Source organism: Microcaecilia unicolor, chromosome 13 (assembly GCF_901765095.1).
Source record: "Microcaecilia unicolor chromosome 13, aMicUni1.1, whole genome shotgun sequence".
NCBI classification, from domain to species: Eukaryota; Metazoa; Chordata; class Amphibia; order Gymnophiona; family Siphonopidae; genus Microcaecilia; species Microcaecilia unicolor.
Window position 1 is genome coordinate 88,149,668 of NC_044043.1, and position 72,089 is coordinate 88,221,756.

The window sequence follows — 72,089 nt, forward strand, 5'->3', positions numbered from 1 at the left end:
GAGTTCGATTCCCACTTCAGGCACAGGCAGCTCCTTGTGACTCTGGGCAAGTCACTCCATTGCCCCATGTAAGCTGCATTGAGCCTGCCATGAGTGGGAAAGTGCGGGGTACAAATGTAACAAAAATAAAATAGATACTATTGGAGATTCTACGTGGAATGTTGCTAGTGGAGGAGTAGCCTAGTGGTTAGTGCAGCTGACTTTGATCCTGGGGAACTGGGTTCACTTCCCACTGTAGCTCCTTGTGACTCTGGGCAAGTCACTTAGAGGCAGATGCATCAAGCAAACGTTAAAAAATCCAAATCGTTAAAGTCCCTAACGATTTTCAAAAAACGAAGAATGCACCAAAACAACAAGTCACACATGCTCTGCTCGGATCGGTATTGAAAAGTACAATGTATCAAAGAATCACAATCGGTAATCGGCCCCTAAATCATGCGCAGTGCATGCCACAAACAGTCAAAACACAAGCACATGGCTCCCAAATCAAAACAAAAATTAAAAAAGGGTCGGGAGGGGGCAAAGGCGCTCGTCAGGAGCGTCCTGTATGGCCATCCTTGCCCCCCCCCCCCCCGCTTCCCCCTGCATTATAAATTAAAAGCAAAACATACCGTTAGCAGCCCCGGCCCCCCTCCCTTCCTCGCTACTCTGTCTCTCCTCAGCTCCGCCTCCCGACATCCTCTGCCCTGTGCCCCTCCCCCTCTTGGGGTCGTCGCCGCCATTCTCCCCCTCCACCGGGCCCCCCTCCCTCTTACCGGGCCCGTGCAGCGCCTCTCTCCTCTGTCCGAAGGCGCTGCACGGGCAAGAAGAAAAGCTGATGCCTGTCTTCGCCCAGCTTCGGTCGCGCGTCTCTCTCCTCCTGGGCCCGCCCCCGTCTGACGTCAGTAACCTTCTCTTTATTGTAAGCATATAGGACCCACAACTTTTTTCCTTGCTTCCTTGAAGAAGTTGGGTTAGAAAAAAAAGATAAGAGTTGAGGGAGAGGTAGGCTGGCCTGGAACAAAGAGCAAAGTGTAGGATTGCATGGAGATATAACTGCACCTATGTTGGCATTCTTATTCTGACATCAAGAAAATGCCAACGCATAAAACAATCCAAGGCTCAGTAACACAATTGTAAATTTTGGAGGGGGTTCTTTTTTATATATTAATAATATTGTGCAGGGTTCTCAGTGGTGACTCACCAAACTGTTCTTCGATCCTTGTTTATGCACAAAAGAAACACCATTTTATTCTAAAGCACTGATCTTTAGCGTTCAGAGACTAACAGCCGACATGGTCCATGTTTCGAGGAAATTGTTTCAGGGAGTTGGTCCACAGAATATTCTATTTTGTGCATTAAGGGGTCTATTTACCAAGCTGCGGGAAAAGGGGCCCTGCGCTGGCAGTGGGGACCATTTTTTCCTCGCACCAGGGCCCTTTTTAGCGCAGCAGGTAAAAAAGCCCCCAGACACACATGTCCATGCCAGGGGTGTAGCCAGACCTTGCAGTGGGAGGGGGCCAGAGCCTGAGGTGGGGGGGGGGCACATTTTGGTCTGCTGCACCCCTGCCGCACCCCCTGCTGCTCCCCACCCACCGCCGCAGGAAATACCTTGGCTGGTGAAAGTCCCCAACCCCACTAGCTGAAGCGTTGTCCAGCGCCGGTCTCCGACGTATCAGCATTGGACGCTTCAGCTGGCGGGGTTGGGGACTCCTATCAGTGAAACCAGGGGCCCAGAGGAAATTTTGGGGGGGGCCCAGGTCCCTGTGGCCCCACCTAGCTGGCTGAAAGCCCTTACTGTCACCAATTGAAGTGGCGATAAGGGCTCCCGCGCTAACTGGGCAGCACTCGGCAATGCCTGACTACCGCCAGGTTTTCGCTGCGCAAGCCATTTCCAGGGCTTTTCTTTTTCCCCTGGAAATGGCGCGCGCTCGGGACAAGACTACCGCTGGCAGGTGTGTTGGGCCAGCGGTAGTCCCAGAAGAGCAAACGGTAAGCCCGCGTTGGGCTTACCGCCGCTCTGTGAAAGGGCCCCTAAATATTAATATTGTAAAACGTTTATGCGTTGCAGCACGCGTGTGGACGTATATGCGTGCAACTGCGTGCGCTGCTATCATTTCTTTTGTAGGCAAAATATGGCTGCTGCTCGCACAGACCCATGTGTGCACATATCCAACACAACCTCCCATGTTAGTGCAAATTTTTGCACACAGCTTATTTGAATACTTTTAGGTTTCTGCATCTGCTTCTGCCCTTTAGTCATAAGTAGACTTTGGGGGCACAAGCAGCTAGGAACCATCTGCAACAGAAGAGCAAGGAATTGCGATTTGGGGCCGATGGCAGGAGCCGGCAGAGTAAAATAATCAAGGGGTGAGGGGAGTCGTACAGAAATGGTTGAAAGTGAGCACGGAGCGTTAATCCCCAAGAGGTCAGCTGAGCCCACCCCAATCCACAGCAACCTTGCCAGAGAATGTGGTAAAGGCGGTTAGCTTAGCGGAGTTTTAAAAAAGGTTTGGACGGCTTCCTAAAGGAAAGGTCCATAGACCGTTATTAAATGGACTTGGGGAAAATCCACTATTTCTGGGATAAGCAGTAGAAAATGTTTTGTACTTTTTGGGGGATGTTGCCAGGTATTTGTGATCTGGATTGGCCACTGTTGGAAACAGGATGCTATGCTGGGCTCCAATGGACCTTTGGTCTTTCCCAGTATGGCAATACTTATGTACAAGGACCAGATGAGTTTCAGCAGAAGTTACTCAGTTCCAGGCTGGAGATTTTTTGGCCCAGTCCTGGATTTGTAACCACCCCAGCAGTGATTGAAATGAGCAGGGTCAGGCACTACAAATCCCACACTGCTTTGGGATGTAAGTTCCAAACCAGGAATAGCTGAAAATCTCCAGCCTGGAAATGGGTAACCGAGCCAGCCCCAGAGGCAACCCTGGAGCTTGCACTTTGCAGGGACTGTAGCTTTAACGCTTGGGGAGTGGGAAGAGCAGAGTCACCAGAGGGTGCTGGTTCTGGTGCTCGGTGTTTGCACTTCCTGGTTTGATTTTTTTTTTTTTGTTTTGTTTGTTTCTCCCTGCTATGAAAGCCCGAGATCTGTTCTCCCTGCGGCCAGTCTGCAGACAGCAGCCGTCAGCCGCCACCGACGAGCCCGGGAGAGATGAACTTCTTACGCAAAAGCCTCCGTTTGTCTCCACGCGACAGATCGGCCAGTACAGCAAAGACCCCAAGCTCTTCAGGGCAGGTACCTTCCAACCCCCCCCTGTCCCTGAGCATTCCGTCTCTTTCTATCCAGAGCAGTATAGTTAAAAACAAAAAAAATACTACTATTTCTAAATGAACATATTGGACTTTTTAGGCTTAAATGCTTTGTACTTGCGGAACGTGTTGGGCGATAACATGAAGCTGAACAAATGGAAGGATTGTGTGTAAGGTTTCTAGGTATGATGATAAGAGCATCAGTGTGGGGGGGGGGGGGGGTAAATGTCAAACCTAGAGTTTTGCATTGTGCAGTTTGAATTGGGGGAGGGTGAGTTTTTGTTTTCTTGTTCATGTTGAAACAAATGTTAAGAGGGTGAGCTTTGTGCACAGTCCCTCTGATTCTATATAGCGTGCCTAGAGTTACGCGCAATTCCACGCGCAAATCTAGGCGTATTTTATAACTACGCGAGTCGGTTGTTTTATTGTTAATAGCTCTTAACAAGCAATATCGAGCACTAATTGGCAAAAATTCGAATTTACGCATGTACATTGCTAAGCGTATTCTGTGACGTACTGCACCTAAATTCTAATGCGCACAGGCAAAAAGGGGCATAGAAATGGGCATGTTGCGGGCATTCTAAAATCTACGCGCGTTGTTATAAAATACGGGCCAGTGCACGTAAATCTACGCGCAGGGATTTACACCAGCTTTTTGTTGGCGTAAATAGATTCAGTCTCATGAAGTGTGCCTAAGCGTATTCTAGATTCATGCTGTATTTAGAATACGCTTAGGCGTAATTGTTTAGCACCTGTTAATTTTAGGTGCCATATGTTGAATCAGGCCTGCTGTGCGCTGCCCTTAAAAAGTGTGTCCTCTTTCCCTTAGATGAGGGCACGTGCATTCTAGTGGGAAAAAGTGCATTTCTAGTGAAAAAAGTGAGTGCTGTACCCCAAATTCTATAAATGGTGCCTTAAGTTGTGCGCGCTAATTTGGCTGCATGGCCAAATAACAAGCCAATCAGCGCCGATAATTGGTTTTAACCAATTAGTGGCACTAATTGGCTTTAATTAGAATTCATGCACACAACTTTCTAGGTGTGTTCTATAATGTGGTGTGCGTGGGTTCTAATGCGCACAGCTGAAAAGGGGGAGTGGCCATGGGCCTGGAATGGGGGGTCATGGGTGTTTGAAAAACCTATGTGCACTATTATGAAATACATCCGATCTGCTTCTAAGTTAGGCACAGGTATTTAGGTCTGGCTTTAGGTTGTCTAAATTTTAGTCGCAAGAACGGTGCATGAGCAAATTCTATAAATTATGCCTAGCTTAGCTAAGCGTGTGGTTTTTCGGCACTGATTTTTATGGTGCTATTCGCAAATAGCATGCACTCTGTAAGGAAAATGGCCACTAAGCGCGCCTAACCCCCGGATTCTGTGTATGGTGCACAAAGTTGCATGCTCCTTCTGAGATGCGCCAGCAAATAAGTTGTATAACGAGCTCCGAACCTTCAATAATTGGGTGTTAACAACCAATGATTGATGTTAATTGGTCCTCATTAAAATTCGCATGTGTGCTCTTCTGTAAGGCACGCGCCTAGCTCCCATGACAGGTATCCCAAAAGGGATGTGGTGGGGCATGGCCACAGGTGTGGCATGGCATACCGTAAAATTGTGCATGGAATTACAGAATACTGCCTAACCGCGCCTAACTCGGTTTCAGCAGGGTTTTTTCAGTTCAAAATTTTTATTAAATTTTGTAAATTATAATACAAAAGTGTGGACATGTTGTTGAAATTGTCATCTTTTAAGTACAAACTTACTAATACAAATCAGTAATATAACAAAACAATTACAAGGTTTCAGCAGGTATAAGGTTGGCCCCCAAAAGTTAGGTGCGGGATCCACGCGCAGCACTATATAAGGCAGACACTTTTTATAGCCTAGCGCTTCAGTGCCGTTGATTGAATTTCCTCCATTGTGTCTACTCTTATCACCACATTTGATTTCAATGACAGCCCATCCCTAACACTGAAAAGATTCTGGGGATTGTATATAAGGGGTAGATATTCAAAGGAGTTTAAGGGGGCAGGAGAGTCTTAAACCCTGATCAGTGGTCCAGTAGGGAACATTCAGTGTCACTGAGTGTTATCCTCTGTGACTGCCAAGCTACTGTCTGGTTGGGGCTGGGGAGAAGCTAGACGTTCTGTGGGTACCGGGTCATAGCCAATGACCGTGTCCATACAGCATAAAAAGCAGTCTTTTATTTACCTTCAGAATAGTTACCAGTTTATGGATCCAAAACAACTCGAAGATTTTTTGTTAGCTAAAGAGGCTGAGAATGTCAATGTTAAAGTTTAGGATCTCGTATGGGCACTGAAAGATAGTTTGAGAATGTACCCGGAATATGTAACGGTCTGAAAAAATATTTAATTACCTTAATTTGTTACCTTATCTAGGATCTAGTTAAGTATTTCCAATTTTGAGGTTGATGTAACAATGATTATTTCTTCTACTGAGACATTTATTTTGTCTCAAGTATAGATTGTTTTGTTTAAAAATTGAATTAGTTTCTTTTTATGCTTCTTTGATAAGATGTATAACTCAATTATAAATAAATAAATAAATAAAAGCAGTCTTGTCATGAAGGAATGGATCCTCAGAAGCTTAGCCGACATTGGGAGGCGGGGCTGGCGTTTGGGTGGTGAAGCTAGTTCTGGGCAAGACTTCTACGGTCTGTGTCCTGAAAATGGCAGATACAAATCAAGGTAAGGTATACACAAGAAGTAGCACCTATGAGTTTATCTTGTTGGGCAGACTAGATGGACCGTGCAGGTCTTTTTCTGCCGTCATCTACTGTGTTACTATGTTTCTATGTCATTCCCACAGAATGACAGACTATCAGCCCACACCCCTGTAACTGCTGGGTCTGCAGCTGATCCAGATATTCAGTTTCCTGGCATTGAATATTGGGAGGGGGGAGGGTAAGTTTATGATTCAGAACTACAGGAGCAGAATTTATTTAACAACAACAACAAAAAGTATATACCCTATACAAACAGATGCAAACAATATTCCAGTAAAGCTTAAATTTACGTAGTACTTTTGCCATTAGATCAATGTAGCTTTGCATTTATTTATACAGATTTGTACCATCTACATATAACGGTCATAATGTTTTCTTGTGAGGTCTGTTCGGAAGGCAAAGGGTTGCTGTATGTACTCAGAGTGAAGGTTGTCTTGAAATTAATGAATGCTCTCAGGGAAGCTGCCCCTTTCCAACCCCTTCATCTGTCTCCGTCCTTACCCTCTGAAAATATGTAGCATTCCATATTCATAAAATGGACTCATAGCTGGGTGATCCAGGCTTTGAGTAGTACTGTACAGTCTTGATTATCCAACGTAAACGGGATAAGTGAAAAGTCAGATAATATGTGAAACAATGCATAAATCCCTCAACCAACGCATAAACTTTCATTTACAACTCTATAACACATTGTGCAGCTTGTCGGGGCACTAAAACATAATTACTGTACATGTGATTGTTCTAAACCAAAGATTTTTTATAGAAATAAGCGTGATGACTTCATCGGGGGGGTCTGTCAGATATGCTGGATGGTCGGGTTAGTGACAGTCGGATAATCGAAACTGTACTGTAGTTCTACGGGTGGTAATGATGCCACTTTCTTATAGTGCCTGAGTAGAGAGGTGTGGTAGCCGTGTTAGTCCACTTTTAAAGGTAATCAGTAGAAATAAAACAAAATAAAACATGGAAAGGAAAATAAGATGATACCTTTTTTTATTGGACGTAGCTTAATACATTTCTTGATTAGCTTTCGAAGGTTGCCCTTCTTCGTCAGATCGGAAATAAGCAAATGTTGGTAGATGACAGTATATATAAGTGAAACATCAAAGCATTTCAGTGACAGTCTAACAGGATGGGGGTGGATAGGTGAGAGACAGGGAGAGTCGGGTGGATGAGGGACAGGGAGATATGCATGGAGACAGGAGGGTGACAAAGTAGTACAATTGTATGGTTTATAATGGGCTAGAAAACCCAGATCTTTGTTAAGTCCTGTCTGGTGGGTGTCAACATATTTAATCATTCTGACTTCAAAGGTCTTACGTTCCTGTATTGTTTTAAAGTTCCCTTTTAGGATTCTTACCATTGTGCCTGAACCTTAATTGACCACAACATCACCATGTATTTGTTTCTCTACCGGACTTGGCGAACGCAAATAGGTGGGGAAATGTGGGATACAAATGTAACAAACAAACAAATAATAAATTACTGGCAGTGCCGTAGCGAGGGCTAATGGCACCCGGGGCGGGTCGCCGCTGCGCACCCCCCCCTCGGGTGCAGCACGGCGCGACCCCCCCTCCTCTTCGGTGCACCCGCCCCCCGGAGCGCAACCCCCCCCCCCCCCAGACCGCATTCTTACCTGCGGGAGGGCCAATCCGCCCCGAGTGCACATCACGGAGCTGCGTGGGCCCCGCTGGTTCCCTGCTCTCTCTGCCCCGGAACAGGAAGTAACCTGTGCCGGGGCAGAGAGAGCAGGGAACCAGCGGGGCCGGCACCCCCCGAGCGCGTGCACCCAGGGCGGACCGCCCCTCCCGCCCCCCCCTTCCTACGCCACTGATCACTGGTACAGTGTTCTGGTTTTGTAAAGTGCTGCCCCACAGGGGTGACATCCTTATTGGTACTAGCATTTTTCATATGGTGTCTATGTAAATTAAATCTCTTCTTTAGCATCTGACTTGTTTCTCCAATGTAGCAGCCTTCGTTGCATTTTTTACACTGAATGATATATACCACATTGGAAGATGAGCATGTGAAGGATTCCTTAATGTTGAATATTTTTCCTTTGTGAATGACCGTGGGGTCCCGTGAAATGTTTTGGCATAGTTTGCTGCTGGATATATTGCAAGGATGTGTGCCATTCTTTTCTTTTTGAGTCTGTGTTGGGAGCTTACTTCTAATTAGCTTGTTTTTAAGTTGGGTGGCTGTCGGAAGGCCAGCACTGGTGGGGATGGGAATATCTCTTTCAGTAATTCATCCTCCTGGAGTAATTCATCCTCCTGGAGTAGAGGCTGCAGATCTTTTATGATTTTTCTTATAGTTCCTTGATCTCTCAGGGGAAATTTTCTGAGTTCAACACCAGATGCAAGCCTGGGGTGTCAAACCTTGGTCCTTGAAGGCTGCAGTCCAGTCCGGTTTTCAGAATTTCCCCAATGAATATGTATGATATCTATTTACATCCACTGCCTCCATTGTATGCAAGATCTCATGAATATGCATTGTGGAAATATTGAAAACCCCACCTAGCGAGGGCCGAGATTGGTCACTCGTGCTGTAGATAAATGTTCCATCCAGTGGTCTCAAAGTTCAGAGAGGAATTATGATTTACCTGATCAGGAACCTATATTTAGACATTTTCTCTGTGACCAGCTGAGGATCCAGGCTGAGGTGGTATCTGCTGCTTGCTCTGGGCAGATTTAATTTGCTTTCCAAGATGAATGAGTCATAGGGCAGAGGTAAAATGCTGCAGGCAAGATCTGGTATCCACATAGAAAGGCAGAAATTACTTGCACAGGCATGGAGAATAAAGCAGAGAATATCATAATGCTTCTGTCGAGATCAACGGTGTGACCACATGGGACAAGCACAGAGGATCTCCATGGAAGAGGAACAGACCATAGAGGTTAGTAGATTGGCAGATTGGATAAGACATATGGCCTTTATCTGTCATTTTCTTTGTTTCTACTACTACTACTACAAATCATTTCTATAGCGCTACCAATCGTACACAGCGCAGGGCCGGTCTTAGTAAGTGCGGGGCCCTGTGCAGACCAATTTGGTGGGGCCCCATCCTAGCCCCACCCTAGCTCCGCCCCCACCCTAGCTCCACCCCATTGATAAGATTATTCCATTTTTAGAATTTTTTTTTATTTATGAAATTTCAAATAAAGACAAATGAAGCTAAACTTGTACAAAAAAACTGATTGAAATAATAAGCACAATGCTACCATGAAACCTCTCCTCCCCAGAAGTGGAGTGGCCGAGCCAGGGGATCATCATGAATGATGCGGAGGTCGGAGCGGAGGCAGAGCGGGGCCCCCTTAGGCGCGGGGCCCTATGCGGCCGCCTTGGTCGCCTCTGCCTAAGACCGGCCCTGACGCAGCGCTTCACCATTGAACATGAAGAAGAGACAGTCCCTGCTCAAGAGAGCTTACAATCTAATTCAGGACAGACAGACAGGACAAATAAGGGATAAGGGACTATTGAAGAGAGGAAGACAAGATAAAGGTTACGATTTCTGTGAGTATTTGGCCAGATTCTAAAATTTTTGCCCAAAATTCAGCACTCATTGCTGTTCTAGAAATGGTGCTTCAGGATGCGTTCAGCACCGAATTCGACACTCAATTTTGGGCGTGAGGATTTACGCCAACTGAATTCTGGTATAAATGATGATGTGCAAATTGGGGAAGAATCCCTACTATTCTGTAACACTGCTTGCACCTTTTGTGAACGTCCCTGACCCATCCGTGCCCCTCCCAAGGCCACGCCCCCTTATGAGTCATGCACAATCCAATTCGAAAAGGCGGCAAATAAGTAAGGGGTAGATATTCAAAGGGTTTAACCACCAGGAGAGATGAGCCAGCTAGCCAATGATATTCAGCGTCGTGTAACCAGATTGTTCCACTAAATATCTCTGCTAACTGGCCATTCCCTTACTGGTTAGGTTAGAGGTGGTCTGAGGGCATTTGGGTACAGCTGTAGCACAGTGGTTAACAGTGATATTTGGTCTGCTAAGCAGGGGCGTAGCCAGACCTCGGCGGGAGGGGGGGGGGCCAGAGCCCTAGGTGGGGGGCACAGTTTAGCCCGCCTCCCCCAGCCGCCGACCCCGCCCCGCCACTTTCAACCCTCCCCCTGCCGCCGCTGACCACCCCCTCTCGCCGCCAGGTACCTTTGCTGGTGGGGGTCTCCAACCATCGCCAGCCGAAGTCTTCTTCAGCGCTGGTATCTGGCACCTTCGCTGATCTGTTTCTGACTCCTGACATCCTGCATGCATGTCCTGCACGGGGCTACATACAGGACTTGCAGGCAGGATGCCAGGAGTCAGGACTGAAAGAAACAGATCAGCGAAGGCGCCGTAGACCGGCGCTGAAGAAGACTTCGGCTGGCGGGGGTTGGGGACCCCCGCCAGCAAAGGTACCTGACGGTGAAGGATCGGTGGCAGAGGGAGGGGGGATCGAAAGTGGCGGGGGAGGATCAGTGGTGAGGGGGTCGAAAGTAGAAGGGGGCCCATGCCCCCGTGGCCCCACCTAGCTACGCCTGCTGCTAAGTATGCGCATAAGGTTAGGACAGCAAAAAACCTCTTCAAACTTTGTGCCAAGTTAACCTGGCAGTGGTCTGAATATCGGTCGATACTTATTTAAGTTATGGATTAGCGCACAAACCCAGATATTGAAGCCGGGAGCAGCATACGACCCAGCATTGGATATTTCAAGTCGCTTACTGCTGTGGGCTGAATTTTACCACCTACATTTTTACAGCAGTACTGGACATTTGCAGCACTGCGCAATGGTGGGAAGTATTCGGGTGCTTTATGTCTCTGGCCCCAGAAACTGTCATTCTAAGTGGGTGATTAATCCCTCCTCCCTTGTGCCCACAGCTCCTCACACTAGAGAATGACACGGGGACAAGGACCCGCAGTGACCGCAGGGATGGAGGCGGGGACAGATCCTACGAGGACAGGGCCAGGATGGGGACAAATTTTGTCCCTGTATCATTTTCTACTTTGAAGCCTGTTAATGAACTGGACTGTTATTTATGTTTGAGCGATGCAGACAACAGTATTTTGATTTTTTTGGGAAAACAAGCAAACATGCTGGCCACAACTAGCAAACTTTGCATGGGGGATCTTGTACATCCTGCTTCCACCACATCTTCTAAGAAGACATCTTCTATTGCAGGAAGGACTGTGAAATACAGGAGAGCTAGTCTGAATGCTGAGATTGTTGATGACTTTTTATTCATCTACAGATTAAAAAATCATAACAGTGTTTCATAGGGCATATTTCTCCCCTCTAGGGCATACAGAACAGGTTGTATTTTGTACCCCTGGACATTTTAACAGGGTGGATTAGGATTCCTTGGGGGAGTAGAAATCAGCTAATGTTGGGGTTGGAAGGGTAAAGGGTGATGGTGGTGAGGAGGGTTGTTATTGTTTTCTGTTTGTAATTTATACACAATAGTTACAGCATATTGTTCCTTTTTATACTTTAATAAAAAGATTCAAATATAAAATCATAATTGTTCGAAGCTTCTGCAGATGAGGACAAGAGCCCTTGGGGACGGGGCGGGGATGAGACAGAACCTGCAAGGATGGGATGGGGACGGAGACAGAACCCAAGGCAGTGGCGTTCCTAGCGTGGATGGCACCCGGGGCGGATCGCCGATGCGCCCCCCTCCCCCGCCTGCGAAATGACACCTTCCCCCCTCCCCGGCGAAATGACACCCCCCCCCCGGGTGCATGCTTCTGGGGGGGGGGGGGGGTGCCGCGGCGCACGCCTGTGGGCTCCGACTTCGCGAACTTTGCTCGTTTGCTGCAGCTCCCTCTGCCCTGGAACAGGAAGTAACCTGTTCCGGGACAGAGGGAGCTGCAGCGAATGAGCGAAGTCGGAGCCCACAGGCGCGTGCCACGGCACCCCCCAGCGGCGTGCACCCGGGGTGGACCGCCCCCAGCGCCCCCCCTTGATACGCCACTGACCCAAGGGGATGGGGCGGGGACAATAAAGGTGATAATTGTGATATCATCGCCTACGGCCCTTTCTTTTGTCACCCTTGTTGCGACTGGTTTGTCTGTTTGACTACAAGGGCTACTATATGTTCGTCAGAGTTGAGGCATCAGGGAAGAGTAAGTGCAGCATGTATGAGACCAGTGTGCAGTATTTGTTTCAAGTGCAAAGAATGATGTGACAATAAACGTTGTGTTTCCTTATTTTTGGAAGAAACAGAGCAGAAAGTTGCAACAGTAAATCTGACCTTCTTTCAGTGGCGTAGCAAGGGCGGGGGCAGTGGGGGCGGTCCGCCCCGGGTGCACGCTGCTGGAGGGGTGCAGAGAGCAGCCACGTGCCCATCGGCTCCGCAGGTTCCCTGCTCCCTCTGCCCCGGAACAGGTTACTTCCTGTTCCGGGGCAGACGGAGCCAGCGGAGCTGACAGCCAAGCAGCTGTTCTCTGCAGTTAAGAATGCCCGGGAGTGGGGGGGTTGATGCGTCGGGGGAGTGTCATTGCGCCATGGGGGTGTCGTGCCGCACCCTGGGGGGACGGACGCCGCTGCACCTGGGGGGGGGGGGTGCGCAACGGCGATTCACCCTGGGTGGCAGCCGACCTAGGAACACCACTGCCTTCTTTATTGTGAACAGCAGCCGTGCAGCTGCTTTGAAATTCAACTGCTGGATAGTCTAATCACATGGTAACAGTGACTCGCCTACTTTTTAAGAAGGAATTGTGTGAGGATTGAGGGGTCCTTTTACTAAGGTGCGCTGAAAAATGGCCTGCGGTAGTGTAGACGTGTGTTTTGGGCGCAGCTGCAAAATATGCCTTTTTAAAACATTTTTGCCGAAGAAGGACGTGCTGCGCATCCATTTTGGCTCCGAGACCTTACCGCCAGCCATTGACCTAGGGGTAAAGTCTCATGCGGTAACCAGGCGGTAATGACCTAGGCAGGTCTGAAAATTAAAAATTATTGTTTGGATGCACGTATTGGACGCGTGCCGAAAATGAAATAACCGCACGAGCCACGCAGTAGCCGGGCAGTAACTCCATTTTGGCGCGCATAGACGCTTAAGCGGCTTGGTAAAAGGGCCCCTGAGACTTTTTTTTTTTAGGTGAACCCTGAGAACACAAACACCTTGTTGTGCTGCAGGGCGAAACGTGATGCCATTTCAATTAATTTTTGCTGTTCTTAATAAAGGTTGTCAGATTTATTGGTGTTTGCTGCTTTGTTTCTTGCATGTTTTATGATCTGACTGTACTTTTTGTTTTTGTCTATTTTCTTATTTTTGGTTAAGAAATAATGTGAGTTATACCAGTTATGCCCGCCAGTGTGATTCCTGATTCATTTTTCATTATTTCTTATGCAGAAGATTGACCCCACCTCAAAGCAAGAGCCATGGTGCATAATCGACTTTGATGCGGTAAGTAATTTAAAAAAATAAAATGCATCTCGGAGACGTAAAAACTAGAGACACACAGTGTGGTACTGGGGTGCATTTGCAACTCTTGCCGACTCCAATTTAAGCAAGTGCTTAGTCTGGATCTTGGGTCCTGGATGACTTGAGAGGAGACTGTCAAGACGTTTGCAGGGCCTTATTTTAAATAATTACATATGTAGATTGGCAAACGTGTGTAAGTGCTGTTTTAGATAGGGGACGTTTACACCAGTGGCCTAGCTACTTGGGGCCATGGGGGCCATGGGGGCCTGGGCCCCCATAGATTTGGACCTGGACCCCCCTGCCGACGACCCTGCCGAGAGTCTCGAGCCCCCCTCCTGCTGCCAACCCTCCCCCACCGCTGTCGTCATCGCTGTCGCCTACCTTTGCTGGCGGGGGACCCCAATCCCCGCCAGCCGAGGTCTTATTCTTCCGGCGCAATGCTTTGTTCTGTTTCTGTGAGTCTGACATCCTGCACGTATGTGCCTGCTCAAAGGGGCAGATGTCAATGCTGAGGTCTAGTCCCACCCTGCTCCCTCTCCACCCACCCCTGCTAACCTTCTGATCCCCCCATCCCCAGCCTTACCTAGGATCCCTGGTGTCCAGTGGAAGCAGGAGCAATCCCCACTCGCGTCTGCTTTTATGGTTTTAGGTTCAAAAATGGCCATTAGATAGTACCACTAGGGGTCAGACTGCCAAATAAGGGCATTTTAATAAGGCATTATGGGGAGGGGTGGGTCTGAGAGGGTATTGGATGCTTTGGGAGGGTAGGGTGGGGGTATGAGAAGGGTGGCAGGGGTGATTGCTGCTGCAGGATCGGGGCAATATGAAAAGTGAGAGCAGCAACTTTAAAAAGCGGCTCCAATACACATGTTGGGGGAGGGGGGAACAGTTATTTTTTTCCCCTGTGTGCACCATTTAAAAACTGCTACTCCCAATGGATGTGGGAAGCCATTAGCATGCAGTCACGTATCTATTTTACCAGAAGCTCTGCAGCTGGCAGAGCCTCTTGTATAATAACATTGGAAATTTTCCATGCCCCAACATGGGCGCTTAAACTCCCCTCTCCACATTATATCTAAAATCTAACCCTGGGTCACTGATTCTAATCCAGTTCAATTCTGGAAGGTCTCATAAAAAGTGGCCTATGAAAATGGTTCTCAGTCCCGTTCTGGGGCCAGAGCGAAAGTGTTCATGACTCAGGGCTGCGTTCAGGTTGCCTACAAAATCAGTTTTTAATGTTCTGCGCCCTCTTGAATTGACAGGTTGCTTCTCTTCTTGAGCCTTAGCCTTAAACGCTACATTAGCATCAAAAAGGTGCGCAGAAAAGGGCAGATTTCTCTGACCAAAACCCACATCTGAAATTCCTGCAACAAAAGTGCAAAAGCATATAAGTGTCAAAACAGGAAATAGAATTAGGTCTTTAAAACAGAACACTGCACGATGGCATTTCATGGGCCTGCAGTCACTGTAAACAGATGAATTAAACTATGACGACTTTTAACTGGACGGGTCGCCAAAATGAAAGTGGAAAATGACAACACTCTCTCCACATTTTAGTTATACTATGTTAATTGGAGCTATTTTTTAAATGTGCTTCCAAAAAGGTAGCCTGTGAGATCATTGTTTGCATGTATGTGTCTGTATCCCCCACGAATGATTTTATGAGAGGAGGGGGGAAGCTTTCCTGAGCCCAGCTGCAGGGCATAGCCACTGGGGGGGGGGGGGCAAAATTTCCCCGGGCCCAGGCGGCCCGGCGCATGGGTCTCTCTCTCTCTCCTGCTCCTGACGGGACCTGGGTGATTGCACCCCCGATAGGAGCAGGAGAGAGAAAACTCCCGGTGTCGGGCCCCCCTTGCATTGCCTGCCTAGCAGCTGCTTGGCCTTCAGGCCGCACATGCTCAGTTTTGAGACTGAGCACGTGCGACCTCAGGAAAGCAGCCGCAGGGGCAGGTAATGCTGGGCAGAGGAAGGAGCAGGGAGGGAGAGCTGTGGCGGCGGTGGTGATGACGATTTGGGAGGGGGGCAGCGGTGATGATGATTCTATCCCGGGCCCAGCAGCGATGACCCAGGGGGCAGAGCTGCCTGAGTGGGGTGGAGGGAGAGCAGGGAACAGCGGCGGTCTGAGTGGGGGAGCAGCTGCGGCGGCCCTGACCCAGACCCAGCTCTGTCTCTCGGCGGCCTTGATGCAAGTTAACTTTGAGAATGTTGGAGGATGGGTATTTTGACCGCTGGGGGGGGGGGGGGGGGGTTGGATCCACTCATACACGGACTATGAACAGTTCCTGTCTTGGAAAGCAGGTTCCTTTAGTTCTAGGTGGAACCTTCTTGTTTGAAACTCATTTGTTTCAACAGGGGTGGGTCTTTTTTTTAATATTTTGCAATATGGTCTGAAAAACTGTTTATGGAGAGGTTTGGTTCATGTTCCTACTTTGTGTGAAGGTCAGCCTTGCTCCTGAAATTTACCGTGTTAAAATCACCAGAGCCCGTTTACTGGCAGTCATCAAATATGGGAAGCTTTGCCAAAAAAAAAACACGCTGATATCTTGGTTAGTGCAGTGGCTGGAGAATCAGGACATCCGGATTGGATTCCCACTGTAGCTCCTTGTGACTCTGGGCAAGTCACTTAACCCTCCGTTGCCCCAGGTGCAAAATAAGGACCTGTGTCTAATTTGTAAACCGCTTGGATTGTAACCACAGAAAGATGGTATATCAGATCCCATCCCCTCTCCCTTTATTTGCTAAACATAAAAAGCACAAAGAATCCCTTGCACGTACCTGATTATGATATCTCTTTGGTTTCCAGAAAATTGAAACGGACCCACACCGTCGTGTGGATGTTCTCCTTGTGGGTGCCGGGAGTCGTGGAAAATGTTATTCATTCTTCGCTGTGCATTTTTCTAAACGAATGCAGGTAAGGAATGGGGTTTCTTAGAACCTCTAAAATGATACTGTGCTAAAGAGATGCAACCGAGCTTTGCCTTGAGAATCTTGGTTTACAGCAACCAAGTTGTAGCAGGGGCGTAACCATACCTTGACGGGGAGGGAGGCCAGAGCCCAAGGTGTGTGAGGGGGGCACATTTTGGCCTGCTTCCCCGCCACCCCCCTCGCTGCCACATGATGGTACTTTTTTATTTATTTATGTAGATTTTGCTCACACCTTTTCCAGTAGTAGCTCAAGGTGAGTTACATTCAGGTACTCTGGATATTTCTCTGTCCCAGGAGGGCTCACAATGTAAGTTTGTACCTGAGGCAATGGAGGGTTAAGTGACTTGACCAAGATCACAAGGAGCAGCAGTGGGATTTGAACCGGCCACCTCTGGATTACAAGACAGGTGCTCTAACCACTAGGCCACTCCTCCACTCAACAACATTCCATGTAGAATCACCAATAATAGCAACATTCCATGTAGAATCTCCAATAGTAGCAACATTCCGTGTTCCACTGCACTAACCACTAGGCTACTCCTCCACTAGCAACATTCCATGTAGAAGCCTGCCCTTGCAGATCAGCAACGCGGACGCGCAGGCTTCTGTTTCTGTGAGTCTGACGTCCTGCACGTACGTGCAGGACGTCAGACTCACAGAAACAGAAGCCTGCGCGGGTTGCTGACCTGCAAGGGCAGGCTTCTACATGGAATGTTGCTAGTGGAATAGCAACATTAACATTCTATGTAGAACCTCAAATATTTAATATTTATTTAGATTTTGCTCACACCTTTTTCATTAGTAGCTCAAGGTGAGTTACATTCAGGTACACTGGATATTTCTCTGTCCCAGGAGGGCTCACAATCTAAGTTTGTACCTGAGGCAATGGAGGGTTAAGTGACTTGCCCAAGAACCACAAGGAGCAGCAGTGGGATTTGGAACTGGCCACCTCTGGATTGCAAGACCGGTGCTCTAACCACTAGGCCACTCCTCCACTGGCAACATTCTGTGTAGAATCTCCAATAGTAGCAACATTCCATGTTCCACTGCACTAACCACTAGGCCACTCCTCCACTGGCAACATTCCATCTAGATAGAATAGTGCACAGCCAGATGCGCATGCGGATTTTAATGATTGTCAATTAACATCAATAATTCGTTGTTAGCCTCCAATTATTGATAATTGGTGCATTAATTTGCATGCACATCTTGGGTGCACTCACAAATTTGGGCGCCATATATAGAATCTGGGAGTATATGCAAGTTTGTACTAGTGTTGTCCATGGTGCGACCGCACCTCGAATGTTGTGTTCAGTTCTCGTTGCTGCTTCTCAAAAAAGATATAATGGAATTAGAAAAGGTGCAGAGAAGGGTGACGAAAATGATAAGGACGACTTCCCTATGAGGAAAGGCTGAAGCGGCTAGGGCTCTTCAGCTTGGAGAAAAGGCGGCTGAGGGGAGATATGATAGAGGTCTGTAAAATAACGAGTGGTCTTCTCAAGCTGTGACATTGCAAAGAAAGGTTGGACTTTAGTCTATCAATATACGAAAGGAATGAAGAACTGATAACGTGGTAAATCTGATTCACTGTTTAAATTTACCTTTGGAGGGGAAGGGAAAACTCCTTTTTTTTTTCCTCCAGGTTGCATGCATTAGTGTCCTGGAGTTTCATTCCTGGAGACTTGTCTAGAGCAGGGGTTCTGAACCCAGTTCTCAGGTCACACCCAGTCAGTTGGATTTTCAGGGTATCCACAACTAATATTCATGTGATAAATTGCATACGCTGCCTCCATTGTATGCAAATCTATTTTGTGCATACTCATTGTGGGTAACCTGAAACACCGACTGGCTTGGTGTGTCCCCATTGGGTTCAGAACCTCTGGGTTAGGACAATCCTGGTTCTCTTCCTACCTCTCCCTCCGCACCTTTAGTGTTCACTCTGGTGGATCCTCTTCTACTTCTATCCCTCTGCCTGTCGGCGTACCTCAGGGTTCTGTTCTTGGACCCCTCCTCTTTTCTATCTACACTTCTTCCCTTGGTTCATTAATCTCATCCCATGGCTTTTCCTACCATCTCTATGCTGATGACTCCCAAATCTACCTTTCTACCCCTGATATCTCACCTTGCATCCAAACCAAAGTTTCAGCGTGCTTGTCTGACATTGCTGCCTGGATGTCTCAACGCCACCTGAAATTAAATATGACCAAAACCGAGCTTCTCATTTTCCCCCCCCAAACCCACCTCCCCGCTCCCCCCGTTTTCTATTTCTGTTGATGGCTCTCTCATTCTCCCTGTCTCCTCAGCTCGAAACCTTGAGGTCATCTTTGACTCTTCTCTCTCCTTCTCTGCTCATATCCAGCAGACCGCCAAGACCTGTCGTTTCTTTCTTTACAACATCCGTAAAATCCGCCCCTTTCTTTCCGAGCACTCTACCAAAACCCTCATCCATACCCTTGTCACCTCTCGTTTAGACTACTGCAATCTGCTTCTTGCTGGCCTCCCACTTAGTCACCTCTCCCCTCTCCAGTCGGTTCAAAACTCTGCTGCCCGTTTCGTCTTCTGCCAGGGTCGCTTTACTCATACTACCCCTCTCCTCAAGACCCTTCACTGGCTCCCTATCCGTTTTCGCATCCTGTTCAAACTTCTTCTACTAACCTATAAATGTATTCACTCTGCTGCTCCCCAGTATCTCTCCACACTCGTCCTTCCCTACACCCCTTCCCGTGCACTCCGCTCCATGGATAAATCCTTCTTATCTGTTCCCTTCTCCACTACTGCCAACTCCAGACTTCGCGCCTTCTGTCTCGCTGCACCCTACGCCTGGAATAAACTTCCTGAGCCCCTACGTCTTGCCCCATCCTTGGCCACCTTTAAATCTAGACTGAAAGCCTACCTCTTTAACATTGCTTTTGACTCGTAACCACTTGTAACCACTCGCCTCCACCTACCCTCCTCTCTTCCTTCCCGTTCACATTAATTGATTTGATTTGCTTACTTTATTTATTTTTTGTCTATTAGATTGTAAGCTCTTTGAGCAGGGACTGTCTTTCTTCTATGTTTGTGCAGCGCTGCGTACGACTTGTAGCGCTATAGAAATGCTAAATAGTAGTAGTAGTAGTCTCTTGTAATCAGAGGTGATATTGTGATGTCATAATGCCTCAGGCCACCAATAAGAGCCAACCTCATCAGTGATGTCACAATGGCTTGATTGTCCTATACTTGGCTCACTTTTATTACATAGCTCTTTGAGCAGGGACTGTCTTTCTTCTATGTTTGTGCAGCGCTGCATATGCCTTGTAGCGCTATAGAAATGCTAAATAGTAGTAGTAGTAGTAGTAATCCTGCAGGGTTGGCAACCCTACCACTGGCAGATGGTCCTTGCCAGGGGATATTGGGAGTCTCCCACTCGGGCACCTCCACGTTGCCCTTTCCTTTCAGCATAATCAGATTTCTGTAGCAATTGTATTTCAAGTCCACCTTTCTAAGATGATGCTAAAGACAGCTTATAGCCCATTATTCAGATTCAGGCACAGTAAATCTAAGGGGCCCTTTTACTAAGCTGCGTAAGTGCCTATGCGTGCCAAACACACGCCAAACTGGAGTTACCGCTCAGTTACCTCATGGCCCTTGTGGTAATTTCAATTTTGGCGCGCGTCTTAAAATTATTTTTTATTTTCTGGCACGCGTAATGAACACGCGCCAAGGGGCATGTGACGCGCGTAGGTCATTACCGCCCGGATTCTTTACCGCTAGGTCAATGTCTGGTGGTAAGGTCTCAGACCCAAAATGGACGCGTGGCAATTTTGATTTTGCCGCACGTCCATTTTCAGCCCCAAAAAAAGGCCTTTTTTACAGGCGCGCTAAAAAATGGATCAGCCCACGCCTACACTACCGCAAGCTATTTTTCAGCATGCCTTTGTAAAAGGACCCCTAAGACAAGGATCAAGGCCAGCCCTCTCACTTTCAGATTCGGTTAGATAAAATGGTTCCTCAGTTCAGTTCAACTGGATCCTCAGGAGCTTAGCCGAGATTGGGTGGCAGAGCCGGTGGTGGGAGGCAGGGCTGGTGGTTGGGAGGCGGGGATAGTGCTGGGCAGACTTATACGGTTTGTGCCAGAGCCGGTGGTGGGAAGCGGGGCTGGTGGCTGGGAGGCGGGGATAGTGCTGGGCAGACTTATACGGTCTGTGCCAGAGCCGGTGGTGAGAGGCGGGGCTGGTGGTTGGGAGGTGGGGATAGTGCTGGGCAGACTTATACGGTCTGTTCTAGAACCGGTGGTGGGAGGCGGGGCCGGTGGTTGGGAGGCGGGGATAGTGCTGGGCAGACTTATACGGTCTGTGCCAGAGCCGGTGGTGGGAGGCGGGACTGGTGGTTGGTAGGCGGGGATAGTGCTGGGCAGACTTATACGGTCTGTGCCAGAGCCGGTGGTGGGAGGCGGGGCTAGTGCTGGGCAGACTTATACGGTCTGTGCCAGAGCCGGTGGTGGGAGGCGGGGCTGGTTGTTGGGAGGCGGGGATAGTGCTGGGCAGACTTATACGGTCTGTGCCAGAGCCGGTGGTTGGGAGGCAGGGCTGGTGGTTGGTAGGCGGGGATAGTGCTGGGCAGACTTATACGGTCTGTGCCAGAGCCGGTGGTGGGAGGCGGGGCTAGTGCTGGGCAGACTTATACGGTCTGTGCCAGAGCCGGTGGTGGGAGGCGGGGCTGGTTGTTGGGAGGCGGGGATAGTGCTGGGCAGACTTATACGGTCTGTGCCAGAGCCGGTGGTGGGAGGCGGGGCTGGTGGTTGGGAGGCGGGGATAGTGCTGGGTCTGTGCCCTGAAAATGACAGTTACAAATCAAGGTAAGATATACACAAAAAATAGCACATATGAGTTTGTCTTGTTGGGCAGACTGGATGGACCGTGCAGGTCTTTTTCTGCCGTCATCTACTATGTAACTGCATCTATTGATCCACCATTTGAGACTTTCACATTTCCCGCCTTATTCTCCTCTTGTTTAATAGCTTCTGTCTGTCTTGACTAACTTGTAAGCTCCACAGAGCAGGAACTGCCTTGTCTACACCTTGTAGCACCATCTAAATGTTTCATAGCCCTATTCTTTGTGATCCAGAAAATAATACGATTCTGTACACCGCTGTCCTATCTCTACCGGTTACATCTTGAGGGCAGCAGGAAGAAGCGGCCAAGTAATCACAGTAATTGATATATTGGAACATGTGGGTCATTTTATCAAAGGCTTTTTTCTTCTGTTTATTTTGAGAGCAGAGATGTGAGGAAGTAAATAGAACAGAGAGGCCGCTGGTGCAGTTTGCAGAATAATTGATATTAATGATCCTGTGCAGATTGGATAAGCAATATATGGAAAAAAAAAATAGAAAAAAAAAAGAGCAGGAACAGAAAGAGACTGAGTCGGGATAAGAGCAGGGGTCAGTGAAGATGATTTGGCACAAGAAAAAAGCAGGTCAGTGTCCCTGGAAAATGTATGCAGTCGTGTATTTTTGTTTCTGAATACCTTCCAAGGAAGTCCATTTACAGATGGGTGGCAGCTGGGGCTGTGCACTTTTTTAATTTTCTGCAGGAGTTAAAGAACAGCTTATCCACAGCGGTGGTTTACAGCCACTCTGGTCCAAGGTACCTTGTCACTCTTGAGGGTAAATAGTCCAAGATGGGTGTTTTGTACCCCTATCAAACCCAGACTGTACCGGTGGCTTGACGATTGCCTAAGGAAAAATGCCACACCGAGATCCGCGCCTGCATTGTGTCTGCATGATTTTTCAGCACCAAACGCATGTGCACTTTTAAATGATCAAACCGACACGCATTGTGGAATGCTCTGCTCTCTTCCCGCACCCGGGCCGGATCCGGCAGTCTGGATAAAAATGTGTCCGTTGTTGACCGATGCGCAACCTTTCCTACAGACGGGGCAATTTTTAAAGCCACGATTTCTATAGGTCATTTTTTCCCCTCTTGCACACAGGGTTTGAATATTTCCTTTCATAGTGTAAAACCATAGCAGGCATCGTACATAAATCATACAGGATGTCCAAAAAAAGGCCATTCCATGAATTGACAAAAGGCAAGGCTGAAGGAGGGTTGATTTTAAGATAATTAATGCATGTGTAAATTTCAGGGTTATCACTGTCCTGTGTTCAGCCAAGGTGACATTCCCTGTCCTGTCTCCTGCCCCTTCCCCCCCCCCCCCCATACACACTCACACACACACACACACTTTGTTTTTTTCAATTTCAGTATGAAGGAGTGAAGAATATCAGATGTGACCAAAACATAGGGTGCTGAAACACACCATGTGTATATTTTAAGTAAACTTGCAATTACGTCATTGTTGAAATAATACAGGGATGAAATGACGACAGCAGATAATATTTTATTGACGTGCCTGAAATTCAACAGACCAGGAGACAGTGACATAGAAGGTGACTGTAGCAGTTCGACAAACAGGTTTGAACTGTCAACAGTGGTGAAAGCTGATTTTGTGCAAAATTGTTGCTTTTAATACGTAAATTAAGTGCTTGCTTTTCGTAAATGCAAAATGTCTGCAACCTAATTGCTTGCAGGGCTGTGTGCTGATGGAAGGTTTTGCAATTTTTTTTCCAAAGTATGGTTTTATAGATTTTCTTTCCTTCGTATATTATTCAACAAAGAAGAAAGGAGATGGGATTTGATACATGTTATATACAGATACTTATTTTGTACCAGGGGCAATGGAGGGTTAAGTGACTTGCCCAGAGTCACAAGGAGCTGCAGTGGGAATTGAACTCAGTTCACCAGGATCAAAGCCCCGCTGCCCCAACCCGCTAGGCTACCGCTACTTGGACAAAGCACCTTCTAAAAGACAGAACACTTTTATAGTGAATTCTGATCCATTTTTTTAATTGGAAGATGATTCACCATTTGATCCAGGAGACCACCTTCCTTTGAAAGTGATTTTAATTACTGCTTAAAAATATGATTTCTATGGAATGCTTGTGTGTGTGTGTGCAGAAATCCTTTGCTTTCATTGTATAATGTTTAATTATACAACGTGTTGGACATTATACAGACTAAGCTATTATATTAGCTATCATAACTAACATAAAAATTCACCTTTTACGCTCCAGCATGGGGTAATACAGAACACAGGCGCTATCTGCAAGCATCCATCACAGAGCAAAGGAAGCAAACAGCTGTACTCCAAATCCCAGCTATTTCTTTCTTAACAAGTAATTTCTTATTCAGTGGCATCTCTCCACAGCCAAAAAGACATTGTCACCTTCTTCTCTCCTTCGTCAAACTGAGGTGGAAGCTGGTTTGTTGCTCTACATCCCTTTAAGGCGTCTCTGGGTGGACTGACTGTAGACCTTAAGTACGTGCCCTCAGTCAGTTCTCTAATGGAACCTACTGCAGACACAGGGAGGGGGAACCAGGCAACCTCGAAAAGCTAGAAGGCAGGGGGAGGGAAGAGCTTGATGTCATTTCCTCCTTATCTGGGCAGATCTCCAGTTGCTGTCTGAGATGTGGACAAGAGGATTTTTTTTTTTTTTGCTGGATGCTGGCTCTTAAAAAAAAAAAAATCTCATTAACTGGATTATTGGCACACAATACTAGAAAACTCAGGAACTGTACAAACTTCTGTTCTCTGCCGGTTTGCTTCATGGTGTACATTCACACTACAAAGCAGATTGCGTTTTGCTTAGCCACTAGTGAGTCAGAAATACTTTTCAATACAGACTTTTGAAAGAGACATTTAAAAAAAAAAAATCACAGACTGATTAATTTCCCCTAGCATTTATATTTTTCCAGTAAACTGTTGGCATCCCGCATTTGAGTGTGTGATAAGCCTTTTGTGTCTCTTGTATGCAGTGTGTTTTTTTTCTAGCAAAAAAGGTGTACTCAAATACTAGGTCACCCTTCAGGGGTGGGGTGATCACTGTGCGACCCACCCCACAATAGCCAGGCCCCCTGAAACCAGTCACAGTATCTATGACAAGGCAGAATTGGTGTGTAGAGCCTGAGCTCTTTCATTAAAACTTGGGGTCCCTGGGTCAATTTTAGCAGACACTGGAAAAGGTGCCGGTACTCAGTACCCCCTCAAAAAAAAGCCCTGCTTGTATGGTACATTTTTATGGGAGTTACTGCCTGGGAGTAAAATTTACGATATGACCCCATGGATCTGATGTACAGAACAGGGTTTATCTCGTTTTGCGGGTAGTTTTCAAAATGATTTTACCCAAGTAACTAAGCTGTTTAGCCAGGTAAAATCGGTCACTGGCCCTCTGTGGGTAAAAGCAAAACCACTGCTGCTTAACTAGACATCCACAGGGCTGTACGTAAATACACATAAGATAGTCCTTCCTCTGTGCAGCTTGGTCTTTTCGTGCTTTTATCTGCATCACAGTAAGGCGAGGGTAAGTTTTCCTTTGAATATTTGCATAGGCACAAAGTAACCAACCCCACCCACACCATTTCCTGGTTTATTAAAAGATAAATTGTTTGCTTTATGGAGCAATGATGCAATATTTTACAGCTCTACCTAATCACATAGTTTGTCCCTTTTCTTCAATTAGCAATCTAGTAACCTACCTCTGGAAGAAAGGAGAAACAGGGGTGATATGATACAGACGTTCAAATATTTGAAAAGTATTAATCCACAAACGAACCTTTTCCGGAGGTGCGAAGGCGGTAGAACGAGAGGACATGAAATGAGATTGAAGGGGGGGGGGCAGACTCAAGAAAAATGTCAGGAAGTATTTTTTCGCAGAGAGAGTAGTGGATGCTTGGAATGCCCTCCCGCGGGAGGTGGTGGAAATGAAAACGGTAACAGAATTCAAACACGCGTGGGATAAACATAAAGGAATCCTGTTCAGAAGGAATGGATCCTAAGGAGCTTAGCCGAGATTGGGTGGCAGAGCCGGTGGCGGGAGGCGGGGATAATGCTGGGCAGACTTATACGGTCTATGCCAGAGCCGGTGATGGGAGGTGGGGCTGGTGGTTGGGAGGCGGGGATAGTGCTGGGCAGACTTACACGGTCTGTGCCCTGAAAAGGACAGGTACAAATCAAGGTAAGGTATACACAAAAAGTAGCACATATGAGTTTATCTTGTAGGGCAGACTGGATGGACCATGCAGGTCTTTTTCTGCCGTCATTTACTATGTTACTATGTTACCTTGAACCTTTACATCATCTTCTTGATTCTTCCCAAATGTTTTTTTTCTGTTTTTCTTCCCCCATTGTCCAGCATTACTCCCCTCCCCCCTCTCTCTTTTTCCACCACTACCATCATCCAGCATTACACCATCTCTCTCTCTTTCCCTTCCCCCTTACCATCCAGCATCATCCCATCTAGTTTCTGTTTGTTGCTGGTGCTTCACGGCAGACCGGGGAAGGCTGCAGGTCTGGCATAGTTGCCGGTGAACAAGCGGGAGGGCAGGAAGAAAGAGAGAGAGACTGGGTGATGCTGGTGGTTGTGGAGGGAAGCGAGAGAGAGAGAAAGAGGCACCAAACTGGATGGTGGTGGTAGCTGGGTGGGGGGAGATAGAGAGAGGGTGATGGTGGTTTTAGTGGGAGGAAGAGACAGAGAGGGAGAGATGGGGGGGGGTGGAAGGGGGAGAGAGAGAGTGACGAGATTCTGGATGGCAGGGGGAGCGAGAGTACGCTACAGAAGAAATGCTAAAAGGAGATTCTTGACGGTGGGAAAGAGAGAGAGGAGATGCTGCATGGGAGGTGAGAGGGAACAGTTAGTGAAAGACTGAGGAATAAGAGGAAATGGAATGGGAGGGTCTGGGTGAGGGAATAAGATAGTAAGATGTAGATAAATTTAGTGGGGGGGGGGAGGGGAGATTGAGACTAGTAAGAATGAATGAAATCTGATTAGACAGAAAGGCAGAAAAAAAGAAGAAATCTGAAAGGAAAAGATCGATGTCAGGGATGGATGTAGAGGTGAAGAATACATGAGAGGAAAATGGCAAATGGACAGGAGACTCTGGAAAAAGAGGAGAAGACAAGAAAGCAGTAACTGGGACCAACATGATTAGAAAAATTAAATGGCTAGACAACAAAGGTAGAAAAAAAGAATTGTGGGGTAAAATATTCAGCCAGAAGTGGTCAACCTGTTTAGCCTCTCCTCATAAGGGAGGTGTTCTATCCCTTTCGTCCTGTTTGTCAACCTTCTCTGAATCTTTTCTGGTTCTTCTATATCCTATTTGAGATGCGGTGATCAGAACTGCACATAATAAGGTGCAGAGAAAGCAAAGCTGCTTACCTGTAACACTTGTTCTCTGACAGTCCGTTCAAAGGTAAATGCGGGCGCTAGAGGCCACTAGTGCTGGACTAGTGTCCACATTTACCTTTGCACCTAAGATCATTGGGCAAACGGTGTCTGTGAGAGCTCGTTTAAATTAGATTTAAATGAGCTGTTTGTATTCTGCCCCTATGATCAGAGGACAGCACTCTGATCGGAGGGCGGAATAACACCTTAACTCTACGCCAGCTCAGAGAAACTCCCTTATATGGTAGGGAAGCCCCACCCAGCATATCCCAGGATGCACTGAGCAGGGCTGGGTGCCGCCATTTTGAAGGTACCAGGAGGGAGGGGGGAGGCTGGGTCGCTAGACCACCAGGGCAGGTGGGGAGGTTAGGTTAGCAGCCCACTGGACCACCAGGGATATTTTTAGGGGACTGTGGAGGGCGGGTTAGGGGACTGGAGAGCCACCAGACCTCCAGCCCCTGTGTCACTGTTGGGGGGGGGGCACTAGGGCTGTACGATGGCAGGGGTCAGGGGATCAATGGACCTACGTTTCCAGCTTTTGACAGCCCAACCTGTCAAGCAAGTGCAGGAGAATGCACTCAGGCACAGTCCTCCTGCACTTTACCCCTATGATCAGAGCTAATACCTTGCCTATATTTGCATACTATTAGCTCTGATGATAGGGGTATTATATTTTCGGAGTGCTTCTGATCATCGGAACCTGAGTTAGGTTTTGTTTGATGACATTTAGCCCTGTGTGGTGACCAACCTTGCATTACGCAGTGTGCGTGTTCCTTCTGAGGAAGTAAAGCTTTTAAAAAAGCAATTACATTTATAAAAGGTGATGCTTTTTATTGGACTAAACACAGTTCTTGACTGCCTTTCCATAGCTGTATTCCTTTCACGAAGTTAGTGGTTACTGAGGATGGGCCCTTATCCGCGGTCATGTTTCTATGTTTCAACCCAAATGGCAGGCCACTGTAATTGATACGGTTTCTTTTCTCAAATGAGTTTGCAGAAAATCTGCGTTCTGTACATGACACATAACTGCAGGGGTATTTTTCACATTTTGGAGGATCGCAGAAGATGTGAATGAATGTTTTAGCACCTTTTAGCAGTAGTAACAGCACAGGGAGAGGGTGTGCTATTAAGATGTTGTTAAATCTGTTTTGACACTGATAAGGATGTGCTGCTGTTAATGGAGACCTGAAACACCAGAAGGGAAGGGGGAAGAGGGAAAGAAACTGGAGCTCCGGAGGAGATGCATGGTAATTATGTCACCATAAGCAATGCATTATCTAATTCAAACCAGTTTTAGGAGGAAATTGCTGTCAGCGTCTCAGGAAAATAACCGCTGTGTTTGCATAATTGAGATTTGTGCTTATTCTGCTTTTTGTGCATATGGGGTACCGGCTTGTCTATTAAGGACAACGTTTTCTACCAGTTAAAGCAGGAAGTAACATGAATAAAATTTTGGAAATCTGAATTTTATAAAAATGCTTAAAATACAAAAAAAATGTAAATGTAAAATATGATATACAGACTGAGGGGGGTAATTCTTTATAAATTGCCTAAAGTCAGCTGCTAGGATAATGCTTGCTAAGCGCAATTTTGCACGCAGTTGGCATTAGAAGCGTAGGTCCACATTTACGCACCTGACTTTAGGCGCGAGTACTTATGTCTTATCAAAGGCTGATGATGTAAATGCTTTCACTTAAACTGTAGTCATTCAGGGGCATAACTGCACCCTCCCCCACTCCCCAAGGTCCACGCCCCCTTGCAGTTGCACGCGATGGATTTTGCGCACACAGTCTACAGAATACCAACTAACTGCCGTTATGTGCGTAACTGCTAATTAGTGACAATGCCAACTGTAGCCAATAATTGGTTGTTAATGCCAATTAGCAACTAATTATTAAATTAAACTGACAACACTCTATAGCTAGTGTGTGTACAACTTTGCATGCTAAGGAGGGAATTGAATTAAATGGCACTGAAAATTTGGCGCCAAATACTTCAGTGCTAAGCACTATTCTATAAAAGGGGTGTGCTCTTTAAAGAATAGCGTTTGACGCAGATGCCGTGCCTAGCTTTTAAACAGTGCTGCTTACCCCTGCTACAAGCAGGTGTAAATGCCGGCCCCCAACTTAAGCTCGCTTTGAGCGAATTTTATAAATCCACGAGAATTTTTGGAACGCCCCTGACATGACCCTGGCCGTGCTCCCTTTTCAGGTATACTCAATGTAAGTTAGACGCTGTGCTTTACAGCTGCGCATACAGATTTTTAAGACTGCGAATTAACATCAGTAATTGGTTGTTTCTGAGCTCATTAGTCTATTTGCATGTGCATCTCTGTCTGTTTGTAGTGAAACCATGCTGCCTTGGGTCCCGCAGTCCATTCAGTTCGAGAAACCTCGCAATCCTCCGCTTTTGAAGCGTTTCCGTTAGTTTACTCACCACTGAGGTCAGACTGACCGGTCTGTAATTTGCAACAACCTCCTCCTTGTTTCTGCTGTTGTGCAGAGGGACCACATCCGCCCTTCTCCAGTCCTCCGGCACCACTCCAGATTCTAGGGTAACATTGAACAGGTCAGACAGCGGAGCTGCCAGAACTTCTCCAAGTTCTATGAGTACCTTCGGGTGTATCCCATCAGGCCCCGTTGCTTTGTTTAAGTTTAGTTTAACCAGCTTACGAACAGAGTCTTCCAAGAATCGGTCCAGGTCTACGGGACATCCACCCTCATTAGCATTTGTCTTCTGCGGTCCTGCCCCCAACCTTTCATCCATGAACACTGAACAGAAATATTTGTTTAGCAGTTCAGCTCAGGGGGGTATCTGCGTGGGGCCACAGGGGCATGGGCCCCCGCAGATTTCGCCCTGGACCCCCCTACTGCCGTCAACCCTCCCCCGCTGCCGTTGCTTACCTTTGCTGGCGGGGAACCTCAACCCCCGCCAGCCGAGGTCCGCTTCCACCTGCCGCTGCCTTTAAAAATATTTCTTCAGCTGGCGGGGGACCCCAACCCCCGCCAGCCGACCCGAGGTCTTTAAAGTTCTTCTTCGTCCTCCGTGGCCGTGCTGCTCTTGAAAGCTGTTGAATCCAGTTCGGAATCTGACGTCGCAGCACATTGTACTTCCTGCGCGTACAACGTGCTGCGACGTCAGACTCCGAACTGGATTCAACAGCTTTCAACAGCAGCACAGCCACGGAGGACGAAGAAGAACTTTAAAGACCTCGGGTCAGCTGGCAGGGGTTGGGGGTCCCCCGCCAGCAAAGGTAAGCAACGGCAGCGGGGGAGGGTTGACGGCGGTAGGGGGGTGGAGAGAGTCGTTGGTGGCGGGGGGGGTCTGGCAATGGCGGGGGAGTCGGTGGCAGGGGCTAAAATGTGCCCCCTCCCTCTGGCTCTGCCCCCCCCCTATCGCCGGAGTCCAGATACGCCCCTGGTTCAGCTTTACCCTTATCAGCTTCTACATAGTCCTCCCCCTCAGCCTTGAGCCTCATGATGCTATTATGGCACTTCCTCCTGTCTCTTACATATGCAGTGGCGTACCAAGGGGGGGGGGCGGTCCGCCCCGGGTGCATGCCGCTGGGGGGGGGGTGCCACGCCGGTCAGCGTCGTTGGTTTCCATGCTCCCTCTGCCCCGGAACAGGTTACTTCCTGTTCCGGGGCATGGAAACCAACAATGCTGACCGGCGCGCGGCACCCCCCCCCCCCCAGCGGCGTGCACCCGGGGGGGTTCTTTCGCCAGGGTGGCGGGTGTCCCTTCGCCGGGGGGGGGGTCGCGCTGCATGGAGGAGGGGCGCTGCACCCGGGGGGCGGGGCGCATCGGCGATCCACCCCGGGTGTCAGCACCCCTCGGAACGCCACTGTACATATGTAAAAAATGTCTTTTCCTCTGTTGCCTCCGTCACTTTCTTGAAATCTTTTCCACCTTCTCTGAGCTTTTGCAGGTAATTTTGCATGCCTTCCTTTTTTTTTTTTTTAAATAATTATTCTCTATTTTGCATAATACAGAATGAAGCGCATTTCTGTTTCTCTTTTTCTATCGTTACACTGTAGGTGGAGGCTGGTGTTTCACGATTTCTATTTCACTTTTTCTTTTAGTTTTCCTCTTTCTGAGTCAATTTATAATGTATAAAAGATAACCTTTTTTTCCTTTTCAACTACTATGTTCAAGAACCAGAGCGGCCTTCATTTCCTCTTACTTTTATGTAATTTTCTAACATAAAAATTTGTTGCCTTTAGGATGGCTCCGTTCAGTTTCGTCCACTGATGTTCTACATCCTTCAGCTGTTCCCATCCGACTAACTCTTTCCTGAGAAATTCCCCCATCTCAGCGAAGTTAGTTCTTTTGAAATCTAGAACCTTCAATCTCGAATAAGCCTTCTCCTCTTGCGTCTTAATATTAAACCATACCATCCGGTGGTCACTAGATGCCAAATGATCTCCCACCATAACGTTGGAAGCATTCTCCCCATTTGTAAGCACCAGGTCTAGAATCGCTCCATCCCACATCGGTTCCGTCACCCACTAATGTTTTTATAAGCGTACTATAAATGTGATGTACAATAAAAAAAAAATCAAAACTTAGTGAAGATTAGTGAAAATGAAGTTGCAGCAAAAATTGTTCGTAGGCTTAATATATCTGACTTACTGCCATGCGGTCAAACTAGGGTTACCATACGTCCGGATTTACCCGGACATGTCCTCTTTTTGAGGACATGTCCGGCCGTCCAGACGGATTTGGCCAGCCTGCCCGTTTGTCTGGATTTCTGGACAAACGGGCTGGCTGGCGGGCGCGGGACTTCTCTCCCCTACTCTACTCTACTATCCCTGGTGGTCTAGAGGTACCTCTTCGTCTTCGGGGCAGGAAAGAGCCCCCTCTTTCCTGCCCGGAGTGCTGCTGCTAGCTGCCCTGCATACTGTGAGTCTGGCTCTCGGCATTTCAAAATGGCCGCCGAGAGTTGAAGCAGCCTCGTGAGACTTCAACTCTCGGCGGCCATTTTGAAACGCCACGAGCCGGACTCACAGGATGCAGGGCAGCTGGCAGCAGCGCTCTGGGCAGGAAAGAGGGGGCTCTTTCCTGCCCCAAAGAGGTACCTCTAGACCACCAGGGATAGTAGAGTAAGGGGAGGGGAGGTGACGGGGGGGAGTGGAGATGATGGGGGAGGGAAGGTGACCGGGGGAGGGGAATATGCGTCAGGGGCGAGTGCGTGAAAGGGGCGGGCAGGGGGCGTGAAAGGGGCGGGACAGGGGACATGAAAGGGGCGGGGCAAGTGTCCTCTTTTTATGAGGACAAAAAATGGTAACCCTAGGTCAAACTCATTTTTCCAACACTACTAGAGTTTTCAAAATGGCGTTCAAGTTTAAAAGGATGCTGTGTATAATCCTTAAAATGCTTAAAATTCTGCACAAATTGAAGTAAAACATCAAAAACTTATAAGCACAGTTTCTGAAGGTAGGTTATCTGCTACACTTATAAAGCTCTTTTTCCCACAGTACACTAGAGGCTGACCAAAACTGCTTTTTTTTTTTTTTTTTTAGTTTTAGTCAAAACTGAAATTGCCACCGGGAACTGTCTGAAAGCGTTCAGCCAAAACAGAAACCACAGCTGAAACTCATTGCCGAAACTGAAATTGAAAACTCAAGTTTGGTTGGGTGAATGTGAATAATGATGGCTGGCTGCTAGAGATTGTAAGAGCTTGCGCTCTACATATCTCTGCTAAACCCACAGTATCCAATCCAGAATATCTCTCTATATAAAAGGCAACACCAACGTTCTATGAAGCCTCCAGCCGGAAGTGTGAAGGGGGCGAGATATCCGGTTTCCCTATGAGTGTCTGCCCCGCCCTCTCTGTAACACAGTCAGTGAAGGAAAACAGCAGAGCACGAAATCAAATCGCTGGCTCTGTAACAGTGAAGGACTCAGAGGGGGGAGGGGGGAGGGGAGAGAGGGCAGGGACACACACACTCCCACATGCACACAGAAGAAAACATTGCTAGCCCCAGAGGGGGGAGGGGAGAGAGGGCAGGGACACACACACTCCCACATGCACACAGAAGAAAACCTTGCTAGCCCCCGTTTCATTTGCATCAGAAACGGGGCTTTTTTACTAGTAATATTATAAATAATGAAAGACCATATTTTACCTCCAAGAAAAACAGCTTTCACACGGGGGAGGGGGGTTAGTCTTTGTATTCTTTTTTTTTTTTTTTTGTACTGTGATTGCAAGTAATACAGTTAAGATCTTGCACAACAGTTTATATGATAAATAGACTGCTTTTGATATAAAATTTTAGCAGGAATTTAACCTCCCCCCCCCCCCACCCACCTTTTACAAATCTGCACTAGCGGCTCCCGATGTGGTAATGCTGACACAGTCCATTCAAAGCACGGCTTTGTAAAAGGTGTGTGGGGTGGGGGGGTAAGTCTGTAAATTTGGGATAATAAGCCCCTTAGGAATTAGCCTCTTTGTGCAGGTATGATGTCAGTTGTGGCACAAAGTCAGCCACTGGAAAAGCACTTTTAGTTTCAGCTTTCATTAGTCGTGTGACAGTGGCGTAGTCAGACCTGACTTTTTGGGTGGGTCCAGAGCTAATATGGGTGGGCACTATGTATATAAGTATGAGTAGTATTTCTTGGGATCCTACAAAATTTAGAATGCACTTGATGATGGATTTCTAAGTAGTCTGCCCAACAGCTGCCCTACATCAACATAAACCACAGACATACTTAATGGAAAAAAAAACAATATTTTAAAATATAGTTACATTATGACATATCAAACTTGACCAGACAGAAGTCTACTACGGAAGTCTACTATAATGGCAAACATTTTTGTAGCCTAGTGTCAGCCCTGTCCTACCCCCTACCCTACCCATCCCCCATGGCATTAAATATAACTTTTTTTTTTTTAATGTCCTGGGCACTGCAAAGCCCACCTCCACCCAGAAAACTGCCTATACTTGTTTGTTTGTTTGTTTGTTTTAATTTTAACTTGGGCACTGCAGAGATCAGCCCCACCCAAAAACCCACCAACATAAGAAATACACAACCTTTTTAAAATTTTATCCTGGGCAATTTTAAAATTTATTGTTGGTGGGTTTCTGGGTGGGGGTGGTCTCTTCAGTGCCTAGGGCAAAAAAGGTATATTTAATGATTAAATATACCTTTTTGTGCTGTAGGCAGTGAACAGCCTAGCCCCATCCTTACCCAGAAGCCCACCTGCAGCCAGTATTTTGATTATAAGAGCCCACCCCCACCCAGAAGCCCTCCACCAGCCAGCATTTTGATTACAAGAGTAATCAAAATTGCTGGCTGGTGGGCTTCAGGGTGGGGGTGGGCTCTTCACTGCCTAGAGTTAAAAAAATAAATACACCTTTTTTTGCCCTATGAGGAGTTCACCCCTATCCAGAAGCCCCCACCAGTCAGCATTTTGGTTACATTCTACTTTTAAAAACAACATTTAAAATATATTTATTTTACCTGGGCAGCTGCTTGCTCTTGTTGGCAGGTGGTACAGCAGAGCACTGTGCTGGTTCCTGCCTATGTGTTGTGTGAGGTCACAGGAAGGTGCTGCTGGGAGGGAGGGGGCGGGGGGGGGGGGGGGGTCGAATCGATCAACAGCGAACAAAGGCTGCTGCTGATTGCATCCAGTGAGGGCATCAGTCTCGGTCCAGCACCCGTGACCTGGCAGAGTGTGGAGATGCGGAGCCACGCCGCAACAGAGCTGGCAGCCTTCCCATGCGGCACTGCGTTTGGTGCCATCGTGTGCACTGTGGGGGGGAGGGGGACTTGAGGCCATAGCGGTGCGGGTATGTTGCAGGCAGCTCTTGCGCCTTGCATCATGGGAGACTTCCACAATCCGGCACATCTGGACCCAACCCACGGCGCACTGAAAAAACCCCCCAAAAACATTTAGGCAGGGAGGAGGAGGAGGACTGGGAGAGCTGCCGGCTGCCACGGCAGAAAGGATGTGCACTTTGGTGCGTAAACTGGGTGGGCCTGAGCTGAGATTGGGCGGACCTGGGCCCACGCAGGCCCACCCGTAGCTACACCCCTGCCAGGGGCGTAGCCAGACAAAAGATTTTTGGTGGGCCTAGGCAAGAAGTGGGTGGGCATCAAGTGTTCTCCCCTTCACCCACCACCAAAAAAAATCTCAGCTGGTGGGAAAACGCTTCTTTCCACCTTAGTAGTCTGCAGCAGGCATGCGCTGAAAACTGAGCATGCGCAGGTGCCAGTATCATGGAGAATAGCGTTTTCATTACCATCAGGGGGAAGTCTTCAGCTGGCGGAGCTTGGGACCCCCACCAGCTACCGCTAAACATGTGCTACTGTTGGGTGGGCGTGAGCCCACCTGTGGCTACGCCAGTGCTCCCCCTCCCCCGCCGACTACCTTACAATCCTTAGAGGTCTGGTCAGTGGTGTGCTGGAGCGGGCTCTCACGGGCTTGCGAGAGCCGTTTGTTAAGTTTTTAAGAATTTTGGGAGCCGGTTGTTAAAGTAGGCCTCCCCATGGCTACTTTAACAACTGACTCCCAAAATGTGGGCTTGGGCCCCATCCTGAATTCTCTTTTACTTTGCTGGCGGTGATGCTGGCCCCACCAGCCAAGTAAATAGACTGCTGCTGCTCCCTGCTCCTTCTTTCTGACTCTGAGCATCAGGCTGGGACTTTTCATGCAAGCGCAAGAAGGTTCCATCATGCTGCTCAGAGCCAGAAACAAGCAGCAGAGAATGGTGGCAGTCCATTTATTGGCTGGTGGGGCTCAGCAAAGGTATGCCTAGCGTGCCCACTCAAGGGAGGGGAGAAAGAGACATGTATTCCCCCCCCCCCCCACACACACAAAATTTCAGGGCTGGCTATGCCCGGAGAGAGAGCCCGTTGTTAAAAATTTACCAGCACACCCCTGGGTCTGGTGGTGTAGTCAGTGCAGAAGCAATGTTGCAGTCATGGCAGCCATGTTGAGAGCAGAGCCGGAATGGGCTGGAGTAGCTGGGGGCCTCTCCTGCCCCAACTACATCCCTAGACCACCAGGAATTATAAGATAGGCCCAGGTGGGCCTCTGGGTGGGGGAGACAAACTCTTCGGAGGGGGGGGGGATCCAGGAGGATGGGCAATGGGTTGTGGTGTGAGGGAGGGAGACAAATGGGACAAAGCACAAGTTTTCGGTTTCCACCAAAAACACATGGTCATTTTTTGGCCAAAACCAAAAACATGGCCGCAAATTAAAATAGCTTTTCGGCCGAAACTGAAATTAGGCAGAAAAAGGATTTTTGGGCAGGTTTTGGTGCCGTAAACAAAACTGAAATTCGGTTGGCCTCTACAGTACAACGGTTACATTGTTTCAGTCACTGTTAATTCTGGTCTTTATCTAGATGTTATTGGCTTATTTTATCTTGTCTAGTTTTGACTCTGAGACCTGGATGGATCTGTCTGTCTGTCTGTCTGTCATTACGTGTGGTATTTAGAATATGCTTAGGCGTAGTTCATGTGACTATATCTATTCGCGTCCATTTACACCAACGAAAAGCTGGTGTAAATCTCTGCGCGTAGAAGTACGCTCATTGGCCCATATTTTATAACAATACATGTAGATTTTGGATTGCCCATGAAATACCCATTTCCACGCCCCTTTTGCCTGCACGTGTTAAAATTTAGGTGCAGTATAATTACAGAATATGCTTAGGAATGTACGCTAATTTTGCTAATTAGTGCTCATTATTGCTTGTTAAGAACTGAACGCTTAACAGCTTGTTAAAACAATCTACACGTGTAGTTATAGAATACGTCTAGATTTACGCTAGCTATATAGAATCAAGGGGAAGATTGGGTGGCAGAGTCGATGGCGGGAGGCAGGGATGGTGCTGGGCAGACTTATACGGTCTGTGCCAGAGCCGGTGGTGGGAGGCGGGACTGGTGGTTGGGAGGCGGGGATAGTGCTGGGCAGACTTATTCGGTCTGTGCTAGAGCTGGTAGTGGGAGGCGGGACTGGTGGTTGGGAGGCGGGGATAGTGCTGGGCATACTTATACAGTCTGTGCCAGAGCCGGTGGTGGGAGGCGGGACTGGTGGTTGGGAGGCGGGGATAGTGCTGGGCAGACTTATATGGTTTGTGCCAGAGCTGGTAGTGGGAGGCGGGACAGGTGGTTAGGAGGCGGGGATAGTGCTGGGCAGATTTATACGGTCTGTGCCAGAGCCAGTGGTGGGAGGCGGGGCTGGTGGTTGGGAGGCGGGGATAGTCCTGGGCAGACATACGGTCTGTGCCAGAGCCAGTGGTGGGAGGCGGGATTGGTGGTTGGGAGGCGGGGATAGTGCTGGGCAGACTTACACGGTCTGTGCCCTGAAAAGGACAGGTACAAATCAAGGTAAGGTATACACAAAAAGTAGCACATATGAGTTTATCTTGTTGGGCAGACTGGATGGACCGTGCAGGTCTCTTTCTGCCGTCATCTACTTTGTTACTATATGTTACTATATTAGTAAAACGAGTCTTTCTTTCCAGATCGTTGGAGTTGTAGATCCTCGCTCTTATCCGAGGGAAGACCTCCAGACAATGCACAACATTGACAAAAACAATGTTTTTGAAGGTAACCATTCGGTATTAACTTTGCTTATATTTGATTTTTTTTTAATTATTATTATTATTATGACATTTGTATCCCACATTATCCCAGACAAGCTCAGGTTCAATGTGGCTTACATTCAAGAAAAACATCAGAAGTATAATATAGTCAGATAATTAATTATAACATTTAACATATTAGGAATAATTGTGTGTTTGTCATAAGTTAGACTAGAGTATTGGTTCTGTTGAGACATATAAGAGAGATTGCAATATTAGTTTATGTCACGTCCCTTACCTGCACCGCCCTGCCCGCTGGGATGCCCCGCTCCGCGAGCAGGAGAGAGCGGGGTATCGCGGGTTATGGACGGCGTGGAGTCGTGCCCGCCTCCTGGACTAGGCCGGTTCGCCGCTTTAGCGCGGTGGCGGCCGGAGAGCATCGGCGCTGCCAAGATGGCCGGCGTTCTCTAACTAGAAAGCTTCTTCCGGGTGCGGGACCTGGGAGCGGAGAGAACGCCCCTTCTGGGCCCGGATTGGCTGGTCGCGGCTGTACTCCGCCTTCTCTCTGGGACCAGCCTATCCGGAGCCCTGGGGCGGGCTGTTGGCTCCACCCTTCTGACAGCTGATGAGCTTCCTCCGGTTGGAGGGGGCTATTTAAGGGCAGACGCTGGTGGAGTTCTTTGCTTCGGCTTCTGCTTGCGGATCCCTGAGTTCTGTGCTTTGCTTTCGCCTGCCGCCTGCCTTTGAACCACAGTTTGGACCTGGACTTTGCTCTCGCCTGCCGCCTGCCTTTGAACCACAGTTTGGACCTGGACTTTGCTTTTGCCTGCCGCCTGCCTTTGAACCACAGTTTGGACCTGGACTTTGCTTTTGCCTGCCGCCTGCCTTTGAACCACAGTTTGGACCTGGACTTTGCTTTTGCCTGCCGCCTGCCTTTGAACCACAGTTTGGACCTGGACTTTGCTTTTGCCTGCCGCCTGCCTTTGAACCACAGTTTGGACCTGGACTTTGCTCTCGCCTGCCGCCTGCCTTTGAACCACAGTTTGGACCTGGACTTTGCTGTTGCCTGCCGCCTGCCTTTGAACCACAGTTTGGACCTGGACTTTGCTTTTGCCTGCCGCCTGCCTTTGAACCACAGTCTGGACCTGGACTTTGCTCTCGCTTGCCGCCTGCCTTTGAACCACAGCTTGGGTCAGGACCGTGTCTTTACCTGCTGCCTGCTTTTGTGCCACAGGGTGGATCTGGACTTGCCTTTGTCTACCACCGGCCTGGAACCGCTGATCGGACCGGGACCTTGTCTTTTGGGCAATTGTCTGCTCCATCCTGCCCTTCGTGGGAGGTCTCTGCCCTGACTCCCCAGGTAAGATCAGGACTGTCTGGCTGCCAGACGTTGTTTGGCACAAGGGCTCACTTTTCGGGGCATAGGCCTGACAGAAAGCCGAAGCCATGAGCTCGCCAGATAAGCCTGATCTGACTGACTTGGCTCAAGCTCTTCAACAGCAACAGGCCCAGCTCAACAGATTATCTGGAGTACTGCAAGATGTGTGTTCTCAGATGTCCGTGCAGCGAGCACCGGCTTCCGGAGCTAGTAGGACATCTCCACCTCTGCCTGCCTTTCGTTTGCCTGAACCTCCTCGGTTTGACGGCACACCCTCCGCATGCCGCGGATTCTTGAATCAATGTCAGATGCTCTTTGACATGCAACCTGCTTCTTTTCCTACGGACAAACAGAAGATTACCTACATTATCTCATTACTCTCCGGTGCGGCTCTGGCATGGGCGTCACCTCTCTGGGAGCAACAGGATCCTCTCCTTTCGGAATTAGGAGAATTCCTGCGTCAGTTCCGCATGGTCTTCGATGTTCCAGGACGCCCTTCTTCTGCCGCAGGAGAGCTACTACGGATTCAGCAAGGAAGCAGTACGGTTGGTACCTATGCTATTCGATTCCGTACCCTGGCGGCGGAACTTAAATGGAATCAAGAGGCTCTTACGGCCATTTTCTGGCAAGGCTTGAGTGGACGCATTAAGGACGAATTAGCCGGCCGAGAAATCCCTGGTACTCTGGACGCTCTTATCGCCTTAAGCACTCGGATTGATGTCCGCTTCCAGGAACGAGCACGAGAACAAGTTGCCTCTCGTCCGTCTCGCAGATTTTCCCCTCAAAGACCACGAACGGTCTCTCCTCAGGAGGGTGCGGTTCCTACTGCGGAGGGATCGGAAGTGCCTATGGTGATTGGCAGGCATCGACTAACAGCTGTGGAACGAACCCATCGGAGGGAGAATAAACTATGTATGTACTGTGGGAAACCTGGTCATTTTGTGAAAAGGTGTCCCAACAAGCCGGGAAATGCTTAGACCCTAGCCTGGTGAAGGGGGTGGTTGTGGGTCGTTCAGGAACCCTTCCGGATAACTTAATGACAGTACCTATTATCTTACTGTGGCAAGAATACAGGATAAATACCCTAGCCTTGCTGGATTCAGGAGCAGGAGGCAACTTTATTGATGCTAGACTACTTCAGGGCCTAGGCAGGCCGGTTACTCCCTGTAAACCAGCTCTTCAAGTAACGTCTATTCATGGCTCTACTCTGCCACAGCCTATTACCCATCTCACTCTTCCGCTGCGAATGCAGGTGGGTCTTCTTCATCATGAGGAGATACAATTTCTTATTTTACCTCAAGCCATCCATCCTGTAATTCTAGGTATACCCTGGTTGCGGCTGCACGCGCCTTGCATAGACTGGCCTTCGGGAGAGATCAGCCGGTGGAGTGGTCGTTGTTTTGAAACTTGTCTAACACCAGTGCGCCCTCCCTCTATTAATGTGCCAGCGCTATCTGGAGTCCTCCACCCCTGTGAAGCTTCTCTTCCGAAGGAATACAAGGAGTTTTCTGATGTCTTTGATGCCCGGGAGGCGGATTCCCTCCCACCCCATCGCCCGTTTGATTGTCCCATTGATTTGTTACCCGGTACGATGCCCCCTCGAGGAAGATTATATGCCTTGTCCCGGGATGAATCTGCTGCCATGCGGGACTACATTCAGGACAATCTTCGTAAAGGATTCATCCGACCATCTTCTTCTCCTGCCGGGGCAGGGTTCTTTTTTGTTTCAAAAAAAGATGGGTCCTTGCGGCCCTGCATTGACTATCGCGGACTTAACAACATCACAGTCAAGAACCGGTATCCCCTCCCACTTATCCCGGAGCTTTTTGATCGACTCCAGGGGGCAGTTATTTTTACTAAGTTGGATTTGCGAGGGGCCTACAACTTGATTCGTATCCGTCAGGGAGACGAGTGGAAAACTGCATTTAATACTCACGACGGTCATTTTGAGTATCGGGTCATGCCTTTTGGACTTTGTAATGCTCCGGCTGTATTTCAAGATTTCATCAATTTCATTTTCCGGGATCTTCTTTGTTCTTCAGTCATTGTTTACTTGGACGATATTCTGATCTTCTCTGCTTCTCCCCTGGATCATCCCGGGCATGTCCGCACAGTGCTTCAACGACTCCGGGATCATCGACTGTTTGCCAAGTTGGAAAAGTGTGCGTTTCATCAATCCACTATTCCTTTTTTGGGACATATTATCTCTGCTGTTGGATTACAAATGGATCCTGCTAAACTGCAGGCTATCCGGGACTGGCCTCTCCCCCAGGGTCTCCGAGCCTTACAGCGTTTTCTTGGCTTTGCTAACTACTACAGACAATTCATTCCCCATTATTCGCTCCTCACGGCTCCTTTGACAGCCCTTACTCGGAAGGGGGCGGATGTTCGGCATTGGTCTCCTGCTGCCCTGGAGGCTTTTTCTGCCTTGAAGGCGGCTTTCTTGTCTGCATCTGTACTCCGTAGCCCTGATGTCACGAAGCCTTTCATCGTGGAGGTCGATGCCTCTGCTTTGGGGGTAGGGGTGGTGCTGTCCCAGACAACTTCTTCTGGTAAGAAACATCCTTGTTTTTTTTTTTCTAAGAAGTTTTCGCCTGCGGAACGCAATTATACTATCGGGGACAGGGAGCTGCTGGCCCTGAAACTCGCCTTTCAGGAGTGGCGATACCTACTGGAGGGGGCTGCTCACCCTATTACAGTCATCACTGATCACAAAAATCTGCTTTATTTGCAAGATGCCAAACGCTTGAATCCCCGGCAGGCTCGCTGGTCACTATTTTTTGCGCGTTTTACCTTTCACTTGGTGTTTCGGCCCGCAGAGAAGAATATACAGGCAGATGCCCTCTCCCGAGCTTTTGACGTACCTGAGGAGCCTGAGGAGCTCTATCCTATGCTCAATCCTGCTTGCCTTTCTCCTACGGTGGGGGCATCCGCCTGTCTCAAGACTCCTGTTCCGGCCCGATCTTGTCGCAAGGTCCTTCAGTGGGGTCATTCTGCTGCGTTTTCGGGTCATTTTGGATTCCGTAAGACCTACCATCTTATTTCCCGTTATTTTTGGTGGCCCCACATGGCCCAAGAGATTCGGCAGTTTGTCTCTACCTGTCCTACCTGTGCCCGTACCAAGTCCTTGCCAGGCAAGCCGTGGGGGCTTCTTCAACCATTGCCAGTACCCCACCTACCCTGGCAGGAGGTCTCCATGGACTTTATAACTGATCTTCCTTGTTCCAGGGGCAACACGATCATCTGGGTGGTGGTGGATCGTTTTTCTCGCATGGCCCACTTCGTACCCATGCGGTCCCTGCCATCTGCAAAGGCTCTTGCATCGCATTTTATCCAGCACATTTTTCGGTTGCATGGACTGCCGCATCGTATCATCAGCGATAGAGGATCACAATTCACCTCTAAATTTTGGAGATCGCTATGCTCAGCCTTTGGGGTTACCACACATTTCTCTTCAGCTTACCATCCTCAGACCAACGGCATGGCAGAGCGTACTAACCAGACCCTTAAAGCCTTTCTTCGGGCCTTCACTAATGCTCGGCAAGATGATTGGACGGATCTTCTGGCCTGGGCTGAATTCGCCTACAACAATAGTTTCCATTCGGCCTCACGGACATCTCCCTTCTTCACTGTTTTTGGACGTCATCCTCGTCTTCCGCCTCCGATTCCTTTGACTGCGGCTCCTCCACTGATCCAGTCTACTCTCACCACCATTCATGCAACCTGGAGGACAGTTCGTCAGCAGTTGGGGAGGGCGGCTGCTCGGTACAAGCGATTTGCTGATCGACATCGCTGTGCCGCTCCCGTATTTCAGCCAGGACAGCGAGTATGGCTCAGCACCAAGTACCTCAAACTGCGTCTTCCCTCTCTTAAGTTTGCTCCTCGCTTCATCGGGCCATTTTCTGTGAGATCTAGAGTGGGGACGATGGTCTATCGCCTTCAACTACCAGGTAATCTTCGCATTCACAATGCCTTTCATGTGTCTCTGCTTAAACCTTTTAGGACTTCCCGCTGGCATCCTGCTCCCAAGAAGATTCGGGTTCCAGACTCTGACCCTGATCCGGAGTTCGAGGTAAAAGAGATTCTTGACTCTAAACTCCAGCGAGGTCGATTGTTTTACTTGATCTCGTGGAAGAACTTTGGTCCTGAGGATAACTCGTGGGAACCAGTTGCTAATATCCTTGCTCCTGATTTGTTGCACGAGTTCCACTCTCGCTACCCTACTAAACCTGGACCTAGACGGAGAGGGGGGGCTTACGGGGGGGTACTGTCACGTCCCTTACCTGCACCGCCCTGCCCGCTGGGATGCCCCGCTCCGCGAGCAGGAGAGAGCGGGGTATCGCGGGTTATGGACGGCGTGGAGTCGTGCCCGCCTCCTGGACTAGGCCGGTTCGCCGCTTTAGCGCGGTGGCGGCCGGAGAGCATCGGCGCTGCCAAGATGGCCGGCGTTCTCTAACTAGAAAGCTTCTTCCGGGTGCGGGACCTGGGAGCGGAGAGAACGCCCCTTCTGGGCCCGGATTGGCTGGTCGCGGCTGTACTCCGCCTTCTCTCTGGGACCAGCCTATCCGGAGCCCTGGGGCGGGCTGTTGGCTCCACCCTTCTGACAGCTGATGAGCTTCCTCCGGTTGGAGGGGGCTATTTAAGGGCAGACGCTGGTGGAGTTCTTTGCTTCGGCTTCTGCTTGCGGATCCCTGAGTTCTGTGTTTTGCTTTCGCCTGCCGCCTGCCTTTGAACCACAGTTTGGACCTGGACTTTGCTCTCGCCTGCCGCCTGCCTTTGAACCACAGTTTGGACCTGGACTTTGCTTTTGCCTGCCGCCTGCCTTTGAACCACAGTTTGGACCTGGACTTTGCTTTTGCCTGCCGCCTGCCTTTGAACCACAGTTTGGACCTGGACTTTGCTTTCGCCTGCCGCCTGCCTTTGAACCACAGTTTGGACCTGGACTTTGCTTTTGCCTGCCGCCTGCCTTTGAACCACAGTTTGGACCTGGACTTTGCTCTCGCCTGCCGCCTGCCTTTGAACCACAGTTTGGACCTGGACTTTGCTGTTGCCTGCCGCCTGCCTTTGAACCACAGTTTGGACCTGGACTTTGCTTTTGCCTGCCGCCTGCCTTTGAACCACAGTCTGGACCTGGACTTTGCTCTCGCTTGCCGCCTGCCTTTGAACCACAGCTTGGGTCAGGACCGTGTCTTTACCTGCTGCCTGCTTTTGTGCCACAGGGTGGATCTGGACTTGCCTTTGTCTACCACCGGCCTGGAACCGCTGATCGGACCGGGACCTTGTCTTTTGGGCAATTGTCTGCTCCATCCTGCCCTTCGTGGGAGGTCTCTGCCCTGACTCCCCAGGTAAGATCAGGACTGTCTGGCTGCCAGACGTTGTTTGGCACAAGGGCTCACTTTTCGGGGCATAGACCTGACAGTTTATTACTGTCTTTTAATAAGATACATACTTAATAGAAAAGCCTTTAGTAATTTACAGAATCTCAGATAATCTTCTAATTACCTTAATTGCTTGGGTAGATAATTCCAAAATTTGGTACTCTGATATGTGAAGCCTGCAATTAGGATTGATTTGTAAGAATCAAATCAAATCAAATTAGGGCTTATATACTGCTAATATCCCCTTGTTAGGGTTCAGTGCGGTTTACAGAAAAAGCTGAAAAAAGTTATGCCCTTGTAGGACTGGGAGGAGAGGAGCAGCTGATCTCTTAGTCTATCGCAGTGATGGCGAACCTTTCAGAGACCGAGTGCCCAAACAGCAACCCAAAATCGAATTATGTATCGCAAAGTGCCGGTACTCATTATGGGCGGGGTCACCACATATGACTCCACCCCTATGATAGCCACACCCCTTACACCAGCCATGGCGCATATAAACAGACATCAATGAAAATATTATACTAGTATAGGAGAAAAAAATAACATGATTTTCTTCCATTATAAATCATTTCTGTAAGCTGTTACAGCTCCAGTATACCCAGTGCAAAATAAGACAGCAGATGTAAATTCTCCAATTCGACATATTCCAAACACTAAAATGATTTTTCCTACCTTTGTTGTCTGGTGATTTTGTTTTTCAGCTTTTTCACAATTTGCCGATAACTCTTAGGAGAGGAGTATTTAGATGCTCGTTTTTTAAAAAAATATATATATCTCATATATATTATTTTTGAAGAGAGGAGACCAGAGAGATTTGTTTCCTGTTATTTCCCTTGGAACAAACATTCTAAACTACATCATTCAAGGTTATAAAGACCCCTGAAGCAGGCCATTGTGCCGAAACACGGCCGTGTCGGGTCGCTGTTATGCACATGTAATTTTTTAAGTGAATTTTTTAAGTGAATAAATATAAAACAGTTGGTATCCTCATCCATTCTCCTCACTTTTTTGTTTCATCTTCACGGTGTCGTGAGGATTTTTTACCTCCTTCTTTGCCTTCGATTTTCTTTTTCTATCCATATTGGTTCTAGTCGCTGATTCTGCTGCTCTCTATCTGTTCTCTTAACTCCGTTTCCAGGGCTTCCTTTCCATTTATTTCTTTAGTTTCCTCCTTTCTTCTTCATTTCTTGCCCTCCATCCATGTCCAGCAACCCTCCTCTCCCCTCCAGCCACAAATGTCCAGCAACCCTCCTCTCCCCTCCAGCCACAAATGTCCAGCCACCCTCCTCTCCCCCCTGCCCTCCCTCCCAGCACCTGGCAGCACCCAACACCAGGCCTCCCTCCCACCCAGCACCCACCATCAGGCTTCCCTCCCACCCAGCACCCAACACCAGGCCTCCCTCCCACCCAGCACCCACCATCAGGCTTCCCTCCCACCCAGCACCCACCATCAGGCTTCCCTCCCACCCAGCACCCACCATCAGGCTTCCCACCAGCAGCACCCAGCACCAGGCCTGCCTCCCGCCCTCCCTCCAACCAAACAAGCAACCATCAACCCGCCCGCCCGTCCTTCCTCCCTCCCAGCACCAGGAACCCCCCCCCCCCCCTTCTCCTCTTAAATTTTAAAAGCATACCTCCTCAGAGTTCATTCAGGTGGCGTGGTCTCACCCATAGCACATTACCAGAACCCTCATCCACGCTCTTATCACCTCTCGCTTAGACTATTGCAACTTGCTTCTCACAGGTCTCCCACTTAGCCATCTCTCTCCTCTTCAATCTGTTCAAAATTCTGCTGCCCAACTTATATTCCGCCAGTGTCCCTATGCTCATATTAGCCCTCTCCTCGTCACTTCACTGGCTTCCTACTTTCCGCATACAGTTCAAACTCCTCTTATTGACTTACAAGTGCATTCACTCTGCAGCTTCTCAGTACCTCTCCACTCTTCTCTCCCTACATTCTTCCCCGGGAACTCCGTTCACTGGTGAAATTTCTTTTATCTTCTCTACTTCTTCTCCACTTCTAAGCTCAGACTCCGTTCCTTTTATCTTGCTTCACCATATGCCTGGAATAGACTTCCTGAGCCTGTACGTCAAGCTCCATCTCCGGCTGTCTTCAAATCTAGGCTTAAAAGCCCACCGTTTTGATGCTGCTTTTGACTCCTAACCCTTACTCACTTGTTCAGCACCCATTTTTATCATTCCCACCTTTATAATTCCCTTATCCCTTATTTGTCCTGTTTGTCTGTCCTACTTACATTGTAAGCTCTTTCGAGCAGGGACTTTATGTTCAGTGTACAGCGTTGTGTGTCTAGTAGCACTATAGAAATTATAAGTAGTAGTAATAGTCGGAGTGTGTGGTCAACTGAGTCAAAGGCTGCCGAAATGTCGAACTGCAAAAGGACCTTTGCAGTTTGGATAATGGAGTGTGAAGTATTCTCTAGATGTTTTTACTGTATTGCGTGAAGGTAAATCAATTAGTTGTTGCATGTAGGAGGGTGATAAACCATATATGATTTGGTAAACTGTTTCCCAGTGTGCTAACAAGTGCACGGGCAGCGTGATCCTTTGTAATAAGTGGTTGCTCTTTTGAATCGTTGGAATTCAGCTGCTTCAGTGGTGTTCTAAAAACGATATGTAAAACAGTTTGTATTCCATTGTGTAAATCTTGTCCTGCAGACTGGAAAGAAGCTGTAGAAAGAGAGAAGTTTGCTGACGCTGTAATCATAGCAACACCTGACAGATTGCACAAGGTATGGAAACTGAATTTTAAAATGGGTTGCCTTGCACTGTTTTTGCCAGTCTTAACGTGTGACCTTGAATTGTGTTCATAAAACATCTTGCTACTCCGTTTGTCAATCTTTGCTTCCTCCAGCACTGGTTAAGTTCTGGGCAGTGGCGTACCAAGGGGGTGGGGGCGGTCCGCCCCGGGTGCACGCCGCTGTGGGGTGCCGCGGCGTGCGCCTGCTGCGAGAGTTCGCTAACTTCTCTCATTCGCTGCAGCTCCCTTTGCCCCGGAACAGGTTACTTCCTGTTCCGGGGCAGAGGGAGATGCAGCGAACGAGCAAAGTTAGTAAACTCGCAGCAGGCGCGCGCTGTGGCACCCCCCCCCCCAGCGGCATCCACCCGGGGGGGCTCTTTGGCGGGGGGGGTGTCTTTCGCCGGGGGGGGGGTCCGCGCTGTATCGGGGGGGCGCTGCACCCGGGGGGGGCGAGGCGCCACCCCGGGTGTCCGCCCCCCTAGGAACGCCACTGGTTCTGGGCCTGCTGTATTTTAAAATAAAATGTTTTCTACAGAGAATTTGAACTGGAAATTAAAATGGAGGATTTTTTTTTTCTCTCTGTCACAGCTCTCCAATCCCTCCGGGCACCTCCTTCTCTGGTTCCCGTTCATACCTCAACAATATCTTCCATTCTGTCATGTCTTCTCTTTACCTGTCTGCTTCCTCTCTCAACTTCCCTGTCCCTTCAGATTCTTCTCTTTAGCCATTTCCCCTTTTTGGGGGGGGTTCTTCTCCTTCCTCTTCCCCCAGTCTACTATTTTGTCCCTTGCTCCTTCCTTCTGTTTAGTTACTCCATTGCCTGTAGGGACTTGTAGTCTTGCCCGGAACTACAAGTTCCTGCATGCAGTGGGAAAAAACCTAGTACTGGATCAACTCTGTACAGTAAATCTGGATCTGGTTTTCTGTGAAATGTTAGTCTTGCACCCTGTATATCACAGAGGCTATGGTAAGGTGTGTGTGTGTCCCCCTCACCCCCACCCCCCCAGTATTTCTAGCTTTTTGTTTTAGTATAACCGTCTTGCATTTCTTGAGCTGGGAGCAGACCTGAAATTGCAAGACAGCTATAAATGTGTTTTTTCCCCCCTGATAACTACCCTTCTAAGGCAGTAGAAATTTGTGTTTTGACATTTGAACTATTCGAACTTGGCCTATGCTAACTTGTGATAAGTTGCTTGTCAGCAACCAAGAACCAGAGACTCCTATGACTAAGGACACCTGCAGTATCCAGATAAACAGTCAAAAGGAGAAGTAAGTGGGTTTGGGTGAAATTGTAGCTTTAGCAAGAGGGTGTGGGCACTACCATGATGACTATGCATAACTGGGGCATAGGTCAACCATTATCAATAAAAACATATGCTTATGTACATGACAGGTCTTAACTTGTCCATCCAATACGAAAACCAATGAGAAGAGTTGGAAGATGGTAGAAGGTACTGGAACAGGATTCACCATAGAAGGAAATAGAATGTTCTGGAAAGATGCATATTCATTAGGTAGGAAGGGTAATTTAAGATAATAAAGAAAGGAAGAAAAGGTATATAAGAGGAAACAGAACTGAGGATGGGTAGCCTCAGTGTGTCTACAGTAGCAGGTGGACATATTGATAGCTCTCAGGGAAAACTCTGTTTTTTTTATTGGCTACATATTATACTCTATTGGAATTTTATTTTTTAAAATTTCAATAATTACTTATTGGCTTCTTTGACTATTGGAATAAACATTTATTAAGTTTAATACTTATTTGGCAGCCAGAGTTTTTTTTTCATGCCTGGGGGGAGGGAAGATTTCTCGAGGGTCCACCCTCCAGGAGATCTCCAGAAGGCTACTGCTGTCTCGGAGGCAAGGACAGGAGTGCAACCCTCTCTCATGATAATGATCATCCCAACACTATTACAATCCAATAGAAACTTATATTTGGATATTGATTTTAAATTGGGAACTGATACAAGTATTTATTTTGTACCCGGGGCAAGGAGCTATAGTGGGAGTCAAACCCAATTCCCCAGGAGCAAAGTCCACTTGGAACCCAATTCCGCAAGAGCAAAGTCCACTTCACTAACCACTAGGGTACTCCTTCACTCCACTATGTGAAGCCTTATTGTTTGAATTTGTATTTTAAGATGTACTGTTAGATCAATTGCTTGTATAATATTTTACCGTAAGCCACACTGAACCAACATATGATGGAAAGTGTGGGATATGAATGTTGAAAATAAATAAATGTTACTTGTAGATTACACACTGTACATAATGAGGGCCATACGAGCCAACTTTTCGAAATTATTGGGGGTGATAAACCCTACAGAAATTACCTCACCTTGGACACACAACACCGAAAGAGCTGGCTCCTTTGTGGGCAATTTCCAAAAGCCACTTACAAGGGCAAATGGCTATTTGAAAAATTACACGTTCTTTTCAGGTTAAAGTATGTGCCAATATTCTTTCAGTTTGTGTGGCTGTCAGGATCTATTATTTTGCATTAACAGCAGCTGTTCTTTGCTGCCGAGTTTTGAAGAGTTTGGAGTTGACGCAGTTAAGAAGAGGTAATACCACAGTAGACTGTATTGCAGTAATCAGTGCGAGACGCAATGAATGCATGAATCAGAGTGTGCAAAGAGGGAAAGTCCAGGAATTTGCAAATAGAACGAAGATGATGAATCCAGTAGAAACAGACCTGGCCAATCTGAGAAATTTGCTTATCAAATGACAGGTGAGATTCAATAAGTACTCCAAGGTAGCAAAATTAATCCATAGGCAGAATAGGAAAAGCATTAGTTTCACAGATGGAATGGGATGTGAACCAGTAATCCAACAAACTGTGGTTTTAGATGGATTAAGAACCAATTTATGATTCCTTAGCCAATCCGAAAGTGACAGAAAACAAGACTGTAGGGGAGTCAGATCAATGGAAATAGGAGAAACAGGGAAAATCAGTTAGGCGGCATCAGCATTAAAAAAAAAATCTTATGTTGAAGCCCTGAATCAATAGCGCTAGGGGGCTCAAAAAGATATTGAAAAGAAGAGAAGAAAGGGGTATAACCAGCAGAAGAAAGGAGGTGTTGATGCCCTTGTACAAGTCATTGGTGAGGCCCCACTTGGAGTGTTGTGTTCAGTTTTGGAGGCTGTATCTCGCTAAGGATGTAAAACAATTTAAAGCGGTTCAGAGAAAAGCGACTAAAATGGTATGGGGTTTACATAACAAGACGTATGTGGAGAGACTTACTGACCTAAACATGTATACCCTGGGTGATTCAAATATTTGAAAGGTATTAATCCACAAACAAAACTTTTCCAGAGACGGGAAGGTGGTAGAACCAGAGGGCATGAATTGAGGTTGAAAGGGGGCCGACTCAGGAATGTCAGGAAGTATTTTTTCCACTGAGATTGTGGTAGATACCTGGAATGCCCTCCCACGGGAAGTGGTAGAGGTGAAAACAGTAATAGAATTCAAAAATGCGTGAGACAAACATAAAGGAATCCTGTTTATTATTAATATTATTTGTTACATTTGTATCCCACATTTTCCCACCTATTTGCAGGCTCAATGTGGCTTACATAGTACCGGAGATGCTTTTTCAGACTCCGGTGTAAACAAATACAGAGTGATGTTAAGATAAGATAAAGTTCACGTGGTACAGCCACATAAAGGAATCATACTGCGGAAGAATTGTGTTATGTCCATTCCGTATTTTAGTTTTGTTGTGTTGCGGAGATCAGGCATTTATGTTGGGTTGGTAGGGTATGATTTTTTAAACAGATAAGTTTTTAGCGTGTCGTACGTAGTTTTCAAGGCTTTTGGCAATGCGTTCCACAATTGTGTGCTTATGTAGGAAAAACGGGATGCACAAGTTGATTTGTATTTGAGTCCTTTGCAGCTTGGGTAGTGCAGGTTTAGATACGCTCGTGTTGATTCGGATGTGTTTCTAGTTGATCAATCCAAAGAAGCTTAATGGAGATTAGGTAGGAAAGCCGGTGCTGAGCAGACTTCTACGGACTGTGCCCTGATCCAGGCTGGATGGATTTGGATGTGCTGGAGTGGAGCTATTCAGGGGCTTTAACAACTTCAGAAATTTTGGAACGGGGCCGGTGCCAGGCAGACTTCTAAGGTCTGTGCCCTAAAAATGGCAAGGATAATTCAAGATCAGGTATACATATGATGTATCACTTCATACCATATGTAATGAGTTTATCTTATTGGGCAGATTGGATGGACCGTACAGGTCTTTTATCTGCCATTGTCTACTATGTTACTATGATAGAACCCTGAGGAACACCACTTGATAAAGGTATCTCAACAGATGAAGTAGGAGTAGAAAGCAATAAAAAGGGGTTAAAAAGGTTTGAAGAAAACCGAACCAACCGAACTGATCAATCTGGAGAGTAGGTGTGCCCAATACTAATTGGTTAGTGCAGCTAGGTCACCACACTCTAACCGATTGGCACATGGTTAGTTCGTGAGCCCTTATCGTCTAGAAAATAGGTGTAGTTTTGCATCCACGTCAGACAGGCTTTTCTTCTCATTGTAGTACTGAAACTACCATTACAGCCCTTATCGGTGAGCTTCATTCTTTTTGGGAGGTCGGCAATATTGTTGTTTTGGTTTCTTTGGATCTTTCAGCTGCCTTTGACCTTGAAGACCATTCACTTCTTCTTGCTCACCTTCAATCTAAGTGTGCCCAATACTAATTGGCACTAACCAATTAGTATTGGGCACACCTACTCTCCACCGCCAAACACACCCCTAACGCTAGCACGTTGGAAGCTCTTGCAGACGCCAAAACTACCGCAGAATGCCTGAGTGTGCCCCGCAGTAGTGGTTTTTAACCTGTGGTAAGCATGTGTTAGTGCCTACCGCAGCTTAGTAAAAGGGTCCATAAATCTGGCTTCCTGAATGTCTCTCCCATGCGTTCCTATGTTGTTGGTACCCAACTGTATCAAGACGTCCAGATTACCTCCACATTTTCTAAAATTCTACCTAGGTCATGTGGGAGGTCCGCCACCTTCACACCAGACAGACAAGTAACCGAGAGATTTTCATGTCCACTGACCACCCAGCTATTACATGCCTAATGATCGAATCATCATCCAAAATGGCCGCCCTAACTCTTCCCTCCTGGGTTCTTTTTATCTTATGATTAGGGCTTTTATTCTAATTAGGGGTTATTGATGTTTTCACACCACAGGTACGGTTACTTGGTACCTCTTCTGATGGAATCAAATGTATCACTTTGGAGTTGTTACCACAGGAAAAAAAACACAAACACTGAGGGGTAGATGCATCAAGCAAACGTAAAAAAATCAGAAACGTAAAAACCTTTACCGAATCTCAAATAACGAAGCATGCTCCAAAAACACAGCCCCAAAAAGTTTGGTGCGGTATTGGAAAGAACGATGCACTAATCCCCGTCGGTAATCGGCTCGTAAAGCATGCGCAAAGCATGCTTTTTCTTCCTGTGTCCGCCCTCCTCTGACGTCAGTTATCTACGTAGATAGCTGACGTCAGAGGAGGGTGGACACTGGAAGAAAAAGGAGACATCGGAGGAGACATAAGAGCTAAAGAATAGCTGATCCATCCTGTGCAGCGCCTTCAAACATAGGTGAGAGGCGCTGCACCGGCCATTATGGTGGAGGGGGGGTCCGGTGGGGGGGGGAGCGGCGGGGACGAAATCGGGGGGGGGTGGGGCACGGAGGTGGAGGAGGGCAGGAGGCGGAGCATTGCCGACCAAAGAAGAGAGACACAGGAAGGGAGGGGGAGCCCAGCAACTGCAAAGGTTGATTTTTAAAAGCTTTTATTTCACAAACGGAGCAGCGGGGAGCAGCGGGGACTTTGGGGGGGGGGGGCACAGGGAAGCAGGGAGCCACTTTTCTTTTAAAACATGCCAGCAATTTGGTTTTTCATCGTGCAGGGGGCAGTGGGGAGATGACAGCTCAGGCTTTAACGACAGGTCTGAGCTGACGTTAAATTTCTGGTGGTAAGTGAATCGTTGCTATCGTCGGTATGGTTAGTGCATTCTGAATTGTCTACATTTCATTGGTAGTTTCTCATTTGCATTCCAGTTTCGTTAGCTGCTACTACCGTCGAAAAATAGGCTTTAGTGCATGGAAAGGATAGGAAATTCTTCCTTAAGGGCTCATTTAACGATGAAAAACGTTTAGTGCATCTGCCCCTGAGTGGAGAATAGGCCAGGGAAGGGATGACAGAGCTCTAGGAGGTGTTTTTCCAGTGTTATCCAGTAAACACCAGGTTGTTTGCTTTTTGTATTATTTTTTGCAATGAGGATAAAGCCCTAAAATCGGAAGCCCTATGTTAAGATTCTTGTAGTTGGCAAAATTTTCAAATACAGACTTGCCTGTTTTCCATTATAGATCTGAAAGAAAGTGAAAGTTTTTAAGAAGGAAAACCCACAAGTGAGCAAGTAGAACAGCTTTCAAAACATTGCCTGATTATTCTCTTCAGCTTCACCAGCCTCCTAATTTAGTCGTAAAATATATTTTTCTTGTGTATACAACAGTTGTTTAAATTATCACTTAAGGACTCATGCTCTGAAAGTTGGTAAACATAGCCCTAAGATTTGTCACTCAGGAGCCAAACAGAAGATTGGTGTTTGAAGAAATGTTTAATTTACAAGAACTTCATGTGTTAGCCTAAACTGCAATATCACTTTCTGATTCCCAGGGTTAATGATCAGAAAAAGCACACACATCTACTGAAGTGGCCACTGGTGAGAACCCAGTAGGGTTTCAAGTCATTTGTTTGCTGTGTTTTCACAGATGGTGGCTATGATTACACTGAGCTCACATTTATAACTTGATTTGTTCTGATAAATTATTTGTATATGTGACAGGATATTGGTCAGTCAACAGCTTGCCTTAAAATGCTCAACTTTACATAAGTATTGCCATACTGGGAAAGACCAAAGGTCCACCGAGCCCAGCATTCTGTTTCCAACAGTGGCCAATCCAGGTCACAAATACCCGGCAAGATCCCAAAAATGTACAAAACATTTTATACTGCTTATCCCAGAAATAGTGGATTTTCCCCAAGTTCATTTAATAACGGTCTATGGACTTTTCCTTTAGGAAGCCGTCAAAACCTTTTTAAAACTCCACTAAGCTAACCGCCTTTACCACATTCTCTGGCAACGAATTCCAGAGTTTAATTACACGTTGAGTGAAGAAACATTTTCTCCGATTCATTTTAAATTTACTACATTGCAGCTTCATCGCATGCCCCCTAGTCCTGGTATTTTTGGAAAGCGTGAACAGACGCGTGAACTTTCTCTGTGCCAGTCTAGCCATTGCCGCAGGGGTAGTCCTACCTTTTGAGCAATTGTTTCTCACACATGGCTCCGCTTTTCTGATTTGCTTTTCAGTCCCACAATGAGTCTCTCTGCAGGTGGCCTCGCATGCCTTCGCATCCCCCAAAGGCCGCCCCTGCGTAGGGGAGTGCTGTGCTTCCTGTCTCGGCAGCAGCCTCTCTTCCTCTCCTCACAAACTTCCAAGTTTCCAAGTTTATTTTAAAATTTCTTATCCCGCCCTTGGGCGGCTTGAGAAATAAAAAGGACATAACAGGGAAAAGAGAGGGGAGAAGATGAGCAGAATTACAATAATAGGATAGAGGATGGGGAAAAAAAAACGTAAGGAGAGACTTGAAACTTTGTGGTAATCCAGAACCCACAGAATGGATCGCATCAAGCATTCTGATTTAAAGTAGACGCGTCTATAGCTTGATAAGGAGCAGCCAGGTGGGAGTAATGTGCTTTCTTGCATTTTGCAAATGAAACGAGACGAACAAACCCCCCTCTGCTGTCTGTTATGATATTTTCACGTGCGTTGTGTTAACGTCAGCAACCTGTCACAATGTGTATTGTTGTTTGAATATTTTTACTTCTGTAATTTATCTGTTGCCTTATTCTTGCTATGCACTGCCTTGAGTGAATTTCTTCTTGAAAGGTGGTAACTAGGGGCCCCGTTTACTAAGCAACATTATAGGCGTGTTAATGTTTTTAACGTGTGCTAACTATGTACGTGCGTTAATCATGTATGTGCCTACAATATCCCTACAAAGCGCCTACACGATTAGTGCGCACGCTAAAAACACTAACTCACCTTAGTAAACAGGGCCCATAATCTTTACTAAATAAATACATAAATGTTTGTCTTTCATCTCATTTACAAATGGCAGCCATCTTTTTATCCAGCCCCTCCCCCAATCAATTTAACCTGCTGCCAAATACTTTAAAAAAAAAAAAAGCCACCCTGAGCTTCTCGCCCCGTATCTTACTGTATAAGTGATAGTGTCAGATGCGGATTAAGAGAGAGAAAGGGGGTCTGAAGGGATGGGGTAAGCCTTGGGGGAGGGGCATTATTTTGTTTGGCCGGTAGGTTTAGTGGTAGGTTTGGGGTTGGTGGTGCTTGACTAGTTTTAGTACCCACTAATGGAAAATTATGATAGAGCAACCCCACTACTCATAATGCTGTACTACTACTTATCATTTTTATAGCGCTACCGGACGTACGCAGCACTTCACATTTGAACATGGAGAGACAGTCCCTGCTCAATACAGCTTACAATCTAATTATGACAGACAGACAGACAGACAGACAGACAGATAGGACAAGTAAGGGATAAGGGTTAGGACAGACAGGACATATCAGGGATAGGGGACAGTCGAAGGTTTAGGTGTTAAAAGCAGCATCGAAGAGGTGGGTTTTTAGTCTAGATTTGAAGATGGCCAGAGATGAGACTGTACTGATTCCCAATCAAGGCCAGACTATTTTTCAAAACCTGCACAACCATCTTCAAAGTACTGTTTGGCATGTCAACGGACTACATGCTAGACATGATCAAACCAGTGGCTTAGCTACGTGGGGCCACAGGGGCCTGGCCCCCCCCCCTGCTGACGACCCTCTCGCCCCCCCTCCCGCCGCCAACCCTCCCCCGCCGCCAGCTACCTTTGCTGGTGGGGGACTCCCAACTCCCGCCAGCCGAGGTCCTCTTCTTCCGGCGCAAGGCTTCGTTCTGTTTCTGTTTCTCACAGAAACAGAACGAAGCCTTGCAGATCAGCCAGCGGCCGCGTTGCTGGCTGATCTGCAAGGCTTCGTTCTGTTTCTGTGAGTCTGACGTCCTGCACGTACAATGTGCAGGACGTCAGACTCACAGAAACAGAACAAAGCCTTGTGCCGGAAGAAGAGGACCTCGGCTGGTGGGGGTTGGGGTCCCCGCCAGCAAAGGCAGCCGACGGTGGCGGCAGGGGAGTGTTAGTGGCGTGAGGGGGGGGGTCGAGAGGGTCGGCGGCGGGGGGGGGGGTCAAAGTTGTTGGTGGGGGGGGGGTAAAAATGGCAGGGGGGTGCTAAAATGTGCCCCCTCACCTCGGGCTCTGGCCCCCCCCCCCCCGCCAAAGTCTGGCTACGCCCCTGGATCAAACTATCATCAAGAAATGCAAACCCAGGAATCAGAGGTTTCCTACTACTTCACCTGCCTAGGGTTACCATTTTTTGTCCTCATAAAAAGAGGACACTTGCCCCGCCCCTTTCACGCCCCTGCCCCGCCCCTTTCATGCACTCGCCCCGCCCCTGACACATATTCCTCTCCCACTAGCCTCCCCCCACACACAAACACACATACAACAGAGCTCTATCTGTTTCTAGCATCGTTAATACTTTAGTACAGAATAATACAAATTTGTACCTATTGGGGGTGTGGCATGCATAAAATTCTCCTGTCTTTTGTTGTTGTTGTTTTTTTTTTTTAAAGGGATTTTTTTTTGTGTGTATATAGCAGGGGCGTAGCCAGATGGCCAATTTTGGGTGGGCCTGAGCCCAAGGTGGGTGGGCATGGAATTTGCTCCCCCCTGGGTCCCCCTCTGGTTTGCTCCTCTCTCTACCTCACAAACCCCAAATATTAAATACTTAAATATTAAGTACTGAAGATTTCCTCCTCCAGCAGCCAGCACTCTTCCAAACGGCAGCTGGTAGCACTTGCCTCAAACTGAGGCCACTGCCAGCAGGCCGTGCATGTTCAGTGCTTTTGCATGTGCGAAAACTGAGCATGTGCATAAAGGCTGGTCTCAGCGTCAGCTTAAGGCAAATGCTTCTGGCTGACATTTGGAAGAGTGCTGGCTGCCCAAGGAGAGAAAATCTTCCGCTGGCAAGGTTTGGGGATCCCCACCAGCCATAGCAAGATTGTCACAATTTTGGGTGGGCCTGAGTCCAAAGTGGGCGGGCCCCAGCCCACCCGTGGCTACGCCACTGGTATATAGCCGGCTTGCATGTGCTCCGAATCAATGCTGGTTTCTGTCTCTCATTTTGTATGGGTGTATACCTAACGTATGCACCACAAACCTGAAGACTAGAGGGGAGAGCGCCATCCAGGGCCAGCCTTTAAGCTTGTTTTTGCTGCCTAAGGCTAATTTGTTCTTGCCTGCCTTTCAGCCCCACCTGCTTCACCCTTCCAAATGCAGGGCAGAACAAAAAAAGCTTTTAGTTTTTCCCAAGGAGAGCAGCTCTATCCATATCCACCCCCCCTCTCCTTTTGTCCTCCCTTCCCCTCCCTTTTGCCTTAGGCTGTACAGAAACCATTTAGACTTCAAGGGAAGGGAAGAGGGTAAGGAACAGTGATGTGCTGAAGGGAGGAGGAGGAGCCCTCTGAGAAAGTCTCCTGTGAAGCTTCCCGGAATCCCGGATAGAAATACAAAAAGAGAAATAGGAACTGGAACTTCTCAAAGACTCATCATAAGTACATCTTGATAACTAAGTAAATAGTGCTTAAATGTAGGTCCTTTTGGAGACATCAGGGCAGGGCAGGGCTGGTGGTGGAGAGGTGCAAACAGGGCAGTTGCCCTGGTCCCCATGCTACGGGGGCCCCAGGTATACCTGAACGTGACAGAAATACAGCCAGCTGGCGGGTTTTAGGGAACCCTCATAAATTACTGCCCATAGGGTTACCATATGTCTGGATTTACCCGGTCATGTCCTCTTTTTGAGGACATGCCCGGGCGTCCGGACGGGTTTTGCCAGTCTGCCCGTTTGTCCAGATTTCTGGACAAACGAGCGGCGGGTGGGCCTGTCTTAGCCTCCCTCCCCTTCCCTTCCTTGCTATCTACTGCTCTGGTGGTCTAGTGACCTCTTCGGAGCCCCCTCTTTCCTGCCCGGAGCGCTGCCTTGCCCAGCATTCTGTTGCTGTGACGGTCTCGAAATTCAAAATGGCCGTCGAGAGTTGAAGTGGCCTTGCGAGACTTCAGTCTCGGTGGCCATTTTGAATCCCGAGGACTATCACAGCAACAGGATGCAGGGCAAGGACAGAGCTCCTGGCAGGAAAGAGGGGGCTGTTCCTGCCCCGAAGATGTCACTAGACTACCAGGGCAGTAGACAGTAAGTAAGGGGAGGGGAGGTGACAGGGGGGCAGGGGAGGTGAATATGTGAGCCAGGGGGAGGGGAATATGTGACAGAGGGTGGGGTGTGGGTGGAGCATGGGCGGGGCATGTGTCCTCTTTTTCAGAGGACAAAATATGGTAACCCTAACTGCCCAGGGCCCCAGCATGGTGTTCTAGGGTGAATTAAGACTGCTTCCTTTGGAGGAGTAGCCTAGTGGTTAGTGCAGTGGACTTTGATGCGGGGGAACTGAGTTCGATTCCCACTGCAGCTCCTTGTGACTCTGGACACATATGCATAGTGATTTAGCTTGAAATATATACATCGTGACATCTACCCTACTCATCTATACAGCACAGGAAGATGAAACTGAGCATGTGCAACGTGAGGGGAAAAGCGGCCGCAGGGGCCGGGCAGGCAGTGGGGTGAAGAACAGTGCTGAAGGAAGGCTTTCTCTGCTGGCAGGGCTTGGGGACCCCTGCGACGGGGAGGGCGTAAGTGACGGCGATCCTGGGGGGAGGCAGTGGCAATCGGGGAGGTGGCGGTGGCAGTGGCCCTGCTCCAAGCTTGGCTCAGTCTCTTGGTGGCCCTGCTTGACCCTGCCCCCTCCAACCCCCCTTTTCCACCTGACATACTTCTGTCTAGAGACCTCACTGCCAACAATTGAATCATTTCATTTTACAGTTCCTTGCAGTTCCTTACAGTAATCTGAGTGTTATTACCATGGTCAACTATTTGTATTGTTTATTTTATCTGTTTTAGATGTTATGTTTTTTGCTTCATTGTATGTTTTATTATGATCTGACAAGGAGGATAGATTGGCCTGAATACAAATTTTTTAAAAACTACTAAATGTGGTTTTGTTTTGCAGGATCCTGCTGTAGCCTTTGCTAAGAAGGGCTACCAATTTTACTGGAGAAGCCCATGGCAGTAAGTCACTCCTGGTTTTGTTCTGGTATAATGACTACTGAATTGCCACAGATTAGTAGCCTTTAACAAAGTAAATACTTTCAAGACAGGTTTTCCCTGTTGGTCCAAGTGCCACATTAGTGTTGTTGATGTTGGTGTTAGTTTATTGGTTTAAATGGCAGGTTATCTAGAATTAAAAAAAAAATCACACCTGATGGAAAAAGGGGACCTAGAAGTTCAGAGTACAACACAAAATATCTGGTCTAAATCCCTCCGATGATAGTGGAGCTATTGTGAAGCTTCCCATATTCCGTATAGGGTCTTGTATACTTCATTGGGTTATGCGGCTGCTGAGGTCTCTTCTCCTAAATAATGAATGTTGTAGTGAAGACTGAGGGATTTAGACTGTCCCCCGATATTCAAAAGCATTTAACTGGCCAGGATCGGCACCTGGCTGGTTAAAGGCCTCATAACTCAGTGGAGGATAGTCGGCTATCTCCTGCTGAACATTGCCTGCTAGCGGCTAGCTGGTTTTATTGGACGATATAAGCGGCTGTCCGCCAATTTTAAGCCCCACTTTAGCGCTATATTTGGCCGCGGGAATCCATGGGATATCTTTGGCTGGTTTGAACATAACTGGCTAAGTCTGAATATCGACTTTCAGGACTGGACAAAGATAAACCGCGTATTCACTACCGGTTCCCGGAAACGGCCCTGCATTGAATATCCAGGTTTATTGCTGACCGAGGGAGTTGGCTGGGTTTTGAATATCGGCCCCTATATATTTTAGGTTATCTAGAATAACAGTCAAATTAATAAAGGGGGAATAACCTTATTCACTTGTTCAGAACCCTTATGTTATCTCCTCACTTTAATATTCCCTTATCTCTTATTTGTCCTGTTTGTTTGTCCTAATTAGATTGTAAGCTCTGTGGAGCAGGGACTGTCTCTTCATGTTCAAGTGTACAGCGCTGCATACGTCTAGTAGTGCTTTAGAAATGAAAAGTAGTAGTAGTCATGGGATTCCAGAATTCTTGCTACTCTTTGGGATTCTGCACGGAATGTTGCTACAGTGGGATTCCAGAATCTTGCTACTCTTGGGATTCCGCACAGAATGTTGCTACAGTGGGATTCCAGAATCTTGCTACTCTTTGTCCTTATCCCTTATTTGTCCTGTTTGTCTGTCCTAATTAGATTGTAAGCTCTGTGGAGCAGGGACTGTCTCTTCATGTTCAAGTGTACAGCGCTGCGTACGTCTAGTAGCGCTATAGAAATGATAAGTAGTGGTAGTAAATATTCAACCTGTAGCGGTCAGCAATTTTAAAAATGCCAGCAAGCTGTGGGGTTTTTTTTTATTGTGCCATTCAGAGATACCAGCATTGAATATCAAGGACAATCTTTTTGCAATCCTGATGTTATCCAGACAATTACCTGGAGAGGGCCAGATTCTGTAAATGCTATCTAAATTTAGACTCATCCAAACAAAGTGCTTAGGGCGTAGCCAGACTTCGGTGGGAGGGGGGGCCAGAGCCTGAGGTGAGGGGGCACATTTTAGCCCCCCCCCCCCCGGCGCCACCGACTCTGCCCCGGAAGTAACCTGTTCCGGGGCAGAGGGAGCAAGGAACCAGTGGAGCCGACAGGCACATGGCTGCTCTCTGCACCCTCCAGCAGCGTGCACCCGGGGCAGACCGCCCCCACCGCCCCACCCTTGCTACACCGCTGCAGGGATTTACGCTAGCTTTTCGTTGGCATAAAAGGATGCGCGTAGATTAGTCACATGAACTACGCCAAGCGTATTCTAAATAACGTGTGGTTTAATTACCTTTGAATATCGGGCGGATTGTCAGAATTGCTAGTATGAAATGTAAGTGCCAGATTCTAACTGGAGTGTTTTCTGTGTCACTAATCAGGTTACCCCAGAAGACTGTGAAGAAATCGTGTCCGTGTGTAAGGAGAACGGGGTGATGCTTGCTGTGGGGCATATATTGCGATACTATCCGGTTCTCAAAGATAAAAGTAGGTTTCTTTTCAGCTTGCCCAAAAGGAGTAGGCATGAAACATTCATGCGATGTGATTGATTGTTTGAGACGGTGGGGGCCAGAAGCGAGAAGCCGGGTTACTTAAAGTGCTGGTTGTCTGCTTGGATTTCAAAATCTTAGAACCAGAAAAACCCGCATTGAGCGCTGAGTGCAGGCAAAGAAAAAAACACATCTGCAAACATAGGAAGATACTAATGTGAATACGTATGAATGTGTGTATTGAGTGTGCGTATGTATGTTTTGTTATTCTGAGCCACCTTGCGTATTATGGACAGGACCACTGGAAGGCGTGGAGATAGTTGGTGGTTGCCCAGGGTGCTAATGTGCTTCACAGGCTCCATGCTGCTTCTTTAGTAGAAGAAGCACCATTTTGGAGTGGAGGAGTGGCCTAATGGTTAGAGTAGAGGATTGTGGACCTGGGGAACTGAGTTCAGTTCCCATTGCTGCCTGATGGTCGGCAGTGGGTTGAGATCCTGGGGAACCAGGTTGAATTCCCTCTGCAGCTACGTGGACCCTTGGTAAGTCACTTAACCCTCCGTTGTCCTGGTACAACAGTAGTACAATGTACTACCTAGACTGTGAGCCCAATAGGGACAAACCCAGTACCTGTTAATGAATAGCATACCCTTCCCGTTGCGGTCCAGGGTGCCGGAGTGCGTGGGCAAGCTGCGGACCCTTTTCCTCTGTGGTAGTATTGTCGGGCCTGTTGCATCCTGGGCCCCGCCCTCCAGCTGCTGTGTCTGCCTCTGGTGATCACTACCACTCTCCTGGCCGCATACTGCTGTTTCTTCTGCGCTTCGTCTGCGCTTCCTGGGTATTGCTACAGTTTCCCAATTATGGTCGCCTTGCCGAGAACTGCTCGAGCCACTCTGGTCCATCTCAGCATCTGGATTTCCACCGTCCATCTTAGTCTCTCTTCCCTTTTCCTTCTTACCCTGTTCTTTCTCCCCTGTCTAATGTAATTGTAATTGATTCTTCTGTGCATTGTAAGCCACTTGAGTCTGCTTCGAGTGGAAAAAAGTGGGGTATAAATGTTCATAATAAACTGTAAACCTTTTAGGTCTAAGTGGTATATAAATAACTCAAATGAATGAAGAATGAATTTTGCATTTACGCGGTCGCTAGTAGGTGGTTGTGTCATCTCAAGGGACTCCAGCAGGCGGCCATGTTGAGCAGGGCAGGCAGTGCGGTGGAGAACAGCGCTGGAGGAAGACTCTGCTGGCGGAGCTTGAGGACCTCCGCCGGCCAATCCAGGGGCCCCAATTTAGAATCCTGTGTCTGCTCCTCCCCAGCCTCAAAGGTGGGGGGGGGGGGGTCCGGCACCAAGGTCTGTCTCTCTCCTGCTCGTGTCGGGACCCAGGTGATTGTTGGGAGCAGGAGAGAGACAGACCCTAGTGCCAGGCCCCCTTTGGAGGCCATGCCCAGGGGAATCTTGCGCCCTGCCCCCCCCCTCTCGGCAGCCCTGAGCTACTGCACAGGAAAATGCCCCATGCGAGCTCCACCTAGCTAACTCCCTAGTCAACTGACTAAAATACCTTTGAAAACTCTCCCCCCCCCATGCCTGCTGTTGTCTGAATCATGTGTCTTCTTGTAGGCAACACCTGAATTCATACCTTTTACACAGCAGTTGTGTTGTCACATATGGAGGGTGGGGTTTATTCCCTGATAAATGATTTAATTGGCTTAGTCTTTTTATTCTTTGTCCCAGCGGATGTTGGAAATAAATTGGAGTTCAGCATACCTGTCTAAGAACAAAATAACAATGAACAGATTGGGGCTATGTTGGGTGTGGGGGGGGGGGGGGGGAAACTGATGAAAAGACACAAGAGTCAAAATGGGCCAAACTGGACCAGGGTTTTAGAGCAATAAAGGCTTCAAAAATGGCCCAGTGCATTTCTGTGGGAGAAGCAGTTCAGCTTTTGCAGCATTGAAACTTTGATACACTGAAACAGAGCACTTAGAGGTATATAAAATAATGAGTGGAGTGGAACAGGTGGGATGTGAAGCGTCTGTTCACGCTTTCCAAAAATACTAGGACTAGGGGGCATGCGATGAAACTACAGTTAGTAAATTTAAAACAATCGAGAAAATATTTCTTCACCCAACGTGTAATTAAACCTCTGGAATTCGTTGCCGGAGAACGTGGTGAAGGCAGTTAGCTTGGCAGAGTTAAAAAAGGGGTTAGACGGTTTCCTAAAGGACAAGTCCATAAACCACTACTAAATGGACTTGGGAAATCCACAATTCCGGGAATAACATGTATAGAATGTTTCTACGTTTGGGTAAGCTCGCCAGGTGCCCTTGGCCTGGATTGGCCGCTGTCATGGACAGGATGCTGGGCTCGATGGACCCTTGTCTTTTCCCAGTGTGGCATTACTTATGTTGCTTATGATTGCTCCTTTCAAATTACTTCTCTCCTCTAGTCCTACTTTCTCAGTCATAGGCACATACAGAGCCAAGAGATACACAAATACACACACACACCCGCAGACATAACAAAAACATATACAAACATGCACTATCAAAACGCACATGCACAAGCCTATGAGGCATGATCTGCTGAAAGAAAATGGCTTAGTGGTTTGAGTAATAGAGCAAAGGAGCAGGAAAGCTGGGATTCAATTCCTGCTTCTGCCACTGAAACTCTTTGAGACCTTGGGCAACTCACTCCCCCCCCCCCCCCACCCAGATCCTGTATAGGTCACTCATATTGGGTGCAAATCCCAAATAAGCATCGCCACACTGGCACAGACCAAAGGTCCCTCTAGCCCAGCACCCTGTCTGCGACAGTGGCCCATCCAGGTCACAATCACCCGACAAGATCCACGGAGCAAAGCATTTTGTACTGCTTGTCCCAGGAATAGTAGATTTTTCCCTATTTCCTTTAATAACATTCTATGGCCTTTTTCTTCAGGAAGCCGTCCAAACCTTTCTTAAACTCTGCTAAGCTAACCGCCTTAACCACATTCTCCGCTGCTGAATTGTGACCCCCATCCCCAGAGAATACAATCCAGATATCTCATAAAAGTTACTAACATGAACAAAAGTCAGATGGGGGTTAATTAAAAGGTAACACTATGAATTACAAAATAAATAAATAAATAAATAAAATGAAACCTGCATTGAAACAGTGACTTTGTATGAAGGTTTTGAAATTCACTGTCACTATCATTTAAAGGGAAATGGGCCCAACTCACCAACCAGGGCGTAGCCAGAGTTTGGCGGAGGGTGGTCCAGAGCCCTAGGTGAGGGGGCACATTTTAGCCCCCCCCTCCCCGGCGCTGCCAACTCCCCCCCCTGGCGCCGGCGCCCTGTCCCTTTTTGACCCTCCCTCCCGCTGCCACCAACCTTCCCCCGCCACCGCCAGGTACCTTTGCTGGTAGGGGTCCCCAACCCCCGCCAGCCGAAGTCCCCTTCAGCGCCGGCTCAGAGTCCGGCGCGTTCGCTGATCTGGATTCTGTTTCTGTGAGTCCTGATGTCGTCAGAAACAGAATCCAGATCAGCAACGCGCCGGAGACCGATGCTGAAGAGGACTTCGGCTGGCGGGGTTGGAGACCCCCGTCAGCAAAGGTACCTGACGGCGGCAGGGGTGGGGGAGGTGAAAGCAGGGGGCCAGGGCTAAATCTGTGGGGGCCCATGCCCCCGTCACCAACACTTAAGGTGCAATATGAATGTCTCATCCTACTGTCAGGGTGTTAACTGAGCTTTATTAGCATGTCTGACTTCGTGGTGGCGTTTTTTGCAAATTAAATAAAGGGTGGCAAATGCACCTGAAACCAGAGAAAATGAAGCACCCAGGGCCTTCAAGAGTGGGTGAAACGCAGGGCTTTATTGAATGACCTGACACGGCCTGTGTTTCGGCAGATCGCCTGCTGCAACAGGGGTCACCACTAGAATGGCCGACGACTTTGCATCGCCGGATGCACAGACACCCCAGAGTTACGTTGTAATGTGGGGGGAGGGCACGGACAGCTAGCTCCGAACCAAAAAAAAATAGAAGTGCTTTGGCGGGACGTATTGTGTTCATTTGTGCGTGGTGATAAAAGCTAGCAACACAGGCCATCTTGAGCTGAGCATATGTATTTTTTCAGGTCTTCAGTATCTTTTATATATTATTTATTGCATTTGATCCCATTTTCCCACCTATTTGCGGCTCAGTGTGGCTTACAATACATTGTGAATGATGGAAATACAATTGTCGCAGTACGGTTATGGGTTACATTGTGAAGAGTTATGGGGAAGACAAAGTCAAAGTCAAAATATCATCTGGAATAGAACAATGGAATGTAACAATGGGGAAATGATAGGGCGATAGAACAATAGCAAGAGAGCATTAGGGTATAACAATTTTATCTGTGGGTAGAGTTTTAAGTGTGGTGAAAGTACGGGGGAAGAACTCAGAAGAGAGTGTATTGGTGCTTTTCTTTTAGATATTCCCATCCCCACCAGTACTGGCCTTCCGACAGCCACCCAATTTAAAACACAAGCTAATCATAAGTAAACTTCCATCACAGACTGAAAAGGAACAGAAGGGCACACTTCCCTGTAATTTATCCAGTTGCAAACTATGCCAAAATATTTCACAGGACCCCAAAGTCATCCACAAAGGAAAGATATTCAACATAAAGGGATCTTTCACTTGCTCATCTTCCAATGTGGTATATATCATTCAGTGTAAAAAATGTAACGAAGGATGCTATATTGGAGAAACAGGCCAGATGCTTCAATTTACATAGACATCACATGAACAATACTGGTGCCAGCAGGGTTCCCACGCCTGTTGGTCAACATTTTACAGGACCAGGACACTGTACCAGTGACTTCACAGTGAGAATCCTCAAAGGTAACTTTAAAACCATACAAGAACGTAAGACCTTTGAAGTCAGAATGATTGAATATTTTAACACCCAACAGAAAGGACTTAACAAGGATCTGGGGTTCCTAGCCCATTATAAACCATAAAGCTATATGTCTCTGTTGATCACCCTCCCCTCACCTATCCACACCCACCCTGTTAGAATATCAATGATATGCTTTGATGTCCCCATGCATACCTCCTACCCACCCCCATCCTCCCACCCTGTCAGACTGTCATAGTAATGCTTGAATGTTTTCACTTATATACACTGTCAGCTAGCACATTTGCTTATTTCCGATCTGAGGAAGAAGGGCAACCTTGGACAGCTAATCAAGAAATGTATTAAGTTATGTCCAATAAAAAGGTGGTATCTTATTTTCTTTTCCATGTTTTTTTGTTTGATTTCTATTGATAACCTTTTAGTGTGATATACCGATATACCAAATTAATCCAATAAAAAGAACTCTCCTCCAGCCTGTTTGCTGAACCTCCTTTCTGTGTTCACAGGAAATTATAGACAGTGGGATGATCGGTGACGTGGTGCACATTCAGCATATGGAACCAGTAAGTAATAATAACGCTCAGGGCTGAGCCCAAGACACAACTCCTGAAAGAATAGTTTTGTTGTGTGTGTATATGAATATACAGACCATTTTCTCGCTGTTATTTTTCCTTCTATTTACACAGGACCTAGTTGCTGAAGTGCAATAATCCGTACAACGGTTTGTTTGTTTTTTTTAATTTACTTTTTATTGCAATATGATATCCAAACGCATATGGAGTGTAACCCGTGCTAATGTTAGCATACGTCATGTTAACTTCGTGGGTCCCCGATGATCTTTAAAAGTAAAAAGGGATGGGGGAGATCAGAGGCACCTGGAAAGGCTGTTTTAAGAAGTAATTTTATAATAGGTTGGCCTATAAAAAAAATTTAAAAATTACTGAGTCGACATTCAGCACATGGCGATCGGCATTTTTTTTTTTTTTTTTTAAACGCTGATGCTAATACAGATACTTCTGTAATGCAATTACCAATGTTTTGGCTCATCGTGGATTGACAAGAGTTTACCAGTCATTTCTGGGATGTTACGTTTTATTGACATTATCCAATCCTAAAATAAAATAAAGTTTATAAGGTCTCAAAAATAGGAAAGTTTTTAGCTGCTGATGAAATATAATGTAATGTTAAGATGAAGTGCATTCCATTGTTTTGCTGCTTGATAAGAAAATGAGGTTAAAACTCGACTGCACACTTAAGGTTTTCACAGATGGATATGTCCATATTAATCGATCGTTAGAACGAGATGTTCTTTTAGGTAGTGGGTCTACTAATCAATTGAAACATGTATTGGGGAGCAGTACACGTGTGGCTGGAACAGACATTTTCCCACTGATTCTGTAAAGGTTGCCAAAAATCATGTGGGCAAATGTAGAATCTGGTCGTATGCGGGTAAGAGAGGGTCTTATCTGGTTAATTCATGCTGCCAGGCCCTGAGGGAATATTCAGTGGCACTTAGCTGCACTGTCTGGTGAATATCCCCCCTAACTGCCAAAGCTGAAACCGGCTATCGTGTGGGCGGGTTAGGGGTGGAGTTGGCACTTACCTGGATAAATGCTGATATTCAGCCCTTACGTCAAACCAGGGGCGTAGCTACGTGGGGCCACGGGGGCCTGGGCCTCCGTAGATTTGGCCCTGGACCCCCCCCCTCCTGCCGCCAACCCACCGTCGCTTACCTTTGCTGGCGGGGGACCCCAATCCCCGCCAGCCGAGGTCCTCTTCTTCCTTCGTTCTGTTCTGAGTCTGATGTCCTGCACGAATGAAGGAGAAGAGGACCTCGGCTGGTGGGGGTTGGGGTCCCCCGCCAGCAAAGGTAGGCGACGGTGGGGGAGGGTTGGCAGCGGGAATGGGTCGAGAGGGTCGGCGGCGGGGGGGGGGCAAAGTTGGTGGTAGTGGCAGCAGGGGGGGGGGGTCGTTGGCAGCGGGGGGGGGGCTAAAATGTGCCCCCTCACCTCGGGCTCTGGACCCCCCTCCCGCCGAAGTCTGGCTATGCCCCTGCGTGAAACACAGCGAAGGTGACAAAAGAGTGGGAACTAGATGATGTCCGAAGTATAAAAAGTTTATTAAAACATCCAGTGACTAGACATGGGCCGTGTTTCGGCCAGAAAGGCCTGCCTCAGGAGTCTTCTATCTGGATGTTTCTTAACTTTGTAGCAAGTTTGTGATAGCTTTTGGTTAAGAGATACTTTTGTTGCACAAGGTGTCTTATTATTCATTGTTTTATTTGAAGAGCTGGTGTGTTAAGAAACATCCAGACAGAAGACTCCTGAGGCAGGCCTTTGTGGCCGAAACATGGCCTGTGTCGAGTCAATGGATGTTTTTAATAAACGTTTTATGCTTTGGACATTATCTAGTTTCCACTCTTTAGTCACCTTCGCTGTGTTTGACGTACCTGTTAGTTTGCGAGGGTTCCAGTTCTTCTGTTTCGTTTGTCAGTATTCAGCCCTTAACCAGATAAGTTAACTTATCTGGTTAAGGGCCGGCTGGTCGCACATACTCAGATATTCAGTACTGTACCCAAAAACGGACTGCCATTGAATATTTGGGCATAAGTTCGGCTGTAGCTCCCCTCCCACTTGTTTATTTATGTGTTTTGGGCAGGAATCTGTTTTCATTTCTTTGGCGTTTTTTTTTTACATTGAATATGAATCAAATCTGTGACTTGATTTCCATTTTGAATCCAGTTGTGTGTTTTGTTTTTCTTCCCGTGGCTGCGTGTTCAGATCGGGCAGTGGCATTTTGCCCACTCCTACGTGCGGGGGAACTGGAGGAATGAAAAGGAAAGCACTTTCTCTTTGCTGGCCAAATCCTGCCACGATATCGACCTCATCAATTTCTGGATGGGCGGTAAAAGGTTCAAAACGCATCTTTCCTGTCCTCTACCAAAAATGCATACTGCTTGTAGGATTTGAGTTATAACACAATAGTAGATATCGGCAAATAAGGACCACTCTGCCCCACCCCCCACACTGCCCACTGCATCTCCACAGACCCCACTTGATTCTTATTGTTTATTTCTTTTCCAGTGCCCATATCACTTTATCTGCCACAAATGTTTTAATTGTGTCACTATTTTAGGGATCATTTTACTAAGCTGCGGTAATCACTACTACTACTACTACTACTTAACATTTCTAGAGCGCTACTAGGGTTACGCAGCGCTGTACAGTTTAACAAAGAAGGACAGTCTCTGTTCAAAGGAGCTTACAATCTAAAGGACGAAATGTCAAGTTGGGGCAGTCAAGATTTCTTGAATAGAGGTATAGTGGTTAGGTGCCGAAGGCAACATTGAAGAGGTGGGCTTTGAGCAAGGATTTGAAGATGGGCATGGAGGGGGCCTGGTGAATGGGCTCAGGGAGTTTATTCCAAGCATGGGGTGAGGCGAGGCAGAAAGGGTGGAGCCTGGAGTTGGTGGTGGTGGAGAAAGGTACCGAAAGGAGGGATTTGTCTTGAGAGCGGAGGTTACGGGGGTAGGAACGTAAGGGGAGATGAGGGTAGAGAGGTAAGGAGGGGCTGCAGATCGAGTGCATTTGTAGGTTAATAGGAGAAGCTTAAACTGTATGCGGTACCTGATCTGAAGCCAGTGAAGTGACTTGAGGAGAGGGGTGATGTGAGTGTATCGGTTCAGGCGGAAGATAAGATGTGCAGCAGAGTTCTGAACGGACTGAAGGGGGGATAGATGGCTAAGTGGGAGGCCAGTGAGGAGTAGGTTGCAGTAGTCAAGGCGAGAGGTAATCACGAACATCTGCTTACCGCAGCAAAAAATGGAAGGCTGCACTGAGGCGTGCAGCAGTAATTTTTGGAAGTGTGTGCTACCCAGACTAAAAAAATAACATTTTTTTTTAGCACTGGGGGGGGGGGGGGGTGAGTCTGGGGGTGGAGAGTACGTGTGTTCTGCACTAATTTCTCTGTGTCTATGACAAAATGAGGAAAATGGTTAAAAAGAAGCTGAAAGAGTCGGCCGCAAAGGTTAGGACTTTAAATCCGGCGTGGACGTTGTTTGAAAATACCATCGTGGAAGCCCACATATTAACAAAGGCGGAAAGAAGAGCAAACAACAACCAGCGTGGTGAAAAAAGGCTATTTGAGCCAAAAGAGCATCCTTCAAAGAATGGAAAAAGGATCTGAATGAAGAAAATAAGAAGGGAATATGAAGAAAAACTTGCCATGGAGACAAAAACTCATAGTAAAACCTTTTTCAGGTACATCAGAAGCAGAAAGCCTGCGAGGGAAGCCGTGGGACAGTTAGATCATGAAGGAGCAAAAGGGGCACTCAGGGAGGACAAGGCCATAGCGGAGAAACTGGATGAATTCTTTGCTTCGGTCTTTACGGAAGAAGATGTACGAGATCTACCTATACCGGAAATGGTTTTCAAGGGTGACAATGCAGAGGAATTGAAAGAAATCTCAATGAACCTGGAAGACGTACTGGGCCAAATTGACATTAAAGAGTGATAAATCACCTGGACCAGATGGCATACACCCCAGGGTACTGAAGGAACTCAAACGTGAAATTGCTGATTTGTTGTTAGTGATCTGTATAACCTGTTGTTAAAAATCATTCGTAGTACCTGAAGATTGGAGGGTGGCCAATGTAACGCCAATTTTTAAAAGGGTTCCAGGGAGGGATCCAGGAAATTACAGACCGGTTTAGCCTGACGTCAGGGCCAGGCAAAATAGTGGAAACTATTATAAAGAATAAAATTATGGAACACATAGACAAACATGGTTTAATGGGACAGAGTCAACATGGGTTCAGCCAAGGGAAGTCTTGCCTCGCCAATTTGCTTCATTTCTTTGAAGGCATAAATAAACATGTGGATAAAGGTGAGCCGGTTGATATAGTGTATTTGGATTTTCAAAAAGCTTTTCACAAAGTTCCTCATGAGAGACTCTTGAGAAAATTAAAAGTCTTGGAATGGGGCAATGGGGCAGTGTTCGTCGGGTGATTAGAAATTGGTTACTGGACAGAAATCAGAGGGTAAGGTTAAATGGCCATTTTTCTCAGTGGAGGAGGGTGAAAAGTAGAGTGCCACAGGGATATGTATTGGGACTAGTGCTATTTGACATAGTTATCTGGAAAACGGAGTGACAAGTGAGGTGATTAAATTTGCAGATGACACAAAACTATTCAGAGTTGTCAGAACGCATGCAGATTGTGAAAAATTGCAGGAAGACCTTATAAAACTGGAAGACTGGGCATCCAAATGGCAGATTAAATTTAATGTGCACAATTGTGAAGTGATGCACATTGGGAAGAATAATCCAAATCATAGTTACTTGATGCTAGGGTCCACCTTAGGAATCGGCACTCAATAAAAAGATCTAGGTGTCATTGTAGACAATACTCTGAAATCTTCTGCCCAGTGTGCGGCAGCAGCCAAAAAAAGCAAACAGAATTAGATATTATTAGGAAAGGGATGCAAAATAAGATCAAGGATATTATAACGCCCCTGTATCACTCCATGATGCAACCTCACCTTGAGTGTTGCGTTCAATTCTGGTCACCGTATCTCAAAAAGATATAGTGGAATTAGAAAAGGTTCAAAGAAGAGCGACCAAAATGATAAAGAGGATGGAACTCTCCCGTTTGAGGAAAGACCAAAGAGGTTTGGGCTATTCAGCTTGGAAAAGAGATGGCTGAGGGGGATATGATTGAGGTCTATAAAATCCTGAGTGGTGTAGAACGGGTAGAAGTGAATCGAATTGTCACACTTTCAGAAAATACAAAGACCAGTGGACACTCAATGAAATTATAGGGAAATATTTTTTCACTGAAAGAATAGTTAAGCTCTGGAACTCTTTGCCGGAGGATGTGGTAACAGCGGTTAGCGTATCTAGGTTTAGAAAAGGTTTGGACAGGTTCTTGGAGGAAAAGTCCATCGTCTGCTATTGAGATAGACATGGGGAAAGCCACTGCTTTGTCCCTGGGATTGGTAGCATGGAATGTTGCTACTAATTGGGTTTCTGCCAGATACTTGTGACCTGGATTGGCCACTGTTGGAAATGGGATACTGGGCTAGATGGACCATTGGTCTGACCCAGTATGGCTATTCTTATGTTTTTATGACCTGTTTATAAAAAAATTACCACCTCATTTCTATAGTGCGCAGTTACAAGGGGCCTTGGATCTGGGAGGGGCAGGGGCATGCCAAGCAATTATGAACTAACCCCTTGATTCTATAAAGGTTA